Source organism: Somniosus microcephalus, unplaced genomic scaffold (assembly GCF_052327205.1).
Source record: "Somniosus microcephalus isolate GS21.2 unplaced genomic scaffold, FLI_Smic_1.0 unresolved_chr9, whole genome shotgun sequence".
Classification (NCBI taxonomy): Eukaryota; Metazoa; Chordata; class Chondrichthyes; order Squaliformes; family Somniosidae; genus Somniosus; species Somniosus microcephalus.
The window spans coordinates 19,611,038-19,681,637 of record NW_028225187.1 but is presented as its reverse complement, the minus strand read 5'-3'; the positions used below and the strand labels follow the sequence as shown (position 1 = coordinate 19,681,637).

The following is a 70,600-nucleotide window of genomic DNA, read 5'->3' as shown; positions in this document are numbered from 1 at the left end:
TAAATGCAAGGTTATCCACTTTGGTGGCAAAAACAGGAAGGCAGATTATTATCTGAACGGCAATAGATTGGGAGATGGGGAAGTGCAACGAGACCTGGGTGTCCTTGTGCACCAGTCGCTGAAGGTAAGCATGCAGGTGCAGCAGGCGGTTAAGAAGGCAAATGGTATGTTGGCCTTCGTAGCGAGAGGATTCGAGTACAGGAACAAGGATGTCTTGCTGCAGTTGTTCAGGGCCTTGGTGAGACCACACCTTGAGTATTGTGTGCAGTTTTGGTCGCCTTATCTGAGGAAGGATGTTCTTGCCACGGAGGGAATGCAGCGAAGATTCACCAGACTAATACCTGGGATGGCAGGAATGACATATGAGGAGAGATTGGGTCGATTAGGCTTATATTCGCTAGAGTTTAGAAGAATGAGAGGGGATCTCATTGAAACTTATAAAATTCTAACAAGACTGGACAGACTAGATGCAGGAAGGATGTTCCCGATGGCGGGGGAGTCCAGAACCAGGGGTCACAGTCTAAGGATAAGGGGTAAACCATTTAGGACAGAGATGAGGAGGAATTTCTTCACCCAGAGAGTGGTGAACCTGTGGAATATTCTCCCGCAGAAGGCAGTTGAGGCCAATTCATTAAATATATTCAAGGAGTTGGATATATTTCTTAAGGCTAAAGGGATCAAGGGGTATGGGGAGAAGGCAGGGACCGGGTACTGAATTTGGATGATCAGCCATGATCTCATTGAATGGCGGAGCAGGCTCGAGGGGCCGAATGGCCTACTCCTGCTCCTATCTTCTATGTTTCTAAGGGGTTATATTGTTAAAGAAGACCATGGCCCACAAATAACTAGCAGGTCTAGACAATGGGCCGGGGCTTGAACCATTTGAAGACGAATGCGAACAGAAACCAACAACTTTGCATATGCAGTCTCCTTGGGAAGATTGCATTGTAAGAAGGGTATCTCCAATCAATGGACAATACGAGAGGCAATTAGCCATCAAGTGTTCACTGCTGGAGACATTCACACATTTTGAAGAGTAGGAAATGTGTCTCAAGATACTGCAAGTTGGTTTTGATTTAAAGTAAGGCACACTTGGAAGAGAGTGGTGTGGGAAGCCATCGGGAGACCAGCGAGCAGGAAGATTCGGGCCTACCGTCAACAGGAGACAGCCGACGGGGAGCGGTGATTGTACGGTTCAGTCAAATCATAGAGGGGGCGATTGTGATTGAGTCTGAGTAAGTTTCTAAGTTTCAGTCCGGTCACAATGAGAGTTTTGTGATCGAGTCTGGGTAACTTTATATGTAACAGTCAAATCGCGGAATGGTTTAACTGTGTCATATTGTGTCGATGCAAATGACCATTGTGTAGGGGTTTGTATTTTGGGGTTGTTAGCCTGATAAAAATCGCAGGGATTTATACTGGGAAGGTAATTGTGTGTGTGTGTGTGATCAATAAATAATTGAGTCAAAGGTTGAGCCAAAACGCTGTGCCGTGTCTATTTTGTTCTTATATATCCTGACCTCCAAGAACTGTGTTACACAGGAACAGGAGGAGGCCCATTCAGCCCCTCGAGCCTGTTACACAGGAACAGGAGGAGGCCCATTCAGCCCCTCGAGCCTGTTACACAGGAACAGGAGGAGGCCCATTCAGCCCCTCCAGCCTGTTACACAGGAACAGGAGGAGGTCCATTCAGCCCCTCCAGCCTGTTACACAGGAACAGGAGGAGGCCCATTCAGCCCCTCGAGCCTGTTACACAGGAACAGGAGGAGGCCCATTCAGCCCCTCGAGCCTGTTACACAGGAACAGGAGGAGGCCCATTCAGCCCCTCGAGCCTGTTACACAGGAACAGGAGGAGGCACATTCAGCCCCCTCGAGCCTGTTACACAGGAACAGGAGGAGGCCCATTCAGCCCCTCGAGCCTGTTACACAGGAACAGGAGGAGGCCCATTCAGCCCCTCAAGCCTGTTACACAGGAACAGGAGGAGGCCCATTCAGCCCCCTCGAGCCTGTTACACAGGAACAGGAGGAGGCCCATTCAGCCCCTCGAGCCTGTTACACAGGAACAGGAGGAGGCCCATTCAGCCCCTCGAGCCTGTTACACAGGAACAGGAGGAGGCCCATTCCGCCCCCTCGAGCCTGTTACACAGGAACAGGAGGAGGTCCATTCAGCCCCTCCAGCCTGTTACACAGGAACAGGAGGAGGCCCATTCAGCCCCTGGAGCCTGTTACACAGGAACAGGAGGAGGCCCATTCAGCCCCTCGAGCCTGTTACACAGGAACAGGAGGAGGCCCATTCAGCCCCTCGAGCCTGTTACACAGGAACAGGAGGAGGCCCATTCAGCCCCTCGAGCCTGTTACACAGGAACAGGAGGAGGCCAATTCAGCCCCCTCGAGCCTGTTACACAGGAACAGGAGGAGGCCCATTCAGCCCCTCGAGCCTGTTACACAGGAACAGGAGGAGGCCCATTCAGCCCCTCGAGCCTGTTACACAGGAACAGGAGGAGGTCCATTCAGCCCCTCCAGCCTGTTACACAGGAATAGGGGGAGGCCCATTCAGCCCCTCGAGCCTGTTACACAGGAACAGGAGGAGGCCCATTCAGCCCCTCGAGTCTGTTACACAGGAACAGGAGGAGGCCCATTCAGCCCCTCGAGCCTGTTACACAGGAACAGGAGGAGGCCCATTCAGCCCCCTCGAGCCTGTTACACAGGAACAGGAGGAGGTCCATTCAGCCCCTCGAGCCTGTTACACAGGAACAGGAGGAGGCCCATTCAGCCCCTCGAGCCAGTTGCACAGGAACAAGAGGAGGCCCATTCAGCCCCCTCGAGCCTGTTACACAGGAACAGAAGGTCCATTCAGCCCCTCAAGCCTATTACAAAGGAACAGGAGGAGGCCCATTCAGCCCCTCGAGCCTGTTACACAGGAACAGGAGGAGGCCCATTCAGCCCCTCGAGCCTGTTAGACAGGAACAGGAGGAGGCCCATTCAGCCCTCTCGAGCCTGTTACACAGGAACAGGAGGAGGTCCATTCAGCCCCTCGAACCTGTTACATAGGAACAGGAGGAGGCCCATTCAGCCCCTCGAGCCTGTTACACAGGAACAGGAGGAGGCCCATTCAGTCCCTCGAACCTGTTACACAGGAACAGGAGGAGGCCCAATCAGCCCCTCGAGCCTGTTACACAGGAACAGGAGGAGGCCCATTCAGCCCCTCGAGCCTGTTACACAGGAACAGGAGGAGGCCCATTCAGCCCCCTCGAGCCTGTTACACAGGAACAGGAGGAGGCCCATTCAGCCCCCTCAAGCCTGTTACCCATGAACAGGAGGAGGCCTGTTCAGCCCCTCGAGCCTGATACACAGGAACAGGAGGAGGCCCATTCAGCCCCTCGAGACTGTTACACAGGATCAGGAGGAGGCCCATTCAGCCCCTCGAGCCTGTTACACAGGAACAGGAGGAGGCCCATTCAGCCCCTCGAGCCTGTTACACCGGAACAGGAGGAGGCCCATACAGCCCCTCGAGCCTGTTACACAGGAACAGGAGGAGGCCCATTCAGCCCCTCGAGACTGTTACACAGGATCAGGAGGAGGTCCTTTCAGCCCCTTGAGCCTGTTACACAGGAACAGGAGGAGGCCCATTCAGCCCCTCGAGCCTGTTACACAGGAACAGGAGGAGGCCCATTCAGCCCCTCGAGCCTGTTACACAGGAACAGGAGGAGGCCCATTCAGCCCCTCGAGACTGTTACACAGGATCAGGAGGAGGCCCATTCAGCCCCTCGAGCCTGTTACACAGGAACAGGAGGAGGCCCATTCAGCCCCTCGAGACTGTTACACAGGATCAGGAGGAGGCCCATTCAGCCCCTCGAGCCTGTTACACAGGAACAGGAGGAGGCCCATTCAGCCCCTCGAGACTGTTACACAGGATCAGGAGGAGGCCCTTTCAGCCCCTTGAGCCTGTTACACAGGAACAGGAGGAGGTCCATTCAGCCCCTCGAGCCTGTTACACAGGAACAGGAGGAGGCCCATTCAGCCCCTCGAGCCAGTTGCACAGGAACAAGAGGAGGCCCATTCAGCCCCTCGAGCCTGTTACACAGGAACAGGAGGAGGCCCATTCAGCCACTCGAGCCAGTTGCACAGGAACAAGAGGAGGCCCATTCAGCCCCTCGAGCCTGTTACACAGGAACAGGAGGAGGCCCATTCAGCCCCCTCGAGCCTGTTTCACAGGAACAGGAGGAGGCCCATTCAGCCCCTCGAGCCTGTTACACAGGAACAGGAGGAGGCCCATTCAGCCCCTTCGAGCCTGTTTCACAGGAACAGGAGGAGGTCCATTCAGCCCCCTCGAGCCTGTTAGACAGGAACAGGAGGAGGCCCATTCAGCCCCTGGAGCCGGTTACACAGGAACAGGAGGAGGCCCATTCAGCCCCTCGAGCCTGTTACAAAGGAACAGGAGGAAGCCCATTCAGCCCCTCGAGCCTGTTACACAGGAACAGGAGAAGGCCCATTCAGCCCCTCGAGCCTGTTACACAGGAACAGGAGGAGGGCCATTCAGCCCCCTCGAGCCTTTTACACAGGAACAGGAGGAGGCCCATTCAGCCCCCTCGAGCCTGTTACACAGGAACAGGAGGCAGCCCATTCAGCCCCCTCAAGCCTGTTACCCATCAACAGGAGGAGGCCCGTTCAGCCCCTCGAGCCTGTTACACAGGAACAGGAGGAGGCCCATCCAGCCCCTTGAGCCTGTTACACAGGAACCGGAGGAGGCCCATTCAGCTCCCTCGAGTCTGTTACACAGGAACAGGAGGAGGCCCATTCAGCCCCTCGAGCCAGTAACACAGGAACAAGAGGAGGCCCATTCAGCCCCTCGAGCCTGTTACACAGGAACAGGAGGAGGCCCATTCAGCCCCCTCGAGCCTGTTACACAGGAACAGGAGGAGGCCCATTCAGTCCCCTCGAGCCTGTTACACAGGAACAGGAGGAGGCCCATTCAGCCCCTCGAGCCTGTTACACAGGAACAGGAGGAGGCCCATTCAGCCCCTCGAGCCTGTTACACAGGAACAGGAGGAGGCCCATTCAGCCCCTCGAGCCTGTTACACAGCAACAGGAGGAGACCCATCCAGCCCCCTCAAGCCTGTTACACAGGAACAGGAGGAGGCCCAATCAGCCCCTCGAGCCTGTTACACAGGAACAGGAGGAGGCCCATTCAGCCCCTCGAGCCTGTTACACAGGAACAGGAAGAGGCCCATTCAGCCCCCTCGACCCTGTTACACAGGAACAGGAGGAGGCCATTCAGCCCCACGAGCATGTTACACAGGAACAGGAGGAGGCCCATTCAGCCCCCTCGAGCCTGTTACACAGGAACAGGAGGAGGCCCATTCAGTCCCTTGAGCCTTTTACACAGGAACAGGAGGAGGCCCATTCAGCCCCTCGAGCCTGTTACACAGGAACAGGAGGAGGCCCATTCAGCCCCTCGAGCCTGTTACACAGGAACAGGAGGAGGCCCTTTCAGCCCCTTGAGCCTGTTACACAGGAACAGGAGGAGGCCCATTCAGCCCCTCGAGCCTGTTACACAGGAACAGGAGGAGGCCCATTCAGCCCCCTCGAGCCTGTTACACAGGAACAGGAGGAGGTCCATTCAGCCCCTCGAGCCTGTTACACAGGAACAGGAGGAGGCCCATTCAGCCCCTCGAGCCAGTTGCACAGGAACAAGAGGAGGCCCATTCAGCCCCCTCGAGCCTGTTACACAGGAACAGAAGGTCCATTCAGCCCCTCAAGCCTGTTACAAAGGAACAGGAGGAGGCCCATTCAGCCCCTCGAACCTGTTACATAGGAACAGGAGGAGGCCCAATCAGCCCCTCGAGCCTGTTACACAGGAACAGGAGGAGGCCCATTCAGCCCCTCGAGCCTGTTACACAGGAACAGGAGGAGGCCCATTCAGCCCCTCGAGCCTGTTACACAGGAACAGGAGGAGGCCCATTCAGCCCCCTCGAGCCTGTTACACAGGAACAGGAGCAGGCCCATTCAGCCCCCTCAAGCCTGTTACCCATGAACAGGAGGAGGCCTGTTCAGCCCCTCGAGCCTGTTACACAGGAACAGGAGGAGGCCCATTCAGCCCCTCGAGCCTGTTACACAGGAACAGGAGGAGGCCCATTCAGCCCCTCGAGCCTGTTACACAGGATCAGGAGGAGGCCCTTTCAGCCCCTTGAGCCTGTTACACAGGAACAGGAGGAGGCCCATTCAGCCCCTCGAGCCTGTTACACAGGAACAAGAGGAGGCCCATTCAGCCCCTCGAGCCTGTTACACAGGAACAGGAGGAGGCCCATTCAGCCCCCTCGAGCCTGTTACACAGGAACAGGAGGAGGCCCATTCAGCCCCTCGAGCCAGTTACACAGGAACAAGAGGAGGCCCATTCAGCCCCTCGAGCCTGTTACACAGGAACAGGAGGAGGCCCATTCAGCCCCTCGAGCCAGTTGCACAGGAACAAGAGGAGGCCCATTCAGCCCCTCGAGCCTGTTACACAGGAACAGGAGGAGGCCCATTCAGCCCCCTCGAGCCTGTTTCACAGGAACAGGAGGAGGCCCATTCAGCCCCTCGAGCCTGTTACACAGGAACAGGAGGAGGCCCATTCAGCCCCTTCGAGCCTGTTTCACAGGAACAGGAGGAGGTCCATTCAGCCCCCTCGAGCCTGTTAGACAGGAACAGGAGGAGGCCCATTCAGCCCCTGGAGCCGGTTACACAGGAACAGGAGGAGGCCCATTCAGCCCCTCGAGCCTGTTACAAAGGAACAGGAGGAAGCCCATTCAGCCCCTCGAGCCTGTTACACAGGAACAGGAGAAGGCCCATTCAGCCCCTCGAGCCTGTTACACAGGAACAGGAGGAGGGCCATTCAGCCCCCTCGAGCCTTTTACACAGGAACAGGAGGAGGCCCATTCAGCCCCCTCGAGCCTGTTACACAGCAACAGGAGGAGACCCATCCAGCCCCCTCAAGCCTGTTACACAGGAACAGGAGGAGGCCCAATCAGCCCCTCGAGCCTGTTCCACAGGAACAGGAGGAGGCCCATTCAGCCCCTCGAGCCTGTTACACAGGAACAGGAAGAGGCCCATTCAGCCCCCTCGACCCTGTTACACAGGAACAGGAGGAGGCCATTCAGCCCCACGAGCATGTTACACAGGAACAGGAGGAGGCCCATTCAGCCCCCTCGAGCCTGTTACACAGGAACAGGAGGAGGCCCATTCAGTCCCTTGAGCCTTTTACACAGGAACAGGAGGAGGCCCATTCAGCCCCTCGAGCCTGTTACACAGGAACAGGAGGAGGCCCATTCAGCCCCTCGAGCCTGTTACACAGGAACAGGAGGAGGCCCTTTCAGCCCCTTGAGCCTGTTACACAGGAACAGGAGGAGGCCCATTCAGCCTCTCGAGCCTGTTACACAGGAACAGGAGGAGGCCCATTCAGCCCCTTCGAGCCTGTTTCACAGGAACAGGAGGAGGTCCATTCAGCCCCCTCGAGCCTGTTAGACAGGAACAGGAGGAGGCCCATTCAGCCCCCTCGAGCCTGTTAGACAGGAACAGGAGGAGGCCCATTCAGCCCCTGGAGCCTGTTACACAGGAACAGGAGGAGGCCCATTCAGCCCCCTCGAGCCTGTTACACAGGAACAGGAGGAGGCCCATTCAGCCCCTCGAGCCTGTTACACAGGAACAGGAGGAGGCCCATTCAGCCCCCTCAAGCCTGTTACACAGGAACAGGAGGAGGCCCAATCAGCCCCTCGAGCCTGTTACACAGGAACAGGAGGAGACCCATTCAGCCCCTCGAGCCTGTTACACAGGAACAGGAAGAGGCCCATTCAGCCCCCTCGAGCCTGTTACACAGGAACAGGAGGAGGCCCATTCAGCCCCTCGAGCCTGTTACACAGGAACAGGAGGAGGCCCATTCAGCCCCCTCGAGCCTGTTACACAGGAACAGGAGGAGGCCATTCAGCCCCGCGAGCATGTTACACAGGAACAGGAGGAGGCCCATTCAGCCCCCTCGAGCCTGTTACACAGGAACAGGAGGAGGCCCATTCAGCCCCTCGACCCTGTTACACAGGAACAGGAGGAGGCCCATTCAGCCCCTCGAGCATGTTACACAGGAACAGGAGGAGGCCCATTCAGCCCCCTCGAGCCTGTTACACTGGAACAGGAAGAGGCCCATTCAGCCCCTCGAGCCTGTTACACAGGAACAGGAGGAGGCCCATTCAGTCCCTTGAGCCTTTTACACAGGAACAGGAGGAGGCCCATTCAGCCCCTCGAGCCTGTTACACAGGAACAGGAGGAGGCCCATTCAGCCCCTCGAGCCTGTTACACAGGAACAGGAGGAGGCCCATTCAGTCCCTCGAGCCTGTTATACAGGAACAGGAGGGGGCCCATTCAGTCCCTCGAGCCTGTTATACAGGAACAGGAGGGGGCCCATTCAGCCCCTCGAGCCTGTTACACAGGAACAGGAGGAGGCCCATTCAGCCCCCTCGAGCCTGTTACACAGGAACAGGAGGAGGCCCATTCAGCCCCTCGAGCCTGTTACACAGGAACAGGAGGAGGCCCATTCAGTCCCTCGAGCCTGTTATACAGGAACAGGAGGAGGCCCATTCAGTCCCTCGAGCCTGTTATACAGGAACAGGAGGGGGCCCATTCAGCCCCTCGAGCCTGTTACACAGGAACAGGAGGAGGCCCATTCAGCCCCCTCGAGCCTGTTACACAGGAACAGGAGGAGGCCCATTCAGCCCCTCGAGCCTTACACAGGAACAGGAGGAGGCCCATTCAGCCCCCTCGAGCCTGTTACACAGGAACAGGAGGAGGCCCATTCAGCCCCCTCGAGCCTGTTACACAGGAACAGGAGGAGGCCCATTCAGCCCCTCGAGTCTGTTACACAGGAACAGGAGGAGGCCCATTCAGCCCCTCGAACCTGTTACACAGGAACAGGAGGAGTCCCATTCAGCCCCCTCGAGCCTGTTACACAGGAACAGGAGGAGGCCCATTCAGCCCCCTCGAGCTTGTTACACAGCAACAGGAGGAGGCCCATTGAGCCCCCTCGAGCTTGTTACACAGGAACAGGAGGAGGCCCATTCAGCCCCCTCGAGCCTGTTACACAGGAACAGGAGGAGGCCCATTCAGCCCCTCGAGCCTGTTACACAGGAACAGGAGGAGGTCCATTCAGCCACTCGAGCCTGTTACACAGAACAGGAGGAGGCCCATTCAGCCCCCTCGAGCCTGTTACACAGGAACAGGAGGAGGCCCATTCAGCCCCCTCAAGCCTGTTACACAGGAACAGGAGGAGGCCCATTCAGCCCCCTCGAGCCTGTTACACAGGAACAGGAGGAGGCCCATTCATCCCCCTCGAGCCTGTTACACAGGAGCAGGAGAAGGTCCATTCAGCCCCTCGAGCCTGTTACGCAGGAACAGGAGGAGGCCCATTTAGTCCCTCGTGCCTGTTACACAGGAACAGGAGGAGGCCCATTCAGCCCCTCGACCCTGTTACACAGGAACAGAAGGAGGCCCATTCAGCCCCTCGAGCCTGTTACACGGGAACAGGAGGAGGGCCATTCAGCCTCCTCAAGCCTGTTACCCATGAACAGGAGGCGGCCCATTCAGCCCCTTGAGCCTGTTACACAGGAACCGGAGGAGGCCCATTCAGCCCCCTCGAGTCTGTTACACAGGAACAGGAGGAGGTCCATTCAGCCCCTCAAGCCTGTTACACAGGAACAGGAGGAGGCCCATTCAGCCCCTCGAGCCTGTTACACAGGAACAGGAGGAGGCCCATTCAGCCCCTCGAGCCTGTTACACAGGAACAGGAGGTGGCCCATTCAGCCCCACGAACCTGTTACACAGGAACAGGAGGAGGCCCATTCAGCCCCTCGAGCCTGTTACACAGGAACAGGAGGAGGCCCATTCAGCCCCTCGAGCCTGTTACACAGGAACAGGAGGAGGCCCATTCAGCCCCACGAACCTGTTACACAGGAACAGGAGGAGGCCCATTCAGCCCCTCGAGCCTGCTCTGTCTTTCAATGAGATCACGGCTGATCTATGACTTCAGCACCATCTACCCGTCTTTGGCCCATACTCTTAAATACCTAATACCTTCACTTTATTCAGTTTGTCCAACTGAACTTACAGGTGCCTTTTGAAAATCCGACCTGTTGCTTGAGTGCAGCTCCAACAACACTCGAGAAGCTCGACACCATCCAGGACAAAGCAGCCCGCTTGATTGGCACCCCCTGCACCACCTTAAACATTCACTCCCTCCACCACCGGCGCACCGTGGCTGCAGTGTGTACCATCTACAAGATGCACTGCAGCAACTCGCCAAGGCTTCTTCGGCAGCTTGTATTCCCAGCAGCTCACCTGCTGGGATCTGTATTTCCTCCCAGCATAGTCTCTGCTGGGATCACTGCCCCGCTCTCTCCCCATAGCCCTGTATCAATCCCCAAACTAATCCCACTGCCCCACTCTCTCCCCATAGCCCTGTATCAATCCCAAACTAATCCCACTGCCCCGCTCTCTCCCCATAGCCCTGTATCAATCCCCAAACTAATCCCACTGCCCCACTCTCTCCCCATAGCCCTGTATCAATCGCCAAACTAATCCCACTGCCCCGCTCTCTCCCCATAGCCCTGTATCAATTGCCAAACTAATCCCACTGCCCCACTCTCTCCCCATAGCCCTGAATCAATCCCCAAACTAATCCCACTGCCCAGCCCTCTCCCCATAGCCCTGTATCAATCGCCAAACTAATCCCACTGCCCCGCGCTCTCCCCATAGCCCTGTATCAATCGCCAAACTAATCCCACTGCCCCGCTCTCTCCCCATAGCCCTGTATCAATCGCCAAACTAATCCCACTGCCCCGCTCTCTCCCCATAGCCCTGTATCAATCCCCAAACTAATCCCACTGCCCCGCGCTCTCCCCATAGCCCTGTATCAATCCCCAAACTAATCCCACTGCCCCGCTCTCTCCCCATAGCCCTGTATCAATCCCCAAACTAATCCCACTGCCCCGCTCTCTCCCCATAGCCCTGTATCAATCCCCAAACTAATCCCACTGCCCCGCTCTCTCCCCATAGCCCTATATCAATCCCCAAACTAATCCCACTGCCCCACTCTCTCCCCATAGCCCTGTATTAATCGCCAAACTAATCCCACTGCCCTGCTCTCTCCCCATATCCCTGTATCAATCCCCAAACTAATCCCACTGCCCTGCTCTCTCCCCATAGCCCTGTATCAATCCCAAACTAATCCCACTGCCCCGTGCTCTCCCCGTAGCCCTGTATCAATCCCCGAACTAATCCCACTGCCCCGCTCTCTCCCCATAGCCCTGTATCAATCCCCAAACTAATCCCACTGCCCCGCTCTCTCCCCATAGCCCTGTATCAATCCCCCAAACTAATCCCACTGCGCCGCTCTCTCCCCATAGCCCTGTATCAATCCCCAAACTAATCCCACTGCCCGCTCTCTCCCCATAGCCCTGTATCAATCCCCAAACTAATCCCACTGCCCCGCTCTCTCCCCATAGCCCTGTATCAACCCCCAAACTAATCCCACTGCCCCGCTCTCTCCCCATAGCCTTGTATGATCTATATGACCTCCCACCACTAACTCCGCCGGGATCAGCTCCTAATTCCCAACACAGCCCCTGCTGGGATCTGATCCTAATTCCCACCACTAGATCTGCTGGGATCAGCTCCTAATTCCCAGCACAGCCCCTGCAAGGATCCGATCCTAATTCCCATCACTGGATCTGCTGGGATCAGGTCTTAATTCCCAGAACAGCCGCTGCAAGGATTTGCTCCTAATTCCCAGCAGAACTCCTGTTGGGATTAGATCCTATTCCTGGCATGCCCACTGCTGGGATCCGCCCCTAATTCCACTAGCTCTGCTGGGATCAGATCCTAATTCCCACCACAGCCCTCCTAGGATCAGCTCCTAAGTCCCAGCACAGTCCTGCTGGGCTCAGCTTCTAATTCCCAGTAGAGCCCCTGCTGGGATCTATATTCCCACCCACCACTAGCTCTGCTGGGTTCAGTTCCTAATTCCCAGCACAGCCCCTGCTGGGATCAGCTTCTAATTCCTAACACAGCCCCTACTGAGATCTGCTCCTAATTCCCAGCACATTCCCTGCTGGGGTCAGTTCCTAATCCCCAGCAGAGACCCTGCTGAGATCTATATTCCCTCCCACCACTAGCTCTGCTGGGATCAGCTCCTAATTTCCAGCACAGCCCCTGCTAGGGCCTGCTCCTATTCTCAGCAACTCACCTGCTGGGATCTGTATTATATTAAAGCACAGCCTCTGCTGGGTTCAGCTCCTAATTCCCAGCATAGCCCCTACTGGGATGAGCTCCTAATTCCCAGCACAGACCCTGCTGGGATATTATTCTGATTCCCACCTCTAGCTCTGCTGGGATCAACTTCTAATGACCAGCACAGCCCCTGCTGGGATCTGCTCCTATTCCCAGCAGCTCACCTGTGGTAGCGAGTTCCACATTCGCACCACTCTCTGGGTAAAGAAGTTTCTCCTGAATTCCCCATTGGATTTATTAGTGACTGTCTTCTATTGATGGCCCCTAGTTCTGGTCTCCCTCACAAGTGGAAACATTCTCTCCACATCTACCCTGTCCAAATCCATTCATCATTTGGAAGACTTCTATTGGATCTCCTCTAAAGAAAAGACCCCTAACTTGACTGATCATTTACCAATGGCTATGGGCAGTGGGATTAGTTTGGGGATTGATACAGGGCTATGGGGAGAGAGCGGGGCAGTGGGATTAGTTTGGGGATTAATGCAGGGCTATGGGGAGAGAGCGGGGCAGTGGGATTAGTTTGGCGATTGATACAGGGCTATGGGGAGAGAGCAGGGCAGTGGGATTAGTTTGGGGATTGATACAGGGCTATGGGGAGAGAGCGGGGCAGTGGGATTAGTTTGGGATTGATACAGGGCTATGGGGAGAGAGCAGGGCAGTGGGATTAGTTTGGGGATTGATACAGGGCTATGGGGAGAGAGCAGGGCAGTGGGATTAGTTTGGCGATTGATACAGGGCTATGGAGAGAGCGGGGCAGTGGGATTAGTTTGGGGATTGATACAGGGCTATGGGGAGAGTGCAGGGCAGTGGGATTAGTTTGGGATTGATACAGGGCTATGGGGAGAGAGCGGGGCAGTGGGATTAGTTTGGGGATTGATACAGGACTATGGAGAGAGAGCGGGGCAGTGGGATTAGTTTGGGATTGATACAGGGCTATGGGGAGAGAGCGGGGCAGTGGGATTAGTTTGGGGACTGATACAGGGCTATGGGGAGAGTGCAGGGCAGTGGGATTAGTTTGGGATTGATACAGGGCTATGGAGAGAGAGCGGGGCAGTGGGATTAGTTTGGGATTGATACAGGGCTATGGGGAGAGAGTGGGGCAGTGGGATTAGTTTGGGATTGATACAGGGCTATGGAGAGAGAGCGGGGCAGTGGGATTAGTTTGGGATTGATACAGGGCTATGGGGAGAGAGCGGGGCAGTGGGATTAGTTTGGGATTGATACAGGGCTATGGAGAGAGAGCGGGGCAGTGGGATTAGTTTGGGATTGATACAGGGCTATGGGGAGAGAGCGGGGCAGTGGGATTAGTTTGGGGATTGATACAGGGCTATGGAGAGAGCGGGGCAGTGGGATTAGTTTGGCGATTGATACAGGGCTATGGAGAGAGCGGGGCAGTGGGATTAGTTTGGGGATTGATACAGGGCTATGGAGAGAGAGCGGGGCAGTGGGATTAGTTTGGGATTGATACAGGGCTATGGGGAGAGAGCGGGGCAGTGGGATTAGTTTGGGGATTGATACAGGGCTATGGGGAGAGCGGGGCAGTGGGATTAGTTTGGGATTGATACAGGGCTATGGGGAGAGTGCAGGGCAGTGGGATTAGTTTGGGGATTGATACAGGGCTATGGGGAGAGCGGGGCAGTGGGATTAGTTTGAGGATTGATACAGGGCTATGGGGAGAGAGCGGGGCAGTGGGATTAGTTTGGGATTGACACAGGGCTATGGGGAGAGAGCGGGGCAGTGGGATTAGTTTGGGGAATGATACAGGGCTATGGGGAGAGAGCGGGGCAGTGGGATTAGTTTGGGGATTGATACAGGGCTATGGGGAGAGAGCGGGGCAGTGGGATTAGTTTTGGGATTGATACAGGGCAATAGGGAGAGAGCGAGGCAGTGGGATTAGTTTGGGGATTGATACAGGGCTATGGGGAGAGAGCGGGGCAGTGGGATTAGTTTGGGGATTGATACAGGGCTATGGGGAGATAGCGGGGCAGTGGGATTAGTTTGTGGATTGATACAGGGCTATGGGGAGATAGCGGGGCAGTGGGATTAGTTTGGGGATTGATACAGGGCTATGGGGAAAGAGCGGGGCAGTGGGGTTAGTTTGGGGATTGATACAGGGCTATGGGGAGAGCGGGGCAGTGGGATTAGTTTGGGATCAATGCGGGGCTATGGGGAGAGAGCGGGGCAGTGGGATTAGTTTGGGGACTAATACAGGGCTATGGAGAGAGAGCAGGGCAGTGGGATTAGTTTGGGGATTGATACAGGGCTATGGGGAGAGAGCGGGGCAGTGGGATTAGTTTGGGGATTGATACAGGGCTATGGGGAGAGCGGGGCAGTGGGATTAGTTTGGGATTGATACAGGGCTATGGGGAGAGTGCGGGGCAGTGGGATTAGTTTGGGGATTGATACAGGGCTATGGGGAGAGAGCGGGGCAGTGGGATTAGTTTGGGGATTGATACAGGGCTATGGGGAGAGAGCGGGGCAGTGGGATTAGTTTGGGGATTGATACAGGGCTATGGGGAGAGAGCGGGGCAGTGGGATTAGTTTGGAGATTGATACAGGGCTATGGAGAGAGAGCTTTTAATTCCAAGCAGAGCCCGGGTGTGATAATCTACTATCCCCAGCAGAGCCCCTGCTGGGGTCTGTATTCACTCCCAACAGCTCCACTGCTGGGGTGAGCTCCTAATTCATAGCACAGCCTCTGCTGGAATCTATATTCCCTCCCACCACTAGCTCTGAGGGGTTCTGCTCCTATTCCCAGCACAGTCCCTGCTGGGATCTATATTTCCTCTCATCACTAGCTCTGCTGGGTTCTGCTCCTATTCTCAGCACAAACACTGCTGGGATTTATATTCCCTCCCACCACTAGCTCTGCTGTGTCCTTCTCCTATTCCCAGCACAGACCATGCTGGGATCTATACTTCCTCCCAACACTAGCTCTGCTGGATTCTGCTCCTATTCCCAGCACAGCCCCTGCTGGGATTTATATTCCCTCCCACCACTAGCTCTGCTGGGTCCTTCTCCTATTCCCAGCACAGACCATGCTGGGATCTATATTTCCCTCCCACCACTAGCTCTGCTGGGTTCTGCTCCTATTCCCAGCACAGCCCCTGCTGGGATTTATATTCCCTCCCACCACTAGCTCTGCTGGGTCCTCCTCCTATTCCCAGCACAGCCCCTGCTGAGATTTATATTCCCTCCCACCACTAGCTCTGCTGGGTCCTCCTCCTATTCCCAGCACAGCCCCTGCTGGTATCTATATTTCCTCCCACCCCTAGCTCTGCTGGGTTCTGCTCCTATTCCCAGCACAGCCACTGCTGGGATTTATATTTCCTCCCACCACTAGCTCTGCTGGTTCTTTCTTCTATTCCCAGCACAGCCCCTGCTGGGATTTATATTCCCTCCCACCACTAGCTCTGCTGGGTCCTTCTATTCCCAGCACAGACTATGCTGGGATCTATATTTCCTCCTACCACTAGCTCTGCTGGGTTCTCCTCCTATTCCCAGCACAGCCCCTGCTGGGATTTATATTCCCTCCCACCACTAGCTCTGCTGGGTCCTTCTATTCCCAGCACAGACTATGCTGGGATCTATATTTCCTCCTACCACTAGCTCTGCTGGGTCCTCCTCCTATTCCCAGCACATCCCCTGCTGGTATCTATATTTCCTCCCACCACTAGCTCGGCGGGGTTCTGCTCCTATTCCCAGCAGTCCCTGCTGGGATTTATATTCACTCCCACTACTAGCTCTGCAGGGTCCTTCTCCTATTCCCAGCACAGACCATGCTGGGATCTATATTTCCTCCCACCACTAGCTCTGCTAGGTTCCTTCTCCTATTCCCAGCACACACCATGCTGGGATCTATATTTCCTCCCACCACTAGCTCTGCTGGATTCTGCCCCTATTCCCAGCACAGCCCCTGCTGGGATTTATATTCCCTCCCACCACTAGCTCTGCTGGGTCCTTCTCCTATTCCCAGCACAGACCATGCTGGGATCTATATTTCCCTCCCACCACTAGCTCTGCTGGGTTCTGCTCCTATTCCCAGCACAGCCCCTGCTGGGATTTATATTCCCTCCCACCACTAGCTCTGCTGGGTCCTCCCCCTATTCCCAGCACAGCCCCTGCTGGGAGTTATATTCCCTCCCACCACTAGCTCTGCTGGGTTCTGCTCCTATTCCCAGCACAGCCCCTGCTGGTATCTATATTTCCTCCCACCCCTAGCTCTGCTGGGTTCTGCTCCTATTCCCAGCACAGCCCCTGCTGGGATTTATATTTCCTCCCACCACTAGCTCTGCTGGTTCCTTCTCCTATTCCCAGCACAGCCCCTGCTGGGATTTATATTTCCTCTCATCACTAGCTCTGCTGGATTCTGCTCCTATTCCCAGCACAGACCATGCTGGGATCTATCTTTCCTCTCATCACTAGCTCTGCTGGATTCTGCTCCTATTCTCAGCACAAACACTGATGGGATCTATATTTCCCTCCCACCACTAGCTCTGCTGGGTTCTGCTCCTATTCCCAGCACAGCCCCTGCTGGTATCTATATTTCCTCCCACCCCTAGCTCTGCTGGGTTCTGCTCCTATTCCCAGCACAGTCCCTGCTGGGACCTATATTTCCTCCCACCACTAGCTCTGCTGGGTCCTTCTCCTATTCCCAGCACAGACCATGCTGGGATCTATATTTCCTCCCACCACTAGCTCTGTGGGGTTCTCCTCCTATTCCCAGCACAGCCCCTGCTGGGATTTATATTCCCTACCACCACTAGCTCTGATGGGTCCTTCTCCTAATCCCAGCACAGACCATGCTGGGTTCTATATTTCCTCCTACCACTAGCTCTGCGGGTTCTCCTCCTATTCCCAGCAGAGACCTTGCTGGGATTTATATTCCCTCCCACCACTAGCTCTGCTGGGTCCTTCTCCTATTCCCAGCACAGACCATGCTGGGATCTATATTTCCTCCTACCACTAGCTCTGCTGGATTCTGCTCCTATTCCCAGCACAAACACTGCTGGGATCTATATTTCCTCTCATCACTAGCTCTGCTGGGTTCTGCTACTATTCCCAGCACAAACCCTGCTGTGATCCACATTCCCTCCCACCACTAGCTCTGCTGGGTCCTTCTATTCCCAGCACAGACAATGCTGGGATCCACATTCCCTCCTACCACTAGTACTGCTGGGATCAGCTCCCAATTCCCAGCACTGCCTCTGCTGGGATCAGCTCCCAATTCCCAGCACAGCCTCTGCTGGATTCTACTCCCAATTACCAGCACAGACCATTCTGGGATCCACATTCCCTCCTACCACTAGTACTGCCGGGATCAGCTCCCAATTCCCAGCACTGCCTCTGCTGGGATCAGCTCCCAATTCCCAGCACAGCCTCTGCTGGATTCTGCTCCCAATTACCAGCACAGACCCTGCTGGGATCCACATTCCCTCCCACCACCAGCTCTGCGGGTATCAGCTCCCAATTCCCAGCACAGCCTCTGCTGGGTGCAGCTCCAAATTCCCCCAGCACAGCTTCCCCTATCAAAATGGCCGCCGCCGGGCGAAGGGAGGGCGTCCCACCTAAAATGGCGCCCGGCGTCATGACGTCACCGGCACGCCGAGCGTCCGACGCGGTGACGCCAGCGCGCCGCCAGCCACGGGGAGCGACGTCCTGCAGCCCTGCTGGCTCCTGCAACACAAAATGCAGCGGTGCAATCGGGCGGAGCGCGCCCCCGCGCTGCAAACCCATGCATGATTTTCTGCTTCTTGCATTCTTTCACACTGCACCCACACTTTTTGCAAAAAAAAAAGAAAAGAAAAAAAATTAAAAATTGGTGCCCCGACAGGGATCCCCAAAGCATATTATCTCCCCCTGTTTTTTTCTTTGATCAAATGCAATTTCTTTTATTGATTTTTCCTGAACCCTTTCTGCTTGGACGCTGGATTTGCATTGATTGGGTTTTATTGCATCCCTGGCGAGCCCACATGGCGTCTCCCTGGCGGAGGCGATGAGCTTAGATGCATTTCTATAGCGCCTGGCGCAACCTCCGGAGGCCTTCACAGCCAACGAAGCACCTTTTTTTTGAAAGTGCAGTCGCTGTTGTAATGTGGGAAACGCGGCAGCCATATTAGAAGATAGGAGCAGGAGTTGGCCATTTGGCCCCTCGAGCCTGCTCCGCCATTTAATGCGATCATGGCTGCTCATCCAAATTCAGTACCCTGTCCCTGCCTTCTCCCCATATCCCTTGATCCCTTTAGCCTTAAGAAATATATCTAATTCCTTCTTGAATATATTTAATGAATTGGCCTCTACTGCCTTCTGTGGTAGAGAATTCCACAGGTTCACCACTCTCTGGGTGAAGAAATTCCTCCTCATCTCAGTCCTAAATGGCTTACCCCTTATCCTTAGACTGTGACCCCTGGTTCTGGACTCCCCGACCATCGGGAACATCCTTCCTGCATCTAGTCTGTCTAGTCCTGTTTAGAATTTTATAAGTTTCAATGAAATCCCCTCTCATTCTTCTAAACTCCAGCGAGTATAAGCCCAATCGACCCAATCTCTCCTCATACGTCATTCCTGCCATCCCAGGTATCAGTCTGGTGAATCTTCGCTGCACTCCCTCCATGGCAAGAACATCCTTCCTCAGATAAGGCGACCAAAACTGCACACAATACTCAAGGTGTGGTCTCACCAAGGCCCTGTACAACTGCAGCAAGACATCCTTGTTCCTGTACTCGAACCCTCTCGCTACGAAGGCCAACATACCATTTGCTTTCTTAACTGCCTGCTGCACCTGCATGCTTACCTTCAGCGACTGGTGCACAAGAACACCCAGGTCTCTTTGCACTTCCCCTTCTCCCAATCTATTGCCATTCAAATAATAATCTGCCTTCCTGTTTTTGCCACCAAAGTGGATAACCTCGCATTTATCCACATTATACTGCATCTGCCCAATCACCCAACCTGTCCAAAGCATATGAGCTTAGATGCATTTCTATAGTGCCTGGCACAACCTGCGGAGGCCTTCAAGGACAATGAAGCAACTATTTTTGAAAGCGCAGTCGCTGTTGTAATGTGGGAAACGCGGCAGCCAAATTGCGCACAGCAAGATCCCACAGACAGCAATGTGATAATGACCGGATCGTCTGTTTTAGTGATTTCGGCCCCAGGACACTGGGGAGAAATCCGCCGCCACCCCCCCTCTTCCTACAATGACGGGGCCTCGGTTTAACATCTCCGAAAGTGCAGCACACCCTCAGTGCTGGCACCGGTGAGTGTGGGCCTGGAGTAGGCCCAGGGCCTAGTACTGAGGGAGCACCGCACTGTCGGAGGTAGATGTATATACTCTAGGACTCGAGCCCCTTAATCCAGGCCCACACTCCCCGGTGCCAGTACTGAGGGAGCGCTGCACTGTCGGAGGTAGATGTATATACTCTAGGACTCGAGCCCCATAATCCAGGTCCAAACTCCCCAGTGCCAGTACTGAGGGAGCGCTGCACTGTCGGAGGTAGATGTATATACTCTAGGACTCGAGCCCCTTAATCCAGGCCCACACTCCCCAGTGGCAGTACTGAGGGAGCGCTGCACTGTCGGAGGTAGATGTACATACTCTAGGACTCGAGCTCCATAATCCAGGCCCACACTCCCCGGTGCCAGTACTGAGGGAATGCTGCACTGTCAGAGGTAGATGTATATACTCCAGGACTTGAGCCCCATAATCCAGGCCCACACTCCCCGGTGCCAGTACTGAGGGAGCGCTGCATTATCGGAGGTAGATGTATATACTCCAGGACTTGAGCCCCATAATCCAGGCCCACACTCCCCCGGTGCCAGTACTGAGGGAGTGCTGCACTGTCGGAGGTAGATGTATATACTCTAGGACTCGAGCTCCATAATCCAGGCCCACACTTCCCGGTGCCAGTACTGAGGGAGCGCTGCACTGTCGGAGGTAGATGTATATACTCTAGGATTGAATCACATAATCAAGGCCCACACTCCCCGGTGCCAGTACTGAGGGAGCGCTGCACTGTCAGAGGTAGATGTATACACTCTAGGATTGAGCCCCATAATCCAGGCCCACACTCCCCGGTGCCAGTACTGAGGGAGCGCTGCACTGTCGGAGGTAGATGTATATACTCTACGACTGGAGTCCCGTAATCCAGGCCCACAATCCCCGGTGCCAGTACTGAGGGAGCGCTGCACTGTCGGAGGTCGATGCATATACTCTAGGACTTGAGCCCCATAATCCAGGTCCACACTCCCCCGGTGCCAGTACTGAGAGAACGTTGCACTGTCGGAGGTAGATGTATATACTCTAGGACTCGAGCTCCATAATCCAGGCCCACACTCCCCCGGTGCCAGTACTGAGGGAGCGCTGCACTGTCGGAGGTAGATGTATATACTCTAGGGCTCGAGCCCCATAATCCAGGCTCACACTCCCCCCGGTGCCAGTACTGAGGGAGCGCTGCACTGTCGGAGGTAGATGTATATACTCCAGGACTTGAGCCCCATAATTCAGGCCCACACTCCCCGGTGCCAGTACTGAGGGAGCGCTGCACTGTCGGAGGTAGATGTATATACTCTAGGACTCGAGCCCCATAATCCAGGCCCAAACTCCCCAGTGCCAGTACGGAGGGAGCGCTGCACTGTCGGAGGTAGATGCATATACTCTAGGGCTCGAGCCCCATAATCCAGGCCCACAATCCCCGGTGCCAGTACTGAGGGAGCGCTGCACTGTCGGAGGTAGATGTATATACTCTAGGACTTGAGCCCCATAATCCAGGTCCACACTCCCCGGTGCCAGTACTGAGGGAGCGCTGCACTGTCGGAGGTAGATGTATATACTCTAGGACTCGACCCCCATAATACAGGCCCACATTCCCCGGTGCCAGTACTGAGGGAACATTGCACTGTCGGAGGTAGATGTATATATTCTAGGACTCGAGCTCCATAATCCATGCCCACACTCCCCCGGTGCCAGTACTGAGGGAGCGCTGCACTGTCGGAGGTAGATGTATATACTCCAGGACTTGAGCCCCATAATCCAGGCCCACACTCCCCGGTGCCAGTACTGAGGGAATGCTGCACTGTCAGAGGTAGATGTATATACTCTAGGACTTGAGCCCCATAATCCAGGCCCAAACTCCCCAGTGCCAGTACGGAGGGAGAGCTGCACTGTCGGAGGTAGATGTATATACTCTAGGGCTCGAGCCCCATAATCCAGGCCCACACTCCCCGGTGCCAGTACTGAGGGAGCGCTGCACTGTCGGAGGTAGATGTATATACTCTAGGACTCGACCCCCACAATACAGGCCCACATTCCCCGGTGCCAATACTGAGGGAGCGCTGCACTGTCGGAGGTGGATGTATATACTCCAGGACTTGAGCACCATAATCCAGGCCCACACTCCCCGGTGCCAGTACTGAGGGAGCGCTGCACTGTCGGAGGTAGATGTATATACTCTAGGACTCGACCCCCATAATACAGGCCCACATTCCCCGGTGCCAGTACTGAGGGAGCGCTGCACTGTTGGAGGTAGATGTATATACTCTAGGACTTGAGCCCCATAATCCAGGCCCACACTCCCCGGTGCCAGTACTGAGGGAGCGCTGCACTGTCGGAGGTAGATGTATATACTCTAGGACTCGAGCCCCATAATCCAGGCCAACACTCCCCCGGTGCCAGTACTGAGGGAGCGCTGCACTGTCGGAGGCAGATGTATATACTCTTGGACTCGAGCTCCATAATCCAGGCCCACACTTCCCAGTGCCAGTACTGAGGGAGCGCTGCACTGTCGGAGGTAGATGTATACACTCTAGGATTGAGCCCCATAATCCAGGCCCACACTCCCCGGTGCCAGTACTGAGGGAGCGCTGCACTGTCGGAGGTAGATGTATATACTCTAGGACTCGAGCCCCATAATCCAGGCCCACACTCCCCGGTGCCAGTACTGAGGGAGGGCTGCATTTTCGGAGGTAGATGTATATACTCCAGGACTTGAGCCCCATAATCCAGGCCCACACTCCCCCGGTGCCAGTACTGAGGGAGCGCTGCACTGTCGGAGGCAGATGTATATACTCTAGGACTCGAGCTCCATAATCCAGGCCCACACTTCCCGGTGCCAGTACTGAGGGAGCGCTGCACTGTCGGAGGTAGATGTATATACTCTAGGATTGAGTCACATAATCCAGGCCCACAGTCCCCGGTGCCAGTACTGAGGGAGCGCTGCACTGTCGGAGGTAGATGTATACACTCTAGGATTGAGCCCCATAATCCAGGCCCACACTCCCCGGTGCCAGTACTGAGGGAGCGCTGCACTGTCGGAGGTAGATGTACATACTCTACGACTGGAGTCCCGTAATCCAGGCCCACAATCCCCGGTGCCAGTACTGAGGGAGCGCTGCACTGTCGGAGGTAGATGCATATACTCTCGGACTTGAGCCCCATAATCCAGGTCCACACTCCCCCGGTGCCAGTACTGAGAGAACGTTGCACTGTCGGAGGTAGATGTATATACTCTAGGACTCGAGCTCCATAATCCAGGCCCACACTCCCCCGGTGCCAGTACTGAGGGAGCGCTGCACTGTCGGAGGTAGATGTCTATACTCCAGGACTTGAGCCCCATAATTCAGGCCCACACTCCCCGGTGCCAGTACTGAGGGAGTGCTGCACTGTCGGAGGTAGATGGATATACTCTAGGACTGGAGCCCCATAATCCAGGCCCACACTCCCCCGGTGCCAGTACTGAGAGAACGTTGCACTGTCGGAGGTAGATGTATATACTCGAGGACTCGAGCCCCACAATCCAGGCCCACACTCCCCGGTGCCAGTACTGAGGGAGCGCTGCACTGTCGGAGGTAGATGTATATACTCTAGGACTTGAGCCCCATAATCCAGGCCCACACTCCCCGGTGCCAGTACTGAGGGAGCGCTGCACTGTCGGAGGTAGATGTATATACTCTAGGACTCGAGCCCCATTATCCAGGCCAACACTCCCCCGGTGCCAGTACTGAGGGAGCGCTGCACTGTCGGAGGTAGATGAAAATACACTAAGAAGCTAAAAATCTGCGTCCTGTGGTGCGACTGGGTCGGATTTGAAACTCATCCGACCGCCTCTATGACCCTGTGGAATGCGAGAGAGCAGCAGACCTTCAGAGAACGAAACACTTCCTGGGGTGAGGAACTACAGCCCAATGGAGAGAGATCAGGAGATGGCTTGGCAGGGGGCGGGGGCGGGAAGGAAACTTTAGGGGAGGATGAAGTTGGATGAGGCATTGTTCGACCTCGGCAAAGCAGCAGGTTCCTCAGGGACCAGTGCAGAACAAAGGGTGAGGGGGCACGGAGCTGGGGGTGGGAAGCACGGAGGGAGCGAGCCCGTACAGAGAGCGAGAGAGAGAGAGAGAGGCACCGCTTCAAGTTTCAAAGACTTGAATACAGGGGGTATGATTGAGAAGTTTGCAGATGGTACTAAAATCGATTGTCTGGTTGATACTGAAGAAGGAAGCTGTAGACTGCAGGAAGATATCAATAAATTGGTCAGGTGGGCAGAGCAGTGACAAATGGAATTCAATCCGGAGAAGTGTGAGGTAATGCATTTGGGAAGGGCTAACAAAGAAAGGGAATACACAATAAATCTCCGTCCTCTTCTTAGGCAGTGCCTCGGAACCGAGGATGACATGCTCCCACGCTAAAAATGAGTTCGCAGGGCCCTTGGTGAGACCACATCTTGAGTATCGTGAGCAGTTTTGGTCGCCTTATCTGAGGAAGGATGTTCTTGCCATGGAGGGAGTGCAGCGAAGATTCACCAGGCTGATACCTGGGATGGCAGGAATGACGTATGAGGAGAGATTGGGTCGATTGGGCTTATACTCACTGGAGTTTAGAAGAATGAGAGGGGATCTCATTGAAACTTATAAAATTCTAACAGGACTAGACAGACTAGATGCAGGAAGGATGTTTCTGATGGCGGGGGAGTCCAGAACCAGGGGTCACAGTCTAAGGATAAGGGGTAAGCCATTTAGGACTAAGATGAGGAGGAATTTCTTCACCCAGAGAGTGGTGAACCTGTGGAATTCTCTACCACAGAAGGCGGTGGAGGCCAATTCATTAAATATATTCAAGAAGGAGTTGCATATATTTCTTAAGGCTAAAGGGATCAAGGGATATGGGGAGAAGGCAGGGACAGGGTACTGAATTTGGATGATCAGCCATGATCTCATTAAATGGCAGAGCAGGCTCGAGGGGCCGAATGGCCGACTCCTGCTCCTATCTTCTATGTTTCTATGACTGGTGAGTCCAATGTGGGACCTACAGTCTCTGTCACAGGTGGGGCAGACGGTGGTTGAAGGGGCGGGTCGGGGGGTGCTTGGGTTGACGTGCGCTCCTTCCGCTGCCTGCGCTTGGCTTCCGCTTGCTCCCGGCGAAGAGACTCGGGGTGTTCGGCGCCTTCCCGGGTGCTTCGCGATTGAGTGCAAGGAGGTCTTCACCACAAGCACAGGGACATAGGAACAGGAGGAGGCCCATTCAGCCCCCTCGAGCCTGTTACACAGGAACAGGAGGAGGCCCATTCAGCCCCCTCGAGCCTGTTACACAGGAACAGGAGGAGGCCCATTCAGCCCCTCGAGCCTGTTACACAGGAACAGGAGGAGGCCCATTCAGCCCCCTCGAGCCTGTTACACAGGAACAGGAGGAGGCCCATTCAGCCCCCTCGAGCCTGTTACACAGGAACAGGAGGAGGCCCATTCAGCCCCTCGAGCCTGTTACACAGGAACAGGAGGAGGCCCATTCAGCCCCTCGAGCCTGTTACACAGGAACGGGAGGAGGCCCATTCAGCCCCTCGAGCCTGTTACACAGGAACAGGAGGAGGCCCATTCAGCCCCTCGAGCCTGCTCCACCACTCAATGAGATCACGGGCTGATCTGCGACCTAACTCCATATATCCACCTTTGCCCCATATCCCTTAATACCTTTGGTTAACAGAAATCCATCAATCTCAGATTTACAATGAACAATTGATCCAGCATCAATTGCCGTTTGCGGAAGAGAGTTCCAAACTTCGACCACCCTTTGTGTGTAGAAGTGTTTCCTAACTTCACTCCTGAAAGGTCTGGCTCTAATTTTTAGACTCTGTCCCCTAGTCCTAGAATCCCCAACCAGCGGAAATAGTTGCTCTCTCTCTCCCCTATCAGTTCCCCCTTAATATCCTGAAAACTTCGATCAAATCGCCCCTTAACCTGCTAAACTCCAGGGAATACGACCCTAGTTTGTGTAATCGCTCCTCGTAATTTAACCCTGGATTCCGGGTATCATTCTGGTAAACCTACGCTGCACTCCCTCCAAGGCCAATAGATCCTTCCTAAGGTGTGGTGCCCAGAACTGTGCACAGTGCTCCAGGTGTGGTCTAACCAAGGGATATGCAGACCAGAACTGTGCACAGTGCTCCAAGTGTGGTCTAACCAAGATATATGGAGACCAGAACTGTGCACAGTGCTCCAGGTGTGTTCTAACCGAGGTATATGGAGACCAGGACAGTGCACAGTGCTCCAAGTGTGGTCTAACCAAGGTATATGGAGACCAGAACTGTGCACAGTGCTCCAGGTGTGGTCTAACCAAGGTATATGGAGACCAGAACTGTGCACAGTGCTCCAGGTGTGGTCTAACCAAGGTATATGGAGACCAGAACTTTGCACAGTGCTCCAAGTGTGGTCTAACCAAGGTATATGGAGACCAGAACTGTGCACAGTGCTCCAAGTGTGGTCTAACCAAGGTATATGGAGACCAGAACTGTGCACAGTGCTCCAGGTGTGTTCTAACCGAGGTATATGGAGACCAGGACAGTGCACAGTGCTCCAAGTGTGGTCTAACCAAGGGATATGGAGACCAGAACTGTGCACAGTGCTCCAAGTGTGGTCTAACCAAGGTATATGGAGACCAGAACTGTGCACAGTGCTCCAAGTGTGGTCTAACCAAGGTATATGGAGACCAGAACTGTGCACAGTGCTGCAAGTGTGGTCTAACCAAGGTATATGGAGACCAGAACTGTGCACAGTGCTCCAAGTGTGGTCTCACCAAGGTATATGGAGACCAGAACTGTGCACAGTGCTCCAAGTGTGGTCTAACCAAGGTATATGGAGACCAGAACTGTGCGCAGTGCTGCAACTGTGGTCTAACCAAGGTATATGGAGACTAGAACTGTGCACAGTGCTCCAGGTGTGGTCTAAACAAGGTATATGGAGACCAGAACAGTGCACAGTGCTCCAAGTGTGGTCTAACCAAGGTATATGGAGACCAGAACTGTGCACAGTGCTCCAAGTGTGGTCTCACCAAGGTATATGGAGACCAGAACTGTGCACAGTGCTCCAAGTGTGGTCTAACCAAGGTATATGGAGACCAGAACAGTGCACAGTGCTCCAAGTGTGGTCTAACCAAGGTATATGGAGACCAGAACTGTGCACAGTGCTCCAAGTGTGGTCTAACCAAGGTATACGGAGACCAGAACTGTGCACAGTGCTCCAAGTGTGGTCTAACCAAGGTATATGGAGATCGGAACTGTGCACAGTGCTCCAAGTGTGGTCTAACCAAGGTATATGGAGACCAGAGCTGTGCACAGTGCTCCAAGTGTGGCCTAACCAAGGTATATGGAGACCAGAACTGTGCACGGTGCTCCAAGTGTGGTCTAACCAAGGGATATGGAGACCAGAACTGTGCACAGTGCTCCAAGTGTGGTCTAACCAAGGCATATGGAGACCAGAACTGCTCACAGTGCTCCAGGTGTGGTCTAACCAAGGTATATGGAGACCAGAACTGTGCACAGTGCTCCAAGTGTGGTCTAACCAAGGTATATGGGGACCAGAACTGTGCACAGTGCTCCAAGTGTGGTCTAACCAAGGTATATGGAGACCAGAACTGTGCACAGTGCTCCAGGTGTGGTCTAACCAAGGTATATGGAGACCAGGACTGTGCACAGTGCTCCAAGTGTGGTCTAACCAAGGTATATGGGGACCAGAACTGTGCACAGTGCTCCAAGTGTGGTCTAACCAAGGTATATGGAGACCAGAACTGTGCACAGTGCTCCAAGTGTGGTCTAACCAAGGTATATGGAGACCAGAACTGTGCACAGTGCTCCAAGTGTGGTCTAACCAAGGTATATGGAGACCAGGACAGTGCACAGTGCTCCAAGTGTGGTCTAACCAAGGTATATGGAGACCAGAACTGTGCACAGTGCTCCAAGTGTGGTCTAACCAAGGTATATGGAGACCAGAACTGTGCACAGTGCTCCAAGTGTGGTCTAACCAAGGTATATGGAGACCAGGACAGTGCACAGTGCTCCAAGTGTGGTCTAACCAAGGTATATGGAGACCAGAACTGTGCACACTGCTCCAAGTGTGGTCTAACCAAGGTATATGGAGACCAGAACTGTGCACAGTGCTCCAAGTATGGTCTAACCAAGGTATATGGGGACCAGAACTGTGCACAGTGCTCCAAGTGTGGTCTAACCAAGGTATATGGAGACCAGAACTGTGCACAGTGCTCCCAGTGTGGTCTAACTGAGGTATATGGAGACCAGAACTGTGCACAGTGCTCCAAGTGTGGTCTAACCAAGGTATATGGAGACCAGAACTGTGCACAGTGCTCCAAGTGTGGTCTAACCAAGGTATATGGAGACCAGAACTGTGCACAGTGCTCCAAGTGTGGTCTAAACAAGGTATATGGAGACCGGAACTGAGCACAGTGCTCCAAGTGTGGTCTAACCAAGGTATATGGAGACCAGAACTGTGCACAGTGCTCCAAGCGTGGTCTAACCAAGGTATATGGAGACCAGAACTGTGCACAGTGCTCCAAGCGTGGTCTAACCAAGGTATATGGAGACCAGAACTGAGCGCAGTGCTCCAAGTGTGGTCTAACCAAGGTATATGGAGACCAGAACTGAGCGCAGTGCTCCAGGTGTGGTCTAACCAAGGTATATGGAGACCAGAACTGAGCACAGTGCTCCAAGTGTGGTCTAACCAAGGTATATGGAGACCAGAACTGTACACAGTGCTCCAAGTGTGGTCTAACCAAGGTATATGGAGACCAGAACTGAGCGCAGTGCTCCAGGTGTGGTCTAACCAGGGCTTTGTACAGCAGCATAACTTCTACCGCCTTGTATTCTAGTCCTCTAGATATAAAGGCCAACCAGCCTGTCTGATCATTTTCTCTACCTGTTCCTGACATTTTAATGATCTACATACCTGGACCCTCCACGTCTCTTTGGACTTGTGCTCAGTTTGGCTCTACTTATCAATCATTATGTTAATTCATCATCTACTATTATGAAAGTGAATGGCATGTTGGCGTTTATTGCAAGGGGGTTGGAGTATAAGAGTGAGGAAGTCTTGCTGCAATTGTACAGGGCCTTTGTGACACCACACCTGGAGTACTGGGCACAGTTCTGGTCTCCTTATCTAAGGAAGGAGATACTTGCCTTGGAGGCGGTGCAACGAAGGTTCACTAGATTGATTCCTGGGATGAGGGGGTTGGGTGATTGGGCAGATGCATGGCAGATGCAGTATAATGTGGATAAATGTGAGGTTATCCACTTTGGTGGCAAAAACAGGAAGGCAGATTATTATCTGAACGGCAATAGATTGGGAGAAGGGGAAGTGCAATGAGGCCTGGGTGTCCTTGTGCACCAGTCGCTGAAGGTAAGCATGCAGGTGCAGCAGGCGGTTAAGAAGGCAAATGGTATGTTGGCCTTCGTAGCGAGAGGGTTCGAGTACAGCAGCAAGGATGTTTTGCTGCAGTTGTACAGGGCCTTGGTGAGACCACACCTTCAGTATTGTGTGCAGTTTTGGTCGCCTTATCTGAGGAAGGATGTTCTTGCCATGGAGGGAGTGCAGCGAAGATTCACCAGGCTGATACCTGGGATGGCAGGAATGACGTATGAGGAGAGATTGGGTCGATTGGGCTTATACTCGCTGGAGTTTAGAAGAATGAGAGGGGATCTCATTGAAACTTATAAAATTCTAACAGGACTGGACAGACTAGATGCAGGAAGGATGTTCCCGATGGCGGGGGAGTCCAGAACCAGGGGTCACAGTCTAGAGATAAGGGGTAAGACATTTAGGACAGAGATGAGGAGGAATTTCTTCACCCAGAGAGTGGTGAACCTGTGGAATTCTCTACCACAGAGGGCAGTGGAGGCCAATTCATTAAATATATTCAAGAAGGAGTTGGATATATTTCTTAAGGCTAAAGGGATCAAGGGATATGGGGAGAAAGCAGGGACAGGGTACTGAATTTGGATGATCAGCCATGATCTTGGTGAATGGCGGAGCGGGCTCGAGGGGCCGAATGGCCGACTCCTGCTCCTATCTTCTATGTTTCTATGTAAGAGAGATTGAGTAGATTGGGCCGATACTCTCTGGAGTTTAGAAGAATGAGAGGTGATCTCATTGAAAGGTATAAGATTCTGAGGGGGATTGACAGGGTAGATGCTGAGAGGCTGTTTCCCCCCTGGGCTGGGGAGTCTTGAACCAGGGGTCACAGTCTCAGGATAAGGGGTCGGCCATTGAGGACTGAGATGAGGAGGAAATTCTTCACTCAGAGGGCGGTGAATCTTTGGAATTCTCTGCCCCAGAGGGCTGTGGAGGCTCAGTCGTTGAGTATATTCAAGGCCGAGATCGAGAGATTTTTGGACTCTCGGGGAATCGAGGGATATGGAGATCGGGCGGGAAAGTGGAGTTGAGGTCGATGATCAGCCGCGATCTTATTGAATGGCGGAGCAGGCTCGAGGGGCCGTGTGGGCCATTCCTACTCCTATTTCTTATGTTCTAATGATCTCCGCTGTTTCTAGCTACTCAGCATTTAGAAAGTGTCCCATTCTATTCTTTTCAGGTCCAGAGTGGTTGACCTGGCACTCGCCCTATATTGAAATCCAGAACCAATTGAGCATGGAATCGGACCCAGGGCAGTTTGCACCCACCCCGACCCCGTCTGGGGCTAAGGACGGGCAGGAGAGTGGCTTGGAGCGTGCGGGCCGCGGGGAGGCTCCGGTGGGGAGATGCGGCCGGGACCCGAGGCCCTACAAGTGTGCCGAATGCGGCAAGGACTTCAAGGTGTCGACCAACCTCCTGCTCCACCAGCTCAGCCACAGCGGGGAGAAGCTCTTCAGGTGTCGGGACTGTGGCAAGGAGTTCGTCCAGGGCTTCAACCTGCGGCGGCACCGGCGCGCCCACACGGGGGAGCGGCCCTACAAGTGCGCCGACTGCGACCGCGTGTTCGCGGAGAGGACCAGCTACCTGAGGCACCGGCGCACCCACAGCGGGGAGCGGCCCTACGCCTGCGCCGACTGCGGGCGCCGCTTCGCCCTGGCGGGCACGCTGGCCGTCCACGAGCGCACCCACGCGGACGAGAGGCCCTTCGAGTGCAGCGAGTGCGGGCGGCGGTTCGGCCAGCTCTCCAACCTGCTGCGGCACCGCCGGGCCCACAGCGGGGAGCGGCCCTACCAGTGCCCTGACTGCGGGCGCCGCTTCGCGTTGGCGGGCACATTGGCAGCCCACGCTCGCACCCACACGGGCGAGAAGCCCTTCGAGTGCCGCGAGTGCGGGCGGAGGTTCGGCCAGCTGGCCACGCGGCTCAAGCATGAGCGCACCCATGCCGGACAGGGGAGCCGTTAGACAGACGAGGAACTGGAACGGTTCCAGGGATTGAGGGACTTCAGTGATCTGGAGAGACTGGAGAAGCTGGGGTTGTTCTCCTTAGAGCAGAGAAGTTTAAGGGGGAGATTGACCAGAATGATACCAGGGATAAGGGACTTCAGTAATGTGGTGAGACTGGAGAAGCTGGGGTTGTTCTCCTTAGAGCAGAGAAGGTTAAGGGGGAGATTGACCAGAATGGTACCAGGGATGAGGGACATCAGTGTTGTGGAGAGACTGGAGAAGCTGGGGTTGTTCTCCTTAGAGCAGAGAAGGTTAAGGGGAGATTGACCAGAATGGTACCAGGGATGAGGGACTTCAGTGTTGTGGAGAGACTGGAGAAGCTGTGATTGTTCTCCTTGGAGCAGAGAAGGTTAAGGGGAGATTGACCAGAATGGTACCAGGGATGAGGGACTTCAGTGTTGTGGCGAGACTGGAGAAGCTGGGGTTGTTCTCCTTGGAGCAGAGAAGGTTAAGGGGAGATTGACCAGAATGATACCAGGGATGAGGGACTTCAGTGTTGTGGAGAGACTGGAGAAGCTGGGGTTGTTCTCCTTAGAGCAGAGAAGGTTAAGGGGGAGATTGACCAGAATGGTACCAGGGATGAGGGACTTCAGTGTTGTGGAGAGACTGGAGAAGCTGGGGTTGTTCTCCTTAGAGCAGAGAAGGTTAAGGGGAGATTGACCAGAATGGTACCAGGGATGAGGGACATCAGTGTTGTGGAGAGACTGGAGAAGCTGGGATTGTTCTCCTTGGAGCAGAGAAGGTTAAGGGGAGATTGACCAGAATAGTACCAGGGACGAGGGACTTCAGTGATGTGGAGAGACTGGAGAAGCTGGGATTTTCCTCCTTAGAGCAGAGAAGGTTAAGGGGAGATTGACCAGAATGGTACCAGGGATGAGGGACTTCAGTGATGTGGAGAGACTGGAGAAGCTGGGGTTTTCCTCCTTAGAGCAGAGAAGGTTAAGGGGAGATTGACCAGAATGGTACCAGGGATGAGGGACTTCAGTGATGTGGAGAGACTGGAGAAGCTGGGGTTGTTCTCCTTAGAGCAGAGAAGGTTAAGGGGAGATTTGATAGAGGTGTTCAAAATCATGAAGGGTTTTGATGGAGTAAATAAGGAGAAACTGTTTCCAGTGGCAGGAGGGTCGGTAACCAGAGGACACAGATTGAAGATAATCGGCTAAAGAACCAGAGGGGAGATGAGGAGAATGTTTTTCCGCAGCGAGTTGTTGTGATCTGGAATGCGCTGCCTGAAAGGGCGGTGGAAGCAGATTCAATCGTGACTTTCAGAAGGGGGATTGGAGAAATACTTGACAAGGAAAAATTTACAGGGCTGTGGGGAACGAGCAGAGGGGGGAGTGGGACTAATTGGAGAGCTCGACCAAAGAGCCGGCACAGGATCGATGGGCCGAATGGTCTCCTCCTGTGTTCTACCATTCTGTGATTCTAGTTTACTGAAGTTGATTTTAAATGTACAATATTTTGTTTGAAACGCTAAATAAAAATCTATCTGACACCGCTATGTTATCTATGTCATCATTAATCTAGACGAGGATGATTAAAGGATTCGATAGAGTGGAGAGAGAGAGAAACTATTACCTCTGGTTGAGGGGAGTCCAGAACAAGGGGGGCAGAACCTTAAAATTAGAGCCAGGCCGTTCAGGGGTGATGTCAGGAAGCACTTCCTCACACAAAGGGTGGTGGAAATCTGGAACACTCTCCCCCAAAGAGCTGTGCAGGCTGGGGGTCAGTTTGAGCTTTCAAAACTAAGATCGATAGATTTTTGTTCGGTCAGGGCATCGTGGGATATGGAGCCAAGTCGGATGGATGGAGTTAAGACACAGGTCAACCAGGATCTCATTGAATGGCGGAACAGGATCGAGGGACCTGAATGGGCCTCCTCCTGTTCCTGGGTAACAGGCTCGAGGGGCTGAATGGGCCTCCTCCTGTTCTCGTGTAACAGGCTCGAGGGGCTGAATGGGCCTCCTCCTGTTCCTGTGTAACACGTTCGAGGGGGCTGAATGGGCCTCCTCCTGTTTCTGTGGAACAGGCTCGAGGTGCTGAATTGGCCTCCTCCTGTTCCTGTGTAACAGGCTCGAGGGGGCTGAATGGACCTCCTCCTGTTCCTGTGTAACAGGCTCGAGGGGGCTGAATGGGCCTCCTCCTGTTCCTGTGTAACAGGCTCGAGGGGCTGAATGGGCCTCCTCCTGTTCCTGTGTAACAGGCTCGAGGGGCTGAATGGGCCTCCTCCTGTTCCTGTGTAACAGGCTCGAGGGGGCTGAATGGGCCTCCTCCTGTTCCTGTGTAACAGGCTCGAGGGGGCTGAATGGGCCTCCTCCTGTTCCTGTGTAACAGGCTCGAGGGGGCTGAATGGGTCTCCTCCTGTTCCTGTGTAACAGGCTCGAGGGGGCTGAATGGGCCTCCTCCTGTTCCTGTGTAAGAGGCTTGAGGGGCTGAATGGGCCTCCTCCTGTTCCTGTGTAACAGGCTCGAGGGGGCTGATTGAGCCTCCTCCTGTTCCTGTGTAACAGGCTCGAGGGGGCTGAACGGGCCTCCTCCTGTTCCTGTGTAACAGGCTCGAGGGACTGAACGGGCCTCCTCCTGTTCCTGTGTAACAGGCTCGAGGGGCTGAATGGGCCTCCTCCTGTTCCTGTGTAACAGGCTCGAGGGGGCTGAATGGGCCTCCTGCTGTTCCTGTGTAACAGGCTCGAGGGGCTGAATGGGCCTCCTCCTGTTCCTGTGTAACAGGCTCGAGGGGGCTGAATGGGCCTCCTCCTGTTCCTGTGTAACAGGCTCGAGGGAGCTGAATGGGGCTCCTCCTGTTCCTGTGTAACAGGCTCGAGGGGCTGAATGGGTCTCCTCCTGTTCCTGTGTAACAAGCTCGAGGGGGCTGAATGGGCCTCCTCCTGTTCCTGTGTAACAGGCTCGAGAGAGATGAATGGGCCTCCTCCTGTTCCTGTGTAACAGGCTCGAGGGGCTGAATGGGCCTCCTCCTGTTCCTGTGTAACAGGCTCGAGGGGCTGAATGGGCCTCCTCCAATTCCTGTGTAACAGGCTCGAGGGGCTGAATGGGCCTCCTCCTGTTCCTGTGTAACAGGTTCGAGGGGGCTGAATGGGCCTCCTCCTGTTCCTGTGTAACAGGCTCGAGGTGCTGAATTGGCCTCCTCCTGTTCCTGTGTAACAGGCTCAAGGTGGCTGAATGGGCCTCCTCCTGTTCCTGTGTAACAGGTTCGAGGGGCTGAATGGGCCACCTCATGTTCCTGTGTAACAGGCTCGAGAGGCTGAATGGGCCTCCTCCTGTTCCTGTGTTACAGGCTCGAGGGGGCTGAATGGGTCTCCTCCTGTTCCTGTGTAACAGGCTCGAGGGGGCTGAATGGGCCTCCTCCTGTTCCTGTGTAACAGGCTCGAGGGGGCTGAATGGGCCTCCTCCTGTTCCTGTGTAACAGGCTCGAGGGGGCTGCATGGGCCTCCTCCTGTTCCTGTCTAACAGGCTCGAGGGGGCTGAATGGGCCTCCATTTGTTCCTGTGTAACAGGCTCGAGGGGCTGAATGGGCCTCCTCCTGTTCCTGTGTAACAGGCTCGAGCGGCTGAATGGGCCTCCTCCTGTTCCTGTGTAACAGGCTCGAGGGGGCTGAATGGGCCTCCTCCTGTTCGTGTGTAACAGGCTCGAGGGGCTGAATGGGCCTCCTCCTGTTCCTGTGTAACAGGCTCGAGGGGCTGAATGGGCCTCCTCCTGTTCCTGTGTAACAGGCTCGAGGGGGCTGAATGGGTCTCCTCCTGTTCCTGTGTAATAGGCTCGAGGGGGCTGATTGGGCCTCCTCCTGTTCCTGTGTAACTGGCTCAAGGGGGCTGAATGGGCCTCCTCCTGTTCCTGTGCAACAGGCTCGAGGGGGCTGAATGGGCCTCCTCCTGTTCCTGTGTAACAGGTTCAAGGGGCTGAATGGGCCTCCTCCTGTTCCTGTGTAACAGGCTCGAGGGGCTGAATGGGCCTCCTCCTGTTTCTATGTAACAGGCTCGAGGGGGCTGAATGGGCCTCCTCCTGTTTCTGTATAACAGGCTCGAGGGGGCTGAATGGGCCTCCTCCTGTTCCTGTGTAACAGGCTCGAGGGGGCTGAATGGGCCTCTTCCTGTTCCTGTGTAACAGGCTCGAGGGCCTGAATGGGCCTCCTCCTGTTCCTGTGTAACAGGCTCGAGGGGGCTGAATGGGCCTCCTCCTGTTCCTGTGTAACTGGCTCAAGGAGGCTGAATGGGCCTCCTCCTGTTCCTGTGTAACAGGCTCGAGGGGGCTGAATGGGCTTCCTCCTGTTCCTGTGTAACAGGTTCGAGGGGCTGAATGGACCTCCTACTGTTCCTGTGTAACAGGCTCGAGGGGCTGAATGGGCCTCCTCCTGTTTCTATGTAACAGGCTCGAGGGGGCTGAATGAGCCTCCTCCTGTTTCTGTGTAACAGGCTTGAGGGGGCTGAATGGGCCTCCTCCTGTTCCTGTGTAACAGGCTCGAGGGGGCTGAATGGGCCTCCTCCTGTTCCTGTGTAACAGGCTCGAGGGCCTGAATGGGCCTCCTCCTGTTCCTGTGTAACAGGCTCGAGGGGGCTGAATGGGCCTCCTCCTGTTCCTGTGTAACAGGCTCGAGAGAGATGAATGGGCCTCCTCCTGTTCCTGTGTAACAGGCTCGAGGGGCTGAATGGGCCTCCTCCCATTCCTGTGTAACAGGCTCGAGGGGCTGAATGGGCCTCCTCCTGTTCCTGTGTAACAGGTTCGAGGGGGCTCAATGGGCCTCCTCCTGTTCCTGTGTAACAGGCTCGAGGTGCTGAATTGGCCTCCTCCTGTTCCTGTGTAACAGGCTCAAGGGGGCTGAATGGGCCTCCTCCTGTTCCAGTGTAACAGGCTCGAGGGGGCTGAATGGGCCTCCTCCTGTTCCTGTGAAACAGGCTCGAGGGGCTGAATGGGCCACCTCCTGTTCCTGTGTAACAGGCTCAAGAGGCTGAATGGGCCTCCTCCTGTTCCTGTGTTACAGGATCAAGGGGGCTGAATGGGTCTCCTCCTGTTCCTGTGTAACAGGCTCGAGGGGGCTGAATGGGCCTCCTCCTGTTCCTGCGTAACAGGCTCGAGGGGGCTGAATGGGCCTCCTCCTGTTCCTGTGTAACAGGCTCGAGGGGGCTGCATGGGCCTCCTCCTGTTCCTGTGTAACAGGCTCGAGGGGGCTGAATGGGCCTCCTCCTGTTCCTGTGTAACAGGCTCGAGGGGCTGAATGGGCCTCCTCCTGTTCCTGTGTAACAGGCTCGAGCGGCTGAATGGGCCTCCTCCTGTTCCTGTGTAACAGGCTCGAGGGGGCTGAATTGGCCTCCTCCTGTACGTGTGTAACAGGCTCGAGGGAGATGAATGGGCCTCCTCCTGTTCTTGTGTAACAGACTCGAGGGGGCGGAATGGGCCTCCTCCTGTTCCTGTGTAACAGGCTCGAGGGGCTGAATGAGCCTCCTCCTGTTCCTGTGTAACAGGCTCGAGGGGCTGAATGGGCCTCCTCCTGTTCCTGTGTAACAGGTTCGAGGGGCTGAATGGGCCTCCTCCTGTTCCTGTGTAACAGACTCGAGGGGGCGGAATGGGCCTCCTCCTGTTCCTGTGTAACAGGCTCGAGGGGGCTGAATGGGCCTCCTCCTGTTCCTGTGTAACAGGCTCGAGGGGCTGAATGGGCCTCCTCCTGTTCCTGTGTAACGGGTTCGAGGGGCTGAATGGGCCTCCTCCTGTTCCTGTGTAACAGACTCGAGGGGGCGGAATGGGCCTCCTCCTGTTCCTGTGTAACAGGCTCGAGGGGCTGAATGGGCCTCCTCCTGTTCCTGTGTAACAGGCTCAAGGGGGCTGAATGGGTCTCCTCCTGTTCCTGTGTAATAGGCTCGAGGGGGCTGAATGGGCCTCCTCCTGTTTCTATGTAACAGGCTCGAGGGGGCTGAATGGGCCTCCTCCTGTTTCTGTGTAACAGGCTCGAGGGGGCTGAATGGGCCTCCTCCTGTTCCTGTGTAACAGGCTCGAGGGGGCTGAATGGGCCTCTTCCTGTTCGTGTGTAACAGGCTCGAGGGCCTGAATGGGCCTCCTCCTGTTCCTGTGTAACAGGCTCGAGGGGGCTGAATGGGCCTCCTCCTGTTCCTGTGTAACTGGCTCAAGGGGGCTGAATGGGCCTCCTCCTGTTCCTGTGTAACAGGCTCGAGGGGGCTGAATGTGCCTCCTCCTGTTCCTGTGTAACAGGTTCGAGGGGCTGAATGGACCTCCTCCTGTTCCTGTGTAACAGGCTCGAGGGGCTGAATGGGCCTCCTCCTGTTTCTATGTAACAGGCTCGAGGGGGCTGAATGAGCCTCCTCCTGTTTCTGTGTAACAGGCTTGACGGGCTGAATGGGCCTCCTCCTGTTCCTGTGTAACAGGCTCGAGGGGGCTGAATGGGCCTCCTCCTGTTCCTGTGTAACAGGCTCGAGGGCCTGAATGGGCCTCCTCCTGTTCCTGTGTAACAGGCTCGAGGGGGCTGAATGGGCCTCCTCCTGTTCCTGTGTAACAGGCTCAAGGGGGCTGAATGGGCCTCCTCCTGTTCCTGTGTAACAGGCTCGAGGGGCTGAATGGGCCTCCTCCTGTTCCTGTGTAACAGGCTTGAGGAGGCTGAATGGGCCTCCTCCTGTTCCTGTGTAACAGACTCGAGGGGCTGAATGGGCCTCCTCCTGTTCCTGTGTAACAGGCTCGAGGGGCTGAATGGGCCTCCTCCTGTTCCTGTGTAACAGACTCAAGGGGGCTGAATGGGCCTCCTCCTGTTCCTGTGTAACAGGTTCGAGGGGCTGAATGGGCCTCCTCCTGTTCCTGTGTAACAGGCTCGAGGGGCTGAATGGGCCTCCTCCTGTTCCTGTGTAACAGGCTCGAGGGACTGAACGGGCCTCCTCCTGTTCCTGTGTAACAGGCTCGAGGGGCTGAATGGGCCTCCTCCTGTTCCTGTGTAACAGGCTCGAGGGGGCTGAATGGGCCTCCTGCTGTTCCTGTGTAACAGGCTCGAGGGGCTGAATGGGCCTCCTCCTGTTCCTGTGTAACAGGCTCGAGGGGGCTGAATGGGCCTCCTCCTGTTCCTGTGTAACAGGCTCGAGGGAGCTGAATGGGGCTCCTCCTGTTCCTGTGTAACAGGCTCGAGGGGCTGAATGGGCCTCCTCCTGTTCCTGTGTAACAAGCTCGAGGGGGCTGAATGGGCCTCCTCCTGTTCCTGTGTAACAGGCTCGAGAGAGATGAATGGGCCTCCTCCTGTTCCTGTGTAACAGGCTCGAGGGGCTGAATGGGCCTCCTCCTGTTCCTGTGTAACAGGCTCGAGGGGCTGAATGGGCCTCCTCCAATTCCTGTGTAACAGGCTCGAGGGGCTGAATGGGCCTCCTCCTGTTCCTGTGTAACAGGTTCGAGGGGGCTGAATGGGCCTCCTCCTGTTCCTGTGTAACAGGCTCGAGGTGCTGAATTGGCCTCCTCCTGTTCCTGTGTAACAGGCTCAAGGTGGCTGAATGGGCCTCCTCCTGTTCCTGTGTAACAGGTTCGAGGGGCTGAATGGGCCACCTCCTGTTCCTGTGTAACAGGCTCGAGAGGCTGAATGGGCCTCCTCCTGTTCCTGTGTTACAGGCTCGAGGGGGCTGAATGGGTCTCCTCCTGTTCCTGTGTAACAGGCTCGAGGGGGCTGAATGGGCCTCCTCCTGTTCCTGTGTAACAGGCTCGAGGGGGCTGAATGGGCCTCCTCCTGTTCCTGTGTAACAGGCTCGAGGGGGCTGCATGGGCCTCCTCCTGTTCCTGTCTAACAGGCTCGAGGGGGCTGAATGGGCCTCCATTTGTTCCTGTGTAACAGGCTCGAGGGGCTGAATGGGCCTCCTCCTGTTCCTGTGTAACAGGCTCGAGCGGCTGAATGGGCCTCCTCCTGTTCCTGTGTAACAGGCTCGAGGGGGCTGATTGGGCCTCCTCCTGTTCGTGTGTAACAGGCTCGAGGGGCTGAATGGGCCTCCTCCTGTTCCTGTGTAACAGGCTCGAGGGGCTGAATGGGCCTCCTCCTGTTCCTGTGTAACAGGCTCGAGGGGGCTGAATGGGTCTCCTCCTGTTCCTGTGTAATAGGCTCGAGGGGGCTGATTGGGCCTCCTCCTGTTCCTGTGTAACTGGCTCAAGGGGGCTGAATGGGCCTCCTCCTGTTCCTGTGCAACAGGCTCGAGGGGGCTGAATGGGCCTCCTCCTGTTCCTGTGTAACAGGTTCAAGGGGCTGAATGGGCCTCCTCCTGTTCCTGTGTAACAGGCTCGAGGGGCTGAATGGGCCTCCTCCTGTTTCTATGTAACAGGCTCGAGGGGGCTGAATGGGCCTCCTCCTGTTTCTGTATAACAGGCTCGAGGGGGCTGAATGGGCCTCCTCCTGTTCCTGTGTAACAGGCTCGAGGGGGCTGAATGGGCCTCTTCCTGTTCCTGTGTAACAGGCTCGAGGGCCTGAATGGGCCTCCTCCTGTTCCTGTGTAACAGGCTCGAGGGGGCTGAATGGGCCTCCTCCTGTTCCTGTGTAACTGGCTCAAGGAGGCTGAATGGGCCTCCTCCTGTTCCTGTGTAACAGGCTCGAGGGGGCTGAATGGGCTTCCTCCTGTTCCTGTGTAACAGGTTCGAGGGGCTGAATGGACCTCCTACTGTTCCTGTGTAACAGGCTCGAGGGGCTGAATGGGCCTCCTCCTGTTTCTATGTAACAGGCTCGAGGGGGCTGAATGAGCCTCCTCCTGTTTCTGTGTAACAGGCTTGAGGGGGCTGAATGGGCCTCCTCCTGTTCCTGTGTAACAGGCTCGAGGGGGCTGAATGGGCCTCCTCCTGTTCCTGTGTAACAGGCTCGAGGGCCTGAATGGGCCTCCTCCTGTTCCTGTGTAACAGGCTCGAGGGGGCTGAATGGGCCTCCTCCTGTTCCTGTGTAACAGGCTCGAGAGAGATGAATGGGCCTCCTCCTGTTCCTGTGTAACAGGCTCGAGGGGCTGAATGGGCCTCCTCCCATTCCTGTGTAACAGGCTCGAGGGGCTGAATGGGCCTCCTCCTGTTCCTGTGTAACAGGTTCGAGGGGGCTCAATGGGCCTCCTCCTGTTCCTGTGTAACAGGCTCGAGGTGCTGAATTGGCCTCCTCCTGTTCCTGTGTAACAGGCTCAAGGGGGCTGAATGGGCCTCCTCCTGTTCCAGTGTAACAGGCTCGAGGGGGCTGAATGGGCCTCCTCCTGTTCCTGTGAAACAGGCTCGAGGGGCTGAATGGGCCACCTCCTGTTCCTGTGTAACAGGCTCAAGAGGCTGAATGGGCCTCCTCCTGTTCCTGTGTTACAGGATCAAGGGGGCTGAATGGGTCTCCTCCTGTTCCTGTGTAACAGGCTCGAGGGGGCTGAATGGGCCTCCTCCTGTTCCTGCGTAACAGGCTCGAGGGGGCTGAATGGGCCTCCTCCTGTTCCTGTGTAACAGGCTCGAGGGGGCTGCATGGGCCTCCTCCTGTTCCTGTGTAACAGGCTCGAGGGGGCTGAATGGGCCTCCTCCTGTTCCTGTGTAACAGGCTCGAGGGGCTGAATGGGCCTCCTCCTGTTCCTGTGTAACAGGCTCGAGCGGCTGAATGGGCCTCCTCCTGTTCCTGTGTAACAGGCTCGAGGGGGCTGAATTGGCCTCCTCCTGTTCGTGTGTAACAGGCTCGAGGGAGATGAATGGGCCTCCTCCTGTTCTTGTGTAACAGACTCGAGGGGGCGGAATGGGCCTCCTCCTGTTCCTGTGTAACAGGCTCGAGGGGCTGAATGAGCCTCCTCCTGTTCCTGTGTAACAGGCTCGAGGGGCTGAATGGGCCTCCTCCTGTTCCTGTGTAACAGGTTCGAGGGGCTGAATGGGCCTCCTCCTGTTCCTGTGTAACAGACTCGAGGGGGCGGAATGGGCCTCCTCCTGTTCCTGTGTAACAGGCTCGAGGGGGCTGAATGGGCCTCCTCCTGTTCCTGTGTAACAGGCTCGAGGGGCTGAATGGGCCTCCTCCTGTTCCTGTGTAACGGGTTCGAGGGGCTGAATGGGCCTCCTCCTGTTCCTGTGTAACAGACTCGAGGGGGCGGAATGGGCCTCCTCCTGTTCCTGTGTAACAGGCTCGAGGGGCTGAATGGGCCTCCTCCTGTTCCTGTGTAACAGGCTCAAGGGGGCTGAATGGGTCTCCTCCTGTTCCTGTGTAATAGGCTCGAGGGGGCTGAATGGGCCTCCTCCTGTTTCTATGTAACAGGCTCGAGGGGGCTGAATGGGCCTCCTCCTGTTTCTGTGTAACAGGCTCGAGGGGGCTGAATGGGCCTCCTCCTGTTCCTGTGTAACAGGCTCGAGGGGGCTGAATGGGCCTCTTCCTGTTCGTGTGTAACAGGCTCGAGGGCCTGAATGGGCCTCCTCCTGTTCCTGTGTAACAGGCTCGAGGGGGCTGAATGGGCCTCCTCCTGTTCCTGTGTAACTGGCTCAAGGGGGCTGAATGGGCCTCCTCCTGTTCCTGTGTAACAGGCTCGAGGGGGCTGAATGTGCCTCCTCCTGTTCCTGTGTAACAGGTTCGAGGGGCTGAATGGACCTCCTCCTGTTCCTGTGTAACAGGCTCGAGGGGCTGAATGGGCCTCCTCCTGTTTCTATGTAACAGGCTCGAGGGGGCTGAATGAGCCTCCTCCTGTTTCTGTGTAACAGGCTTGACGGGGCTGAATGGGCCTCCTCCTGTTCCTGTGTAACAGGCTCGAGGGGGCTGAATGGGCCTCCTCCTGTTCCTGTGGAACAGGCTCGAGGGCCTGAATGGGCCTCCTCCTGTTCCTGTGTAACAGGCTCGAGGGGGCTGAATGGGCCTCCTCCTGTTCCTGTGTAACAGGCTCAAGGGGGCTGAATGGGCCTCCTCCTGTTCCTGTGTAACAGGCTCGAGGGGCTGAATGGGCCTCCTCCTGTTCCTGTGTAACAGGCTTGAGGAGGCTGAATGGGCCTCCTCCTGTTCCTGTGTAACAGACTCGAGGGGCTGAATGGGCCTCCTCCTGTTCCTGTGTAACAGGCTCGAGGGGCTGAATGGGCCTCCTCCTGTTCCTGTGTAACAGACTCAAGGGGGCTGAATGGGCCTCCTCCTGTTCCTGTGTAACAGGTTCGAGGGGCTGAATGGGCCTCCTCCTGTTCCTGTGTAACAGGCTCAAGGGGCTGAATGGACCTCCTCCTCTTCCTGTGTAACAGGCTCGAGGGGCTGAATGGGCCTCCTCCTGTTCCTGTGTAACAGGCTCGAGGGGCTGAATGGGCCTCCTCCTGTTCCTGTGTAACAGGCTCGAGGGTGCTGAATGGGCCTCCTCCTGTTCCGGTGCAACAGGCTCGAGGGGCTGAATGGGCCTCCTCCTGTTCCTGTGTAACAGGCTCGAGGGGGCTGAATGGGCCTCCTCCTGTTCCTGTGTAACAGGCTCGAGGGGCTGAATGGGCCTCCTCCTGTTCCTGTGTAACAGGCTCGAGGGGCCAAATGGCCTCCTCCTGTTCCTGTGTAACAGGCTCGAGGGGCTGAATGGGCCTCCTCCTCTTCCTGTGTAACAGGCTCAAGGGGGCTGAGTGGGCCTCCTCCTGTTCCTGTGTAACAGACTCGAGGGGCTGAATGGGCCTCCTCCTGTTCCTGTGTAACAGGCTCGAGGGGCTCAATGGGCCTCCTCCTGTTCCTGTGTAACAGGCTTGAGGAGGCTGAATGGGCCTCCTCCTGTTCCTGTGTAACAGACTCGAGGGGCTGAATGGGCCTTCTCCTGTTCCTGTGCAACAGGCTCGAGGGGGCTGAATGGGCCTCCTCCTGTTTCTGTGTAACAGGCTCGAGGGGGCTGAATGGGCCTCCTCCTGTTCCTGTGTAACAGGCTCGAGGGGGCTGAATGGGCCTCCTCCTGTTCCTGTGTAACAGGCTCGAGGGGGCTGAATGGGCCTCCTCCTGCTCCTGTGTAACAGGCTCGAGGGGGCTGAATGGGCCTCCTCCTGTTCCTGTGTAAGAGGCTCGAGGGGGCTGAATGGGCCTCCTCCTGTTCCTGTGTAACCGGCTCGAGGGGCTGAATGGGCCTCCTCCTGTTCCTGTGTAGCTGGCTCATGGGGGCTGAATGGGCCTCCTTCTGTTTCTATGTAACAGGCACGAGGGGGCTGAATGGGCCTCCTCCTGTTTCTGTGTAACAGGCTCGAGGGGGCTGAATGGGCCTCCTCCTGTTCCTGTGCAACAGGCTCGAGGGGGATGAATGGGCCTCCTCCTGTTCCTGTGTTAGAGGCTCGAGGGCCTAAATGGGCCTCCTCCTGTTCCTGTGTAACAGGCTTGAGGGGGCTGAATGGGCCTCCTCCTGTTCCTGTGTAACTGGCTCAAGGGGGCTGAATGGGCCTCCTCCTGTTCCTGTGTAACAGGCTCGAGGGGGCTGAATGGGCCTCCTCCTGTTCCTGTGTAACAGGTTCGAGGGGCTGAATGGGACTCCTCCTGTTCCTGTGTAACAGGCTCGAGGGGGCTGAATGGGACTCCTCCTGTTCCTGTGTAACAGGCTCGAGGGGCTGAATGGGCCTCCTCCTGTTTCTATGTAACAGGCTCGAGGGGGCTGAATGGGCCTCCTCCTGTTTCTGTGTAACAGGCTCGAGGGGGCTGAATGGGCCCCATCCTGTTCCTGTGTAACAGGCTCGAGGGGGCTGAATGGGCCTCCTCCTGTTCCTGTGTAACAGGCTCGAGGGGCTGAATGGGCCTCCTCCTGTTCCGGTGTAACAGGCTCGAGGAGGCTGAATGGGCCTCCTCCTGTTCCTGTGTAACAGGCTCGGGGGGGCTGAATGGGCCTCCTCCTGTTCCTGTGTAACAGGCTCGAGGGGCTCAATGGGCCTCCTCCTGTTCCTGTGTAACAGGCTCGAGGGGCTGAATGGGCCTCCTCCTCTTCCTGTGTAGCTGGCTCATGGGGGCTGAATGGGCCTCCTTCTGTTTCTATGTAACAGGCACGAGGGGCTGAATGGGCCTCCTCCTGTTTCTGTGTAACAGGCTCGAGGGGGCTGAATGGGCCTCCTCCTGTTCCTGTGCAACAGGCTCGAGGGGGATGAATGGGCCTCCTCCTGTTCCTGTGTTAGAGGCTCGAGGGCCTAAATGGGCCTCCTCCTGTTCCTGTGTAACAGGCTTGAGGGGGCTGAATGGGCCTCCTCCTGTTCCTGTGTAACTGGCTCAAGGGGGCTGAATGGGCCTCCTCCTGTTCCTGTGTAACAGGCTCGAGGGGGCTGAATGGGCCTCCTCCTGTTCCTGTGTAACAGGTTCGAGGGGCTGAATGGGACTCCTCCTGTTCCTGTGTAACAGGCTCGAGGGGGCTGAATGGGACTCCTCCTGTTCCTGTGTAACAGGCTCGAGGGGCTGAATGGGCCTCCTCCTGTTTCTATGTAACAGGCTCGAGGGGGCTGAATGGGCCTCCTCCTGTTTCTGTGTAACAGGCTCGAGGGGGCTGAATGGGCCCCATCCTGTTCCTGTGTAACAGGCTCGAGGGGGCTGAATGGGCCTCCTCCTGTTCCTGTGTAACAGGCTCGAGGGGCTGAATGGGCCTCCTCCTGTTCCGGTGTAACAGGCTCGAGGAGGCTGAATGGGCCTCCTCCTGTTCCTGTGTAACAGGCTCGGGGGGGCTGAATGGGCCTCCTCCTGTTCCTGTGTAACAGGCTCGAGGGGCTCAATGGGCCTCCTCCTGTTCCTGTGTAACAGGCTCGAGGGGCGAAATGGCCTCCTCCTGTTCCTGTGTAACAGGCTCGAGGGGCCGAATGGGCCTCCTCCTGTTCCTGTGTAGCAGGCTCAAGGGGGCTGAATGGGCCTCCTCCTGTTCCTGTGTAACAGGCTCAAGGGGGCTGAATGGGCCTCCTCCTGTTCCTGTGTAACAGGCTCGAGGGGCTGAATGGGCCTCCTCCTGTTCCTGTGTAACAGGCTCGAGGGGCTGAATGCGCCTCCTCCTGTTCCTGTGTAACAGGCTCGAGGGGGCTGAATGGGCTGCCTCCTGTTCCTGTGTAACAGGCTCGAGGGGGCTGAATGGGCCTCCTCCTGTTCCTGTGTAACAGGTTCGAGGGGCTGAATGGGCCTCCTCCTGCTCCTGTGTAACGGGCTCAAGGGGGTTGAGTGGGCCTCCTCCTGTTCCTGTGTAACAGTCTCGAGGGGCTGAATGGGCCTCCTCCTGTTCCTGTGTAACAGGCTCGAGGGGCTGAATGGGCCTCCTCCTGTTCCTGTGTAACAGGCTCGAGGGGCTGAATGGGCCTCCTCCTGTTCCTGTGTAACAGGCTCGAGGGGCTGAATGTGCCTCCTCCTGTTCCTGTGTAACAGACTCGAGGGGCTGAATGGGCCTCCTCCTGTTCCTGTGTAACAGGCTTGAGGGGGCTGAATGGGCCTCCTCCTGTTCCTGTGTAACAGGCTCGCGGGGCTGAATTGGCCTCCTCCTGTTCCTGTGTAACAGACTCGAGGGGGCTGAATGGGCCTCCTCCTGTTCCTGTGTAACAGGCTCGAGGGGGCTGAATGGGCCTCCTCCTGTTTCTGTGTAATAGGCTCGAGGGGGCGGAATGGGCCTCCTCCTGTTACTGTGTAACAGGCTCGAGGGGGCTGAATGGGCCTCCTCCTGTTCCTGTGTAACAGGTTCGAGGGGCTGAATGGGCCTCCTCCTGTTCCTGTGTAACAGGCTAGAGGGGGCTGAATGGGTCTCCTCCTGTTCCTGTGTAATAGGCTCGAGGGGGCTGAATGGGCCTCCTCCTGTTTCTATGTAACAGGCTCGAGGGGGCTGAATGGGCCTCCTCCTGTTCCTGTGTAACAGGCTCGAGGGGCTGAATGGGCCTCCTCCTGTTCCTGTGTAACAGGCTCGAGGGGCTGAATGGGCCTCCTCCTGTTCCTGTGTAACAGGCTCGAGGGGGTTGAGTGGGCCTCCTCCTGCTCCTGTGTAACAGACTCGAGGGGCTGAATGGGCCTCCTCCTGTTCCTGTGTAACTGGCTCAAGGGGGCTGAATGGGCCTCCTCCTGTTCCTGTGTAACAGGCTCGAGGGGGCTGAATGGGCCTCCTCCTGTTCCTGTGTAACAGTTTCGAGGGGCTGAATGGGCCTCCTCCTGTTCCTGTGTAACAGGCTCGAGGGGCTGAATGGGCCTCCTCCTGTTTCTATGTAACAGGCTCGAGGGGGCTGAATGGGCCTCCTCCTGTTTCTGTGTAACAGGCTCGAGGGGGCTGAATGGGCCTCATCCTGTTCCTGTGTAACAGGCTCGAGGGGGCTGAATGGGCCTCCTCCTGTTCCTGTGTAACAGGCTCGAGGGGCTGAATGGGCCTCCTCCTGTTCCGGTGTAACAGGCTCGAGGAGTCTGAATGGGCCTCCTCCTGTTCCTGTGTAACAGGCTCGGCGGGGCTGAGTGGGCCTCCTCCTGTTCCTGTGTAACAGGCTCGAGGGGCTGAATGGGCCTCCTCCTGTTCCTGTGTAACAGGCTCGAGGGGCCAAATGGCCTCCTCCTGTTCCTGTGTAACAGGCTCGAGGGGCCGAATGGGCCTCCTCCTGTTCCTGTGTAACAGGCTCAAGGGGGCTGAATGGGCCTCCTCCTGTTCCTGTGTAACAGGCTCAAGGGGGCTGAATGGGCCCCCTCCTGTTCCTGTGTAACAGGCTCGAGGGGCTGAATGGGCCTCCTCCTGTTCCTGTGTAACAGGCTCGATGGGCTGAATGGGCCTCCTCCTGTTCCTGTGTAACAGGCTCGAGGGGGCTGAATGGGCCGCCTCCTGTTCCTGTGTAACAGGCTCGAGGGGCTGAATGGGCCTCCTCCTGTTCCTGTGTAACAGGCTCGAGGGGGCTGAATGGGCCTCCTCCTGTTCGTGTTTAACAGGCTCGAGGGGCCAAATGGCCTCCTCCTGTTCCTGTGTAACAGGCTCGAGGGGCTGAATGGGCCTCCTCCTGTTCCTGTGTAACAGGCTCGAGGGGGCTGAATGGGCCTCCTCCTGTTCCTGTGTAACAGTTTCGAGGGGCTGAATGGGCCTCCTCCTGTTCCTGTGTAACAGGCTCGAGGGGCTGAATGGGCCTCCTCCTGTTTCTATGTAACAGGCTCGAGGGGGCTGAATGGGCCTCCTCCTGCTTCTGTGTAACAGGCTCGAGGGGGCTGAATGGGCCTCATCCTGTTCCTGTGTAACAGGCTCGAGGGGGCTGAATGGGCCTCCTCCTGTTCCTGTGTAACAGGCTCGAGGGGCTGAATGGGCCTCCTCCTGTTCCGGTGTAACAGGCTCGAGGAGGCTGAATGGGCCTCCTCCTGTTCCTGTGTAACAGGCTCGGCGGGGCTGAGTGGGCCTCCTCCTGTTCCTGTGTAACAGGCTCGAGGGGCTGAATGGGCCTCCTCCTGTTCCTGTGTAACAGGCTCGAGGGGCCAAATGGCCTCCTCCTGTTCCTGTGTAACAGGCTCGAGGGGCCGAATGGGCCTCCTCCTGTTCCTGTGTAACAGGCTCAAGGGGGCTGAATGGGCCTCCTCCTGTTCCTGTGTAACAGGCTCAAGGGGGCTGAATGGGCCCCCTCCTGTTCCTGTGTAACAGGCTCGAGGGGCTGAATGGGCCTCCTCCTGTTCCTGTGTAACAGGCTCGATGGGCTGAATGGGCCTCCTCCTGTTCCTGTGTAACAGGCTCGAGGGGGCTGAATGGGCCGCCTCCTGTTCCTGTGTAACAGGCTCGAGGGGCTGAATGGGCCTCCTCCTGTTCCTGTGTAACAGGCTCGAGGGGGCTGAATGGGCCTCCTCCTGTTCGTGTGTAACAGGCTCGAGGGGCCAAATGGCCTCCTCCTGTTCCTGTGTAACAGGCTCGAGGGGCTGAATGGGCCTCCTCCTGTTCCTGTGTAACAGGCTCGAGGGGCTGAATGGGCCTCCTCCTGTTCCTGTGTAACAGGCTCGAGGGGGCTGAATGGGCCTCCTCCTGTTCCTGTGTAACAGGCTTGAGGGGGCTGAATGGACCTCCTCCTGTTCCTGTGTAACAGGCTCGAGGAGCTGAATGGGCCTCACCCTGTTCCTGTGTAACAGGCTCGAGGGGCTGATTGGGCCGCCTTCTCCTTTTCCTGTGTAACAGGCTCGAGGGCCTGAATGGGCCTCCTCCTGTTCCTGTGTAACAGGCTCGAGGGGGCTGAATGGGCCTCCTCCTGTTCCTGTGTAACAGGCTCAAGGGGGCTGAATGGGCCTCCTCCTGTTCCTGTGTAACAGGCTCGAGGGGATGAGTGGGCCTCCTCCTGTTCCTGTTTAACAGGCTTGAGGAGGCTGATTGAGCCTCCTCCTGTTCCTGTGTAACAGACTCGAGGGGCTGAATGGGCCTCCTCCTGTTCCTGTGTAACAGGCTCGAGGGGGCTGAATAGGTCTCCTCCTGTTCCTGTATAACAGGCTCGAGGGGCTGAATGGGCCTCCTCCTGTTCCTGTGTAACAGGCTCGAGGGGGCTGAATGGGCCTCCTCCTGTTCCTGTGTAACAGGCTCGAGGGGGCTGAATGGACCTCCTCCTGTTCCTGTGTAACAGGCTCGAGGCGGCTGAATGGACCTCCTCCTGTTCCTGTGTAACAGGCTCGAGGGGCTGAATGGCCCTCCTCCTGTTCCTGTGTAACAGGCTCGAGGGGCTGAATGGGCCTCCTCCTGTTCCTGTGTAACAGGCTCGAGGGGCTGAATGGACCTCCTCCTGTTCCTGTGTAACAGGCTCGAGGGGCTGAATGGGCCTCCTCCTGTTCCTGTGTAACAGGTTCGAGGGGCTGAATGGGCCTCCTCCTGTTCCTGGTTGCTCCTGGAGTACAATATGGAATTTATTCCATACAATCTTCCCTTGGAGGATAGGGATGTTGAGAACAAATCCCGTTCACTTCTTTCCTCACTGTAAACAGAGAGTTGTAGATGGCAGAGAAGGAGGCCATTCGGCCCATCGTGCCAGTGCCAGCTCTTTGGTCGAGCTCTCCAATTAGTCCCACTCCCCCCTCGCTCGTTCCCCACAGCCTTGCAAATTTTCCCCTTCAGGTATTTCTCCAATTCCCCTTTTGAAAGTTACTATTGAATCTGCTTCCACCGCCCTTTCAGGCAGCGCATTCCAGATCACAACAACTCGCTGCGTAAAGAAATGTTTCCTCATCTCCCCTCTGGTTCTTTTGCCGATTATCTTCAATCTGTGTCCTCTGGTTACCGACCCTCCTGCCACTGGAAACAGTTTCTCCTTATTTACTCCATCAAAACCCTTCATGATTTTGAACACCTCTATCAAATCTCCCCTTAACCTTCTCTGCTCGAAGGAGAACAACCACAGCTTCTCCAGTCTCTCCACATCACTGAAGTCCCTCAATCCCTGGTACCATTCTGGTCAATCTCCCCTTAACCTTCTCTGCTCTAAGGAGAACAACCCCAGCTTCTCCAATCTCTCCACATCACTGAAGTCCATCATCCCTGGTACCATTCTGGTCAATCTCCCCTTAACCTTCTCTGCTCTAAGGAGAACAATCCCAGCTTCTCCAATCTCTCCACATCACTGAAGTCCATCATCCCTGGTACCATTCTGGTCAATCTCCCCTTAACCTTCTCTGCTCTAAGGAGAACAATCCCAGCTTCTCCAGTCTCTCCACATCACTGAAGTCCTCATCCCTGGTACCATTCTGGTCAATCTCCCCTTAACTTTCTCTGCTCTAAGGAGAACAACCCCAGCTTCTCCAGTCTCTCCACATCACTGAAGTCCCTCATCCCTGGTACCATTCTGGTCAATCTCCCCCTTAACCTTCTCTGCTCTAAGGAGAACAACCCCAGCTTCTCCAGTCTCTCCACATCACTGAAGTCCCTCATCCCTGGTACCATTCTGGTCAATCTCCCCCTTAACCTTCTCTGCTCTAAGGAGAACAACCCCAGCTTCTCCAGTCTCTCCACATCACTGAAGTCCCTCAACCCTGGTACCATTCTGGTCAATCTCCCCTTAACCTTCTCTGCTCTAAGGAGAACAATCCCAGCTTCTCCAGTCTCTCCACATCACTGAAGTCCCTCATCCCTGGTACCATTCTGGTCAATCTCCTCTGCACCCTCTCTAAGGCCCTGACATCCTTCCTAAAGTGTGCGGTGACCAGAATTGGACACAATACTCCAACTGGGGCCTAACTAATGTTTTATAATGAGTTTAGCAGAACTTCCTTGCATTTGTACTCTTTGCCTCCATTTATGAAGCCTTCTCAATCTGTCCCGCCACCTCCAAAGACTTGTGTACGTACAGCCCCAGATCTCTCTGTTCCCCCACCCCTTTTAGAATTGTGCCATTTAGTTTACATGGCATTCTGTATCAGGTTACAATCTGTTACGGCAGCTTGACTCAAAACAGCAGGATGAGGCCAAGGACGAAACACTTCCTGGGGCAGAGGTTGAAAGGCAAGCAGTGCAGGTCAGCACAGATATCGGGTTACAAGCCATCTCAGGGAACAATGGCAGCAATGATTTGCATTTATCCAGCAGCTGTAAGCCTCTCGGAGGAAGTAAAACGAGGATTTACAGTACTGCCCGTCACCCATCGCCCCCTGTGCTCGCTGACCTACACTGGCACCCCGTCCGGCAACGCCTCGATTTCAAAATTCTCATCCTCCTGTTCAAATCACTCCATGGCCCTCGCCCCCTCCCTATCTCTGTAATCTCCTCCAGCCCCTACAACTCTCATCCTCCTGTTCAAATCCCTCCATGGCCCCTCGCCCCCTCCCTATCTCTGTAACCTCCTCCAGCCTCTACAATTCTCATCCTCCTGTTCAAATTCCTCCATGGCCCCTCGCCCCCCTCCCAATCTCTGTCACCCCCTCCAGCCCTACAATTCCCATCCTCCTGTTCAAATCCCTCCATGACCCCTCACCCCCTCCCTATCACTGTAACCTCCTCCAGCCTCTACAATTCTCATCCTCCTGTTCAAATCCCTCCATGGCCCTCACCCCCTCCCTATCTCTGTAACGTCCTCCAGCCCTACAATTCTCATCCTCCTGTTCAAATCCCTCCATGGCCCTCGCCCCCTCCCTATCTCTGTAACCTCCTCCAGCCCTACAATTCTCATCCTCCTGTTCAAATCCCTCCATGGCCCCTCGCCCCTTCCTTATCTCTGTAACCTCCTCCAGCCCCTACAATTCCCATCCTCCTGTTCAAATCCCTCCATGACCCCTCACCCCCTCCCTATCACTGTAACCTCCTCCAGCCTCTACAATTCTCATCCTCCTGTTCAAATCCCTCCATGGCCCTCGCCCCCTCCCTATCTCTGTAACCTCCTCCAGCCCTACAATTCTCATCCTCCTGTTCAAATCCCTCCATGACCCCTCACCCCCTCCCTATCACTGTAACCTCCTCCAGCCTCTACAATTCTCATCCTCCTGTTCAAATCCCTCCATGGCCCTCGCCCCCTCCCTATCTCTGTAACCTCCTCCAGCCCTACAATTCTCATCCTCCTGTTCCAATCCCTCCATGGCCCTCGCCCCCCTCCCTATCTCTGTAACCTCCTCCAGCCCCTACAATTCTCATCCTCCTGTTCAAATCCCTCCATGGCCCCTCGCCCCCTCCCTATCTCTGTAACCTCCTCCAGCCCTACAACTCTCATCCTGCTGTTCAAATCCCTCCATGGCCCCTCGCCCCCTCCCTATCTCTGTAACCTCCTCCAGCCCCTAAAGTTCTCATCCTCCTGTTCAAATCCCTCCATGGCCCCTCGCCCCCTCCCTATCTCTGTACCCTCCTCCAGCCCCTACAATTCTCATCCTCCTGTTCAAATCCCTCCATGGCCCTCGCCCCCTCCCTATCTCTGTAACCTCCTCCAACCCCTACAATTCTCATCCTCCTGTTCAAATCCCTCCATGGCCCTCGCCCCCTCCCTATCTCTGTAACCTCCTCCAGCCCTACAATTCTCATCCTCCTGTTCAAATCCCTCCATGGCTCCTCGCCCCTTCCTTATCTCTGTAACCTCCTCCAGCCCCTACAATTCCCATCCTCCTGTTCAAATCCCTCCATGACCCCTCACCCCCTCCCTATCACTGTAACCTCCTCCAGCCTCTACAATTCTCATCCTCCTGTTCAAATCCCTCCATGGCCCTCGCCCCCTCCCTATCTCTGTAACCTCCTCCAGCCCTACAATTCTCATCCTCCTGTTCAAATCCCTCCATGACCCCTCACCCCCTCCCTATCACTGTAACCTCCTCCAGCCTCTACAATTCTCATCCTCCTGTTCAAATCCCTCCATGGCCCTCGCCCCCTCCCTATCTCTGTAACCTCCTCCAGCCCTACAATTCTCATCCTCCTGTTCCAATCCCTCCATGGCCCTCGCCCCCCTCCCTATCTCTGTAACCTCCTCCAGCCCCTACAATTCTCATCCTCCTGTTCAAATCCCTCCATGGCCCCTCGCCCCCTCCCTATCTCTGTAACCTCCTCCAGCCCTACAACTCTCATCCTGCTGTTCAAATCCCTCCATGGCCCCTCGCCCCCTCCCTATCTCTGTAACCTCCTCCAGCCCCTAAAGTTCTCATCCTCCTGTTCAAATCCCTCCATGGCCCCTCGCCCCCTCCCTATCTCTGTAACCTCCTCCAGTCAATTGTCCTATTATCTCCTTATGTGTCTCGGTGTCAAATGTCTGTTTGATCATCGCTCCTGTGAAGCGCCCTGGGACCTGTTTGACTTCGTTAAAGGCGCTGGGTCGATGCAAGTTCTTGGAATAGGAACGTGGCCCGATGGATGACAGCCTTGTTACCAGCTTGCAACCTGTCTCGACGGACTCTGGGACCCAGCGGAGAGCAGGAGGCAGGAGGAGGGGGTAGGAGGAGGAGAGGGGATGGATCAGTGACAGGGTAACACAAAGAATTCGACCCAACACAATCGTCGCTAAGCAAAAGGAAAAATATCTGACATATTGGGCAGAAACAACAAAAACCCAAAGCAAACTCAATTGCTACTTGGCCCTAAACAGACAATACAACATAGCTGATTACCTGACCATGGTAAAGGATAACAAACTGAGAAGAACCTTGACAAGGTACAGACTTAGCGAACATAGCCTAGCGATCGAAAAAGGCAGACACAGGCAGACCAGGCTGCCAAGAGAGGACAGGATATGCTCTCACTGCAGTCAGGGAGTGGTGGAGACAGAGATGCACTTCCTCACAGCTTGTGGAAAATATCAGGGCATCAGGGAGAATTTCTACCAAAAATTCTCACAAATATGCCCTGATTTCAGAAATCTGAATGACAACCAAAAACTCCCATTCCTACTGGGAGAGGAGAGAAGCTGTATAACACTGGCGGCGCACTATGTTACAGCTTGCCATGAACAGAGGGACAACCAGTAAACTAAGAAAAAAATATATATAAACAATGCGAATGTATATTTATACACTCAGGGATCCACCTGTTTATACACTGTATGAATAGAACTGCGTTTATGTGCTAAACCATAAATGTATTTTGATGCTTTGGCAACATAAGATGTAACTTATCATGCCAATAAAGCGATCTGAATTGTGAATTGTGAATTGTGGATGGATCAACCACATCCGGGGGGCAGGGCGGAGAAGCCAATGAGCTGGAGGTCGGTCGAAAGCAGCAGGAGGTCAGCCCAGGGCGGAAAAACAAAAAACCACACACTGCAGAAGTGAAAGGGTTTTCTCCAGGTCGAGGGAGGGGGCGGAATGGGGCGTCTCTGAGAGAGGAGAGGAGAGGCCTCTCTTTTTTTCGAGGCAAGTCGAACGCTCTTGCAACACGAGCTCCAAGCGTGCAGGACAACCGATTTGAAGATAAGGGCACACTGGAGCTGGAAGTTTGAATAAAAGGAACAGGAGGCAATCGAACAGAGAGAGGAGGACGGGGGGGGGGGAATCGGACAAAGCTTGTCGAAGGTCAAGGGTGGAGAAGGTCAGAGTTGATAAACAAAACCGCGGGATGTTAACAAATGGGAGGCTGCTGAGAAATTCGGGACGAAGACTTTAGCGCCAAGACCCTGGCGATTCTCGGAGCTGAACTGCGGGATCCTTATCGCTGTCTCTCTCCCCCCAGGTTGCCGAGTGCGAAGGCGTCGACTTGTTCGCTCTTAATGTCACCGGGAGCGTGTGGCTTTCAGGGACTGTGAAATACGACCGCGGAGCCAGACCTCAGGGTCCTGAGGCAAGCGAGACATTTGAACCTTTCGTCGACTAGAAGGAATAAAGGCATTCGCGTTTCTCCGACGCCTTTCACCATCTCAGGACGTCCCAAGGCGGTGAAGGACTCATTCAAGTGGGCACAGCAAGCTCCCAGATAACGAACAGATCATCCGCCTGTTTGTGATGTTGATTGAGGGATAGATCGCGGCCCCAGCACTCCCCCCCCCCCCCCCCCCCCTGCTCTTCTTCCAATAGTGGCCGTGGGATCTTTTAAGTCCACCTGAGAGAGCAGACGGGGCCTCGGTTTAACATCTCTGGCAGTGCAGCGCTCCCTCAGTACTGGCACCGGGGAGTGTGGGCCTGGATTATGGGGCTCGAGTCCTAGAGTGTATACATCTACCTCCGACAGTGCAGCGCTCCCTCAGTACTGGCACCGGGGAGTGTGGGCCTGGATTGTGGGGCTCGAGTCCTAGAGTATATACATCTACCTCCGACAGTGCAGCGCTCCCTCAGTACTGGCACCGGGGAGTGTGGGCCTGGATTGTGGGGCTCCAGTCCTAGAGTATATACATCTACCTCCGACAGTGCAGCGCTCCCTCAGTACTGGCACCGGGGAGTGTGGGCCTGGATTATGGGGCTCCAGTCCTAGAGTATATACATCTACCTCCGACAGTGCAGCGCTCCCTCAGTACTGGCACCGGGGAGTGTGGGCCTGGATTATGGGGCTCGAGTCCTAGAATATATACATCTACCTCCGACAGTGCAGCGCTCCCTCAGTACTGGCACCGGGGAGTGTGGGCCTGGATTATGGGGCTCGAGTCCTAGAATATATACATCTACCTCCGACAGCGTGGCGCTCCTTCAGTACTGGCACTGGGGAGTGTGGGCCTGGATTATGGGGCTCGAGTCCTAGAGTATATACATCTACCTCTGACAGTGCAGCGCTCCCTCAGTACTGGCACTGGGGAGTGTGTGGGCCTGGATTTTTGTGCTCAAGTCTCTGGAGTGGGAGGGACTCAAATCCACGACTTTGTGACTGAGGAGAGAGAGAGTGAGCCAGGGCCGAGACCGATCTCCTCCACCTCTGCCTCCGCCCAGTCTCGCCAGCGAGGGGCAGACTGTTCTCCTTGCTCAATCAGTGGGCATGAGCCTCCCTGCGGAGCGCACGGGCGACGGGATGTCGCGGGGAACCAGCGGCGGCGGCGGCGATCCAGAACCGGCCCAGGCGGCAAGGCCCTACCGGTGCTCCGACTGCGGCAAGGGATTCAGCTACCGGTCGGTGCTGCAGAGGCACCGGCGAGTCCATACTGGCGAGAGGCCGTTCAAGTGCCGGGACTGCGGCAAGGAGTTCACCGACCAGTCGAGCCTCCAGCGCCACCAGCGGATCCACACGGGCGAGCGGCCGTTCCGGTGCGGGGAGTGCGGCAAGGAGTTCTCGCAGTCCTACAACCTGATGGTCCACCAGCACACCCACGCCGGGGAGAGGCCCTTCCGGTGCGGGGCCTGCGGGAAGGGCTTCACCCAGGTCTCCTGTCTGGTGTCGCACCAGTGCATCCACCGGGCCGAGACGACCTTCAACTGCGCCGGCTGCGGCAAGCAGTTCATCCTCCAGCCCAGCCTGCTGAGGCACCGGTGCTCCCGGGCGGGCCAGAGCCCCTTCCAATGCGTGGAGTGCGGCAAGCGGTTCACCGCCAAGTCGGGCCTGGTCAAGCACCTGCGCACCCACACGGGCGAGAGGCCCTACAAGTGCCCCGACTGCGGCAAGGAGTTCGCCCGGGCCGACAGCCTGACCGTCCACCAGCGCACCCACGCCGACCACAGGCCCTTCAAGTGCCCCGATTGCGGCAAGTCCTTCATCCAGTCCTCCTGCCTGCTCATCCACCAGCGCACGCACACGGGCGAAAAGCCCTTCCGCTGCGACGACTGCAGCAAGACCTTCACCAAGCGCTCCAGCCTGCTGAGCCACCGCCGGACGCACAGCCAGGACCGGGCCTACAAGTGCCCCCAGTGCGGGAAGGGTTTCAACGAGGCCTGGTGTCTCAGGAGGCACCAGCGCATCCACGCCGAGGGCAGGGCGCTCAAAGTCGCGGCCCAAGGCCGGCCGCCTGCTGCGTCAGAGCCCGGCGGGCAACCGCGACTGGAAGACCGGCCTTCAACTGATGACTGAGTTCTTCAACTTGACCTCATCCAAAGCTCCTGCCCCTACAATCCTCATCCTCCTGTTCAAATCCCTCCATGGCCCTCGCCCCCTCCCTATCTCTGTAACCTCCTCCAGCCCCTACAATTCTCATCCTCCTGTTCAAATCCCTCCATGGCCTTCGCCCCCTCCCTATCTCTGTAACCTCCTCCAGCCCCTACAATCCTCATCCTCCTGTTCAAATCCCTCCATGGCCCCTCGCCCCCTCCCTATCTCTGTAACCTCCTCCAGCCCCTACAATCCTCATCCTCCTGTTCAAATCCCTCCATGGCACTCGCCCCCTCCCTATCTCTGTAACCTCCTCCAGCCCCTACAATTCTCATCCTCCTGTTCAAATCCCTCCATGGCCCCTCGCCCCCTCCCTATCACTGTAACCTCCTCCAGCCCCTACAATTCTCATCCCCCTGTTCAAATCCCTCCATGGCCCCTCGCCCACTCCCTATCTCTGTAACCTCCTCCAGCCCTACAATTCTCATCCTCCTGTTCATATCCCTCCATGGCCCCTCGCCCCCTCCCTATCTCTGTAACCTCCTCCAGCCCCTACAATTCTCATCCCCCTGTTCAAATCCCTCCATGGCCCCTCGCCCACTCCCTATCTCTGTAACCTCCTCCAGCCCTACAATTCTCATCCTCCTGTTCAAATCCCTCCATGGCCCCTCGCCCCCTCCCTATCTCTGTAACCTCCTCCAGCCCTACAATTCTCATCCCCCTGTTCAAATCCCTCCATGGCCCCTCGCCCACTCCCTATCTCTGTAACCTCCTCCAGCCCTACAATTCTCATCCTCCTGTTCAAATCCCTCCATGGCCCCTCGCTCCCTACCTATCTCTGTAACCTCCTCCAGCCCCTACAATTCTCATCCTCCTGTTCAAATCCCTCCATGGCCCCTCGCCCCCTCCCTATCTCTGTAACCTCATCCAGCCCCTACAACTCTCATCCTCCTGTTCAAATCCCTCCATGGCCCTCGCCCACTCCCTATCTCTGTAACCTCCTCCAGCCCCTACAATTCTCATCCTCCTGTTCAAATCCCTCCATGGTCCTTGCCCCCTCCCTATCTCTGTAACCTCCTCCAGCCCCTACAATTCTCATCCTCCTGTTCAAATCCCTCCATGGCCCTCGCCCCGTCCCTATCTCTGTAACCTCCTCCAGCCCTACAATTCTCATCCTCCTGTTCAAATCCCACCATGGCCCTCGCCCCCTCCCTATATCTGTAACCTCCTCCAAACCCTACAATTCTCATCCTCCTGTTCAAATCCCTCCATGGCCCTCGCCCCCTCCCTATCTCTGTAACCTCCTTCAGCCCTACAATTCTCATCCTCCTGTTCAAATCCCTCCATGGCCCCTCACCCCCCTCCCTATCTCTGTAACCTCCTCCAGCCCTACAATTCTCATCCTCCTGTTCAAATCCCTCCATGGCCACTCGCCCCCCTCCCTATCTCTGTAACCTCCTCCAGCCCCTACAATTCTCATCCTCCTGTTCAAATCCCTCCATGGCCCCTCGCCCCCCTCCCTATCTCTGTAACCTCCTCCAGCCCCTACAATTCTCATCCTCCTGTTCAAATCCCTCCATGGCCCTCACCCCCCTCCCTATCTCTGTAACCTCCCCCAGCCCTACAATTCTCATCCTCCTGTTCAAATCCCTCCATGGCCCCTCGCCCTCTCCCTATCTCTGTAACCTGCTCCAGCCCCTACAATTCTCATCCTCCTGTTCAAATCCCTCCATGGTCCTTGCCCCCTCCCTATCTCTGTAACTTCCTCCAGCCCCTACAATTCTCATCCTCCTGTTCAAATCCCTCCATGGCCCTCGCCCCCTCCCTATCTCTGTAACCTCCTCCAGCCTGACAATTCTCATCCTCCTGTTCAAATCCCTCCATGGCCTCGGCCCCTCCCTATCTCTGTAACCTCCTCCAGCCCTACAATTCTCATCCTCCTGTTCAAATCCCTCCATGGCCCCTCACCCCCTCCCTATATCTGTAACCTCCTCCAAACCCTACAATTCTCATCCTCCTGTTCAAATCCCTCCATGGCCCTCACCCCCTCCCTATCTCTGTAACCTCCTCCAGCCCCTACAATTCTCATCCTCCTGTTCAAATCCCTCCATGGCCCTCACCCCCTCCCTATATCTGTAACCTCCTCCAAACCCTACAATTCTCATCCTCCTGTTCAAATCCCTCCATGGCCCCTCACCCCCCTCCCTATCTCTGTAACCTCCTCCAGCCCCTACAATTCTCATCCTCCTGTTCAAATCCCTCCATGGCCCACGCCCCCTCCCTATCTCTGTAACCTCCTCCAGCCCCTACAGTTCTCATCCTCCTGTTCAAATCCCTCCATGGCCCTCGCCCCTCCCTATCTCTGTAACCTCCTCCAGTCCCTACAATTCTCATCCTCCTGTTCAAATCCCTCCATGGCCCTCGCCCCTCCCTATCTCTGTAACCTCCTCCAGCCCCTACAATTCTCATCCTCCTGTTCAAATCCCTCCATGGCCCCTCGCCCCCCTCCCTATCTCTGTAACCTCCTCCAGCCCCTACAACCCTCCGAGATCTGTGCGCTCCTCCAATTCTGGCCTCTTGAACATCCCCGATTTCCATCGCTCCACCATTGGCGGCCGTGCCTTCAGCTGCCTGGGGCCCTGAGCTCTGGAATTCCCTCCCTAAACCTCTCCGCCTCTCTCTCCTCCTTTAAGACGGTCCTTAAAACTGACCCAGCTTTTGGTCACCTATCCTAATATCTCCTTACGTGTCTCAGTGTCAAATTGTGTTTGATAACCGCTCCTGTGAAGCGTCTTGGGACGTTTTATTATGTTATAGACGCGGGATAAATACAAGTTCTTATTCCCTGGACTGAACGGAACATTGGCACACAGAACGGAATCTATTCCAATTGTCCTCACTTGGCCAATAAATACCACAGCAGTGATATTGGGGTGGGAGAGATGGATGCCACCAGCTCACCCTCTGTAAATTTATTTTCAGGGTGGAGGAAGCAGAAGATTAGCAAACGCACATCGTGCTGGTGATAATGGCGCGGATTGTGGGGTGGCAAGGATGTCAATGCCCCTCCGAAGCTGACCGCGGCTTTCGAGATTTCGTTCGCGCGGAGAGGAACCGCGCACGTCTCAGCGTTGCGGTCATTCATTCCCTGCCGCGCCGTGGTGCTCCCAACGCCACCCCCCCCCCCCTTTGCCTGCGCGGCGCTCTGCCGGCTCACCAGCTATCGAGTGAGCGAACCCAACGCACGCGCGCAACTGTGAATGGGTCACGCAGCCCGCTAAAAAGTATTTGTTCCTGGGACGTGGGCGTCGCTGGCAAGCCCAGCATTTTTTGCCCATCCCTAGTTGCCCCGTGAGAAGGTGGTGGTGAGCTGCCTTCTTGAACCGCTGCAGTCCGTGTGGTGAAGGTGCTCCCACAGCGCTGTTAGGGAGGGAGTTCCAGGATTTGGACCCAGCGACGATGAAGGAACGGCCGATATATTTCCAAGTCGGGATGGTGTGTGACTTGGAGGTGTAACTTGGAGGTGGCGGTGTTCCCATGCGCCTGGTGCCCTTGTCCTTCTAGGTGGAAGAGGTCGCGGGTTTGGGAGGTGCTGCCGAAGAAGCCTTGGCAAGTTGCTGCAGTGCATCTTGTAGATGGTACACACTGCAGCCACGGTGCGCCGGTGGTGGAGGGAGTGAATGTTTAAGGTGGTGGATGGGGTGCCGATCAAGCGGGCTGCTTTGTCCTGGATGGTGTCGAGCTTCTCGAGTGTTGTTGCAGCTGCACTCATCCAGGCAAGTGGAGAGTATTCCATCACACTCCTGACTTGTGCCTTGTAGATGGTGGAAAGGCTTTGGGGAGTCAGGAGGTGAGACACTCGCCGCAGAATACCCAGCCTCTGACCTGCTCTTGTAGCCACAGTATTTATGTGGCTGGTCCGGTTAAGTTTCTGGTCAATGGTGACCCCCAGGATGTTGATGGTGGGGGATTCATAGAAACATAGAGATAGGAACAGGAGTAGGCCATTCGGCCCTTCGAGCCTGCTCCGCCATTCAATGAGATCATGGCTGATCTTCGTCTGAGATCATAGCTGATCTTACCAGTTCAGTACCCCGTCCCCGCCTTTTCTCCGTAACCCTTAATCCCCTTAGCCTTCAGAAATATATCCAATTCTCTCTTGAAAATATTTATTGAATTAGCCTTCACAGCCCTCTGTGGCAGGGAATTCCACAGGCTCACCACTCTTTGAGTGAAGAAATTCTTCCTCATCTCTGTTTTAAATGATTTGCCCGCTATTTTTAGACTGTGGCCCCTGGTTCTGTGCTCCCCGGCCATTGGAAACATTCTCTCTGAATTCAGCCTGTCCAGGCCTGCCATAATTTTATATGTTTCGATGAGATCCCCTCTCAATCTTCTAAACTCCAGTGAGTACAAGCCCAAACTATTTAATCTCTCTTCGTAGGTCATTCCCGCCATTCCAGGTATCAGCCTGGTGAATCGCCGTTGCACTCTTTCCATGGCAAGAACATCCTTCCGCAGATGGGGCGACCAAAACTGTACACAATACTCCAGATGCGGTCTCACCAGCACCTTGTACAGCTGTAGTAAGGTATCCCTATTCCTATACTCGAACCCCCTTGATATGAAGGCCAACATACCATTTGCCTTCTTAATCGCCTGTTGCACCTGCATGCTCTCCTTCAGTGACTGGTGCACAAGAACACCCAGGTCCCTCTGCACTTCCCCATCTCCCAATCTATTGCCATTTAGATAATAATCTACCCTCCTGTTTTTACCCCCAAAGTGGATAACCTCGCATTTATCCACATTATAGTGCATCTGCCACGTATCCGCCCATTCCCCCAACCTGTCCAAATCGCACTGTAGCCTCCTGACATCCTCATCAGAGCCCACCCCTCCTCCTAGTTTAGTGTCGTCAGCGAATTTGGAAATATTGCATCCAATTCCCTGATCCAGATCATTTATATATATTGTGAACAGCTGGGGTCCCAGGACAGATCCTTGCGGCACCCCGCTGGTCACTGCCTGCCACTCCGAAAACGAGCCGTTTATTCCAACTCTCTGTTTTCTATCCGCCAGCCAGTTCTCTATCCACGTTAATACTTTGCCCCCAATCCCATGAGCCTTAATTTTGCATGATAATCTTTTGTGTGGAACCTTATCGAAGGCTTTCTGGAAGTCAAGGTACACCACATCCACTGGCTCTCCCCCATCTATTTTACCAGTTACTTCCTCAAAAAATTCCAGCAGATTAGTCAAACACGATTTACCCTTTGTAAATCCATGTTGACTCTGTCCGATCCTTTCCCCATTTGTCAAGTGCTCCGCTATTTTATCCTTAATAATGGACTCTAGCATTTTGCCCACAACCGATGTAAGGCTTACTGGTCTATAATTCCCTGCTTTCTCTCTACCCCCCTTTTTAAATATTGGGGTAACATTAGCTACCCTCCAATCCACGGGTACTGTTCCCGAGTCAATGGAGTTCCGGAAGATGATCCTTAGAGCATCTGCTATCTCCAGGGCCACCTCCTTAAGTACCCTAGGATGTAGTTTATCAGGCCCCGGGGATTTGTCGGCCTTCAGTCCCCTCAACTTACCCAACACCATATCCCTAGAGATACTAATTTCTGTCAGCTCCTCCCTCTCATTAGTCCCTATGTTTGCCGATATTCCTGGGAGGTTATTTGTGTCCTCCTTTGTGAATACAGAACCAAAGTATGAGTTTAATTGGTCTGCCATTTCCTTATTCTCCATTATATATTCTCCCGAATCGGACTGCAAGGGACCGACTTGGGATTTTACCAGTCTTTTCCTCCTGATATACCGATAAAAGCTTTTGCAGTCTGTCTTTATGTTTGCTGCAAGTTTACTTTCGTATTCTATTTTCCCCTTCCTGATTAATCCCTTTGTCCTCTTTTGCTGTATCCTGTACTGCCCCCAATCTTCCGGTCTGGTGCTTTTTTTTTGCCAGTTGATATGCCCTTTTTTTTGATTTTATGCTGTCCCTAATTTCCCTCGTTATCCACGGTTGAGTCACCTTTTTAGGTTTATTTTTATGCCAAACCGGTATAAACATGTTCTGGAATTCTTCCATTCTATCTTTGAATGCTTGCCATTGTCTATCCACTGTCAATCCCCCCAGAAACACCACCCAATCAATCTTACCCAATTCCCGTCTCATACCCTCGTAATTCCCTTTATTTAAGTTCTGGACCTTAGTCTCTGATTCAATTTCCTCACTCTCCATCTCGACTGAGAGCTCGATCATATTATGATCGCTCTGACCCAAGGGGCCTCGTACAAGAATATTGCTGATAAGTCCCTTCTCATTGCACAATACCCAGTCTAAAACGGCCTGATCTCGAGTCGGCTCCTCGACATATTGGTCCAGATAACCGTCCCGAAAACATTCCAGGAATTCCTCCTCCTCAGAATTTTTACTAATTTGGGTAGTCCAATCAATATGTAAATTAAAGTCACCCATGATGACAGCTGTGCTCTTATCGCACGCTTCTCTAATTTCCCTTTTTATGCCTTCCCTCACCTCCATATTACTATTTGGAGGCCTATATATCACACCCACTAACGTTTTCCTCCCCTTGCTATTTCTCATTTCTACCCATACAGATTCCGTTTCATCCGAGTTAATATCCTTCCTTTCCATTGCATTAATCCCCTCCTTTACCAGCAATGCTACCCCACCTCCCCTACCTTTTTGCCGATCCTTCCTAAATATTGTATATCCCTGGATGTTAAGTTCCCAGCCTTGCCCACCCTGCAGCCACGTTTCTGTAATCCCAATCAAATCATACTTGTTTACCTCTATTTCCACAACTAATTCATCCACCTTGTTCCTAATGCTTCTAGCATTAAGATACAAAGCCTTCAGGCTTGCTTTTTTCACACTCTCATTATGAATTAGTTTGGCCCTTTGTGTTTCTCTCCTTTGCTTATTGCTTCTCACCTTTCTACCATCTATTTCTGACTTCATATGACTTCCCTCTTTTCCACTACCTAGGTTCCCATCCCCCTGCCAAATTAGTTTAAATCCTCCCGAACCGCCCTAGAAAATATTACCCCGAGGACATCGGCTCCCTCACAGTTCAGGTGTAGACCGCCCCCTTGGTACAGGTCACTCCTCCCCAAGAACTGGTTCCAATGCCTCAAGAATTTAAATCCCTCTCCCTTGCACCACTGCTCAAGCCACGTATTTAGCTTATCTATCTTACTCTCTCTAAACTTATTAGCTCGTGGCACTGGTAGCAATCCAGAGATTACTACCTTTGAGGTCCTACTTTTCAATTTAGCTCCTAACTCCCTAAATTCAGCTTGTAGGACCTCCTCCCTCTTTTTACCTACATCGTTGGTACCTACATGTACCACGACAACTGGCTGATCCCCCTCCCCCTTCAGAATGCTCTGCACCCGCTCCGAGACATCCTTGACCCTTGCACCAGGGAGGCAACATACCATCTTGGAGTCTCGGTCTCGGCCACAGAAACTCCTATCTATCCCCCTTACAATTGAATCCCCTATCACTATAGCCCTATCCCTCTTTTTCCCGCCCTTCTGTGCAGCAGAGCCAGTCATGGTGCCCTGAACCTGGCTGCTGGTGCCTTCCCCTGATAAGTCATCTCCCCCAACAGTACCCAAAACGGTAAACCTGTTTTGGAGGGAGATGACCGCAGGTGACTCCTGCACTACCTTCCTGCCTTTACCCTGCCTTTTGGTCACCCATTTACTGTCTGAGCTAGCCTTTACCTGCGGTGTGACCAACTCACTGAATGTGCTATCCACAACATCCTCAGCATCGCGTATGCTCCAGAGTGAGTCCATTCGCAGCTCCAGCGCCGCCATGTGGTCCGCTAGGAGCTGCAGCTGGACACACTTCCTGCACACATAGTTGTCAGGGACAGTGTCCCTGATTTCCCACATGGCACAGGAGGAGCATGACACGGGTCTGAGCTGCCCTTCCATGACTTAACCCTTACAATACCTTTTTATTTACTACGATTTAGCTTAATTATTGAATTCTACTTAGAATAAGTTTGTGAAAGTACTCACCAACCAGTCACCTACCTGTTTTCTGGTGTTGTATTTTCACTGCCGCCTCCTGTCCTGGAACCTTTTCCACCTAGGTTAGGCTCCTGAAATAAAATAAATTGAACCTACCTTTTCAACTTCCCCTAACCCCTAAAAGGTTAGAGGAGGTGGAAGGGTGGGAGACACTACACTGTAGTGTTTCGGGTTTAGCAACAGCTCCACCTATATAAGAGTTACTGGCCTCCCGTTGAATGTCAAGGGGCGGTGATTAGCTTCTTGCGTGGCCCCTAAAATTAATTAGAGGGAACACTAATTGTAAATTCACTGAGGCACATAAACACCCTCTAATACATGGCAGGAGACAGGCAGTAGGGATAATGGGTAGGTCCTCTCCTAATAGCAGGATGTGACTAGTGGTGTTCCGCAGGGATCTGTGTCGGGGCCTCAACTATTCTCAGTATTTATTAACGACTTGGATGATGGCATAGAAAGTCTTATATCCAAATTTGCCGTTAACACAAAGATAGGCGGCATTATAGGCAGTGTAGATGAAATAATAAAATTACAAAGGGCTATCGGAAGATTAGGTGAATGGGCAAAACTGTGGCAAATGTAGGCCAATGTGAGGTCGTCCACTTTGTACCTACAAAGGACAGAACAGGGATACTTTCTGATGTAATAAAAATCCCGACGCAATTGGTTTGAGCATAGAGCAAGGCTTTAATCAACTTGTTTCAGAACATGGAGGTCTAGTTGTTCTTCACTAGTTCCTTGTCTTACAAAATGTCCCTGGAAAGCTGGGGCCCACGCCCGAGTATTTATACTCCTTGGACGGCGCCACCAGCTGGCCGACCAGCGTTTTTTCATAAGTAGTTTCTTGATGATGAGATTTATAAAACTTTCTATATGGTGAAAAGATAAAAACAGTGGAGGTCCAAAGAGACTTAGGGGGTCCAGGCACATAGGTCATTAAATGTCATGAACAGGTACAGAAAATAATCAAAAAGGCTAATGGAATGCTGGCCTTTATATCGGAGGACTAGAATACAAGGGGGTTAGAAGTTTTGCTGCAGCTGTACAAAACCCTGGTTAGACCACACTTGGAGCACTGTGCATGGTCCTGGTCTCCATATACCTTGGTTAGACCACACTTGGAGCACTGTGCACAGTCCTGGTCTCCATATACCTTGGTTAGACCACACTTGGAGCACTGTGCACAGTCCTGGTCTCCATATACCTTGGTTAGACCACACCTGGAGCACTGTGCACAGTTCTGGTCTCCATATCCCTTGGTTAGACCACACCTGGAGCACTGTGCACAGTTCTGGTCTCCATATCCCTTGGTTAGACCACACTTGGAGCACTGTGCACAGTTCTGGTCTCCATATCCCTTGGTTAGACCACACTTGGAGCACTGTGCACAGTTCTGGTCTCCATATACCTTGGTTAGACCACACTTGGAGCACTGTGCACAGTTCTGGTCTCCATATACCTAGGTTAGACCACACTTGGAGCACTGTGCACAGTCCTGGTCTCCATATACCTTGGTTAGACCACACTTGGAGCACTGTGCACAGTCCTGGTCTCCATATACCTTGGTTAGACCACACTTGGAGCACTGTGCACAGTCCTGGTCTCCATATACCTTGGTTAGACCACACTTGGAGCACTGTACACAGTTCTGGTCTCCATATACCTTGGTTAGACCACGCCTGGAGCACTGTGAGCAGTTCTGGGCACCACACCTTAGGAAGGATCTATTGGCCTTGGAGGGAGTGCAGCGTAGGTTTACCAGAATGATACCCGGACTCCAGGGGTTAAGTTACGAGGAGAGATTAGACAAACTAGGGTCGTATTCCCTAGAATTTAGAAGGTTAAGGGGTGATCTGATTGAAGTTATCAAAATATTAAGGGGGAACTGATAGGGTAGAGAGAGAGAGAAACTATTTCTGCTGGTTGGGGATTCTAGGACTAGGGGCAGAGTCTAAAAATTAGAGCCAGACCTTTCAGGGGTGAAGTTAGGAAACACTTCTACACACAAAGGGTGGTAGAAGTTTGGAACTCTCTTCTGCAAACGGCAATTGATGCTGGATCAATTGTTAATTTTAAATCGGAGATTGATAGATTTTTGTTAACCAAAGGTATTAAGGGATATGGGCCAAAGGCAGGTATATGGAGTTAGGTCGCAGATCAGCCCACGGTCTCATTGAATGGCGGAGCAGGCTCGAGGGGCTGAATGGGCCTCCTCCTGTTCCTGTGTAGCAGGCTCGAGGGGCTGAATGGGCCTCCTCCTGTTCCTGTGTAATAGGCTCGAGGGGGCTGAATGGGCCTCCTCCTGTTCCTGTGTAACAGGCTCGAGGGGCTGAATGGGCCTCCTCCTGTTCCTGTGTAACAGGCTCGAGGGGCTGAATGAGCCTCCTCCTGTTCCTATGTTCCTAGATGGAATATCGCTGTTAAACCCCTTCCGAATAAATGGACCCTCATTGAAAGAGGTGTAACTGGGTTCTGAACGGCGTACTGGCTGCTGAACAACCATTCTGGCCCCGAGAAACTAATTTTATATTTAAGTTTTTCCATGAATATGATTAAGAATGACATGGTTTTCAAAATAATTGTTTTTTTAAAGTTTGTTTCTGATATTTCAGCCTCTACCTTCATCCTACGTGTATGTACCAATCTTTATTTCGCTCTCTGTAACATGATTAAAATGTAAATTACAACCCCTGCTTTTTACTTCCTTGTTTGCGCTCCGCGAGAATTCTTCAACGCGATGGGCTGCTCGGCCTCTCTTGACGACGTCGCAGTGGCTGGGGCGCTGGAAATTTGCTTTTGATTTCGGGGGCCGGGTCCGATCCAAGGTCGGGAGAGCTGGAATCCACGCCACGGAGGGCGCCGGATCTTTGAGCGCCGTCGTTTCGCCGCTGACCGCAAATTCCGGGCCAATGTGTCGAACGTGTCGCGGAGTGTTTTAAAACCAACACTCGACACAAGGTTTTCAGGTCGATAGTCAAGTTATCTTTATTACACCGGTGGGGAGACAATCTCTACTGGCGTGCCAGGAGACTTCTCCAAATTGTTACAGCGACCATTACATTTTTATACATTAAAATACACATGGCGGCCTCGTGCACAATTCATTCCCGCAACCTGATTGGATCTTGGCCCGCCTGCACCATCATGGATTGGGTTATATGTCCTAAGGTAAACATGTGTAAGCTGCATACTCACTATATTAGCCCAAACTGCCGAATGCTGATTAAAAGATAACTTGGAAGCATTGTGACACAGATAACAAAACAAACCCCTAAGGGCAGCGGAAGAGCTAAACATGTCTCAACTGAGTTGGTTTTAGTCTTCCAAGGTCGGTTATCTTGACCACACATTATGGATAGAAGATAGGAGCAGGAGTAGGCCATTCGGCCCCTCGAGCCTGCTCCGCCATTCAATGAGATCATGGCTGATCATCCAAATTCAGTACCCTGTCCCTGCCTTCTCCCCATATCCCTTGATCCTTTTAGCCTCAATAAATATATCTAACTCCTTCTTGAATATATTTAATGAATTGGCCTCAACTGCCCTGTGTGGCAGAGAATTCCACAGGTTCACCACAATCTGGGTGAAGAAATTCCTCCTCATCTCTGTCCTAAATGGCTTACTCCTTATCCTTAGACTGTGAGCCCTGGTTCTGGACTCCCCGCCATCGGGAACATCCTTCCTGCATCTAGTCTGTCTAGTCCTGTTAGAATTTTATAAGTTTCAATGAGATCCCCTCTCATTCTTCTAAACTCCAGCGAGTATAAGCCCAATCGACCCAATCTCTCTCCATACATCATCCCTGCCATCCCAGGTATCAGCCTGGTGATTCTTCGCTGCACTTCCTCCATGGCAAGACCATCCTTCCTCAGATAAGGTGCCCAAAACTGCACACAATACTCAAGGTGTGGTCTCACCAAGGCCCTGTACAACTGCAGCAACACATCCTTGTTCCTGTACTCGAACACTCTCGCTACGAAGGCCAACATACCATTTGCCTTCTTAACCACCTGCATGCTTACCTTCAGCGACTGGTGCACAAGGACACCCAGGTCTCGTTGCACTTCCCCTTCTCACAATCTATTGCTGTTCAGATAATAATCTGCCTTCCTGTTTTTGCCACCAAAGTGGATAACCTCGCATTTATCCACATTATACTGCATCTGCCATGCATCTGCCCAATCACCCAACCTGTCCAAATCATACTGGAGTTTCTCTGCATCCTCCTCACAGCACACACGCCCACCCAGCTTTGTGTCGTCTGCAAACTTAGAGATATTACATCCAGTTCCCTCGTCTAGATCATTAATATATATTGTGAATAGCTGGGGTCCAAGGACCGATCCCTGCGGTACCCCACTAGTCACTGCCTGCCACTCGGAAAAAGACACGTTTATTCCAACTCTTTGCTTCCTATCTGCCAACCAGTTCTCTATCCAAGTCAGTACCTTGCCCCCAATCCCATGTGCCTTAACTTTACACGCTAATCTCTTATGCGGGACCTTATCGAAAGCCTTCTGAAAGTCCAAATACACCACATCCACTGGTTCTCCCTTATCTGTTCTACCAGTTACATCCTCAAAAAATTGCAGTAGATTAGTCAAGCACGATTTACCATTTGTAAATCCATGTTGGCTTTGTCCGATCCTGTCACTGCTTTCCAAGTGCTCTGCTATTACATCTTTTATAATGGACTCTAGCATTTTCCCCACTACCGATGTCAGGCTTACCGGTCTATAATTCCCTGTTTTCTCTCTACCACCTTTTTTGAATAGTGGGGTAACATTAGCTACCCTCCAATCCATGGGTACTGTTCCAGAGTCTATCGAATTTTGGAAGATGACCAGCAATGCATCTACTATTTCTAGGGCCACTTCCTTAAGTACCCTAGGATGTAGATTATCAAGCCCTGGGGATTGATCGGCCTTCAATCCCGTCAACGCATGAGGGAGAAAGGAATAGAAGGATAGGGAAAGGAATTGAAAGAAAGAGGTTATACTAGAACTGGTTAAAAGACTAGTTAGGCCACAGCTAGATGTAAGAAACAGCAATTAGATTCATAGATGAAGTTTGACTGTTAGAACAGAAATTAAACCGCAGTCAGGAACAGATGGGGCAAGTGTCAGCGAGGTCACTTAACAAACACCAAAATGATAAAAAGGTCGTAAAATGCAAGGAAACACGGGAGGATAGCACTAGCTAGACAATACAAAGCCATAAGATGCCCTTGAAGAAACTTCACAAAACATTCCTCAGAAAGAGACAGTGGGAGATGTAGACGAGGGAACTAGATGTAATATCTCCCAGTTTGCAGACGACACAAAGCTGGGTGGGCGCGTGTGCTGTGAGGAGGATGCCGAGAAACTCCAGTATGATTTGGACAGGTTGGGTGATTGGGCAGATGCAGTGTAATGTGGATAAATGCGAGGTTATCCACTTTGGTGGCAAAAACAGGAAGGCAGATTATTATCTGAACGGCAATAGATTGGGAGAAGGGGAAGTGCAACGAGACCTGGGTGTCCTTGTGCACCAGTCGCTGAAGGTAAGCATGCAGGTGCAGCAGGCGGTTAAGAAGGCAAATGGTATGTTGGCCTTCATAGCGAGAGGGTTCGAGTACAGGAACAAGGATGTCTTGCTGCAGTTGTACAGGGCCTTGGTGAGACCACACCTTGAGTATTGTGTGCGGTTTTGGTCGCCTTATCTGAGGAAGGATGTTCTTGCCATGGAGAGAATGCAGCGAAGATTCACCAGGCTGATACCTGGGATGGCAGGAATGACGTATGAGGAGAGATTGGATCGATTGGGCTTATACTCGCTGGAGTTTAGAAGAATGAGAGGGGATCTCATTGAAACTTATAAAATTCTAACAGGACTAGACAGACTAGATGCAGGAAGGATGTTCCCGATGGTCGGGGAGTCCAGAACCAGGGGTCACAGTCTAAGGATAAGGGGTAAGCCATTTAGGACAGAGATGAGGAGGAATTTCTTCACCCAGAGAGTGGTGAACCTGTGGAATTCTCTACCACAGAAGGCAGTGGAGGCCAATTCATTAAATATATTCAAGAAGGAGTTGGATATATTTCTTAAGGCTAAAGGGATCAAGGGATATGGGGAGAAGGCAGGGACAGGGTACTGAATTTGGATGATCAGCCATGATCGCATTGAATGGCGGAGCAGGCTCGAGGGGCCGAATGGCCTACTCCTGCTCCTATCTTCTATGTTTCCCCACATCACACTTGGGATATAGATTAAGTATAGGTGATTGGCATTAAATAAATCACGGCCCACCGAAACAACTATAAACATAGT

At 54.5% G+C, this 70,600-nt stretch overlaps 1 protein-coding gene across 1 annotated transcript; it reads left to right on the top strand.

Moving 5' to 3' along the window:
* Nucleotides 1-27,957: 27,957 nt before the first annotated feature.
* Nucleotides 27,958-60,540, top strand: LOC147084865 (uncharacterized). The gene is made up of 4 exons (XM_085979355.1): nt 27,958-30,946; nt 50,224-50,318; nt 53,939-54,046; nt 55,064-60,540. The coding sequence occupies exons 1-4, from the start codon at nt 30,049-30,051 to the stop codon at nt 56,189-56,191; spliced, it is 2,229 nt and encodes a 742-aa protein (XP_085835481.1). The 5' UTR covers nt 27,958-30,048; the 3' UTR covers nt 56,192-60,540.
* The last annotated feature ends 10,060 nt before the right edge of the window (nt 60,541-70,600 follow it).

What these genes read in the sequence shown, in the direction of transcription:
- LOC147084865 (XM_085979355.1), top strand. Translation starts at nt 30,049, where the DNA reads ATGGCGGAGCAGGCTCGAGGGGCCGTGTGGGCCATTCCTACTCCTATT. An exon ending in TTGAAAGGCAAGCAGTGCAG is followed by an intron (nt 50,319 to 53,938) that starts GTCAGCACAGAT and finishes CTCTCCCCCCAG; the next exon opens with GTTGCCGAGTGCGAAGGCGT. An exon ending in CCAGACCTCAGGGTCCTGAG is followed by an intron (nt 54,047 to 55,063) that starts GCAAGCGAGACA and finishes ACTTTGTGACTG; the next exon opens with AGGAGAGAGAGAGTGAGCCA.